Source organism: Chenopodium quinoa, unplaced genomic scaffold, assembly GCF_001683475.1.
Source record: "Chenopodium quinoa cultivar QQ74 unplaced genomic scaffold, ASM168347v1, whole genome shotgun sequence".
NCBI classification, from domain to species: domain Eukaryota; kingdom Viridiplantae; phylum Streptophyta; class Magnoliopsida; order Caryophyllales; family Amaranthaceae; genus Chenopodium; species Chenopodium quinoa.
The window spans coordinates 1,518,634-1,590,722 of record NW_018744988.1 but is presented as its reverse complement, the minus strand read 5'-3'; the positions used below and the strand labels follow the sequence as shown (position 1 = coordinate 1,590,722).

Sequence of the window (72,089 nt, the reverse complement as noted above, 5' to 3'; positions counted from 1 at the left end):
TGTGAGTGCACAGTGAGTGAAAGGAACCTGAGAAGTGTCTTGGGTCACCTAGGAAGTTTCCTGGGTAAAGGGAGAAAAAGGGTCCTGAGAAGTGTCTTAGGTCTGGTAGGAAGTGTCCTATCATAGAGTCAAGTGTCCGTGGCGGAACTTGCAAAGCAAAGGTCTGTGTAATAGGTTGTACTAGGAGAGTTGCCTATTATAGTGGAATTTGTTTATAAGTCCCAATAGGGCCGAGGTTTTACTTCCAGTTAGGCACTGGATGGTTTCCTCGTAAAACTTGCTTTGTGCTTTAAGTTCCTTTACGTTTTGTTTTTAATTTCCGCATAAGTTTCGCGATTGGAACCTACTACCATTCACCCCCCCTCTTGTAGTAGTTCATCTAAAATAACAATTGGTATCAGAGCAGGTGCTCTTGATAAACCGGGTAACCCCGAGGAGCAAGTTCCAGGCTAGGATGGATATCTACAAGGAATGCAGTGAATGGAACTCAACCCTAGAACGTTCCGAATACCACGTGAAGACCAAAGTCTGCTTGTGAAGCAGATGTGATTCAAAGATGAACATCTTTGAGGTAAGTGTCTCGTCTTTGAAGTCTTGATTATATGCATGACATTATGTGTACAAGTTCCTTGTAGTATTTCTAGTTAAATTTTGGATTTTGTTTTGAAAGTTTGCAAATCAATTTTGTGTAACCTCAAATTTGATTTATAGAGTGAAAAGTATTTGTCAGATTTACAAATTGATTTATTTTTAAAGAATCGGTTTACTGGAAATAGTTCAAGGAACGTATTATGTAGAATTATGCATATTTGGTCTCTTGGAACCTGGATTATCCCTGTATGGAAACTTAATTCTTTGGGCAAGGTAATGAACGTATATTTTGAATATTTTCCAAAGAATGACCTTATCATGTGTATGTGTTTTTCTGAATATTTATTATGTAGACACATGATGTTTATTGTTAGTAAAGATAGTTGGTTTAACCGTAGTTGTTTTAATTATGGATTATTAATGTCTATTACTAACATGAAAGTACCCAATATAAATTGGGTAACCAAAGCCAAAAGATGACTGATTTTGCAGGCTAAGTGAGTGGAGACAACTTATTAATAATGATGAACTTTGGTTGTTTGTATATAAGCAATTATGTGCAAATTCCTCTCACTAGAAAGCCTTTATAAGAGGTTTGTAGTAGGTGAATCGACAACATGAATAAGTGTGTAAGTTGCCTATACATCTCTCTGTAAATATTGGTCATGTTCTTTTGGTATGTATTAATCCTTCACAAATTCCAATTGAAATTCAATTCCCTAATCTTATGAAGGTTATTTGTGAATGGATGAAAAGAGAAGTTGTTTGGATGTTTATAATGTATATCATGACAAACTAACTTCTCTTCTAGCTTTGTGCAAGTTATTAATCATTGTTTTGTAGGTTTGTCCATTGAGACAAATTGGTGCGTAAAAGTTTGTTCCATTAGGAGCTCAGTGCTTAAATTGGTTGGAACTTGGTGAACTTGGAATGATAAAACGAATTAGGGATACAGGAATAACAAAGCTTCTATATCAAGGTGCTATAGGAGTTAGCGTATACGTTCCTGTAAAGATTCTTGTTCAAGTTCCAGTTAAGTTCTTATTTGGAACAAAGCATTAATTCCTGTAGCAGACTCTTATGAAGGATAATGAGTTAAGATGATTATCTTTGACTGCGTGTTGGAGATTCATCATTTTGTTGATGGAACGACATCTAAAAGGGAGTATTCTTACAGGAACTTTATGTTTTAACACTTTTATGCTTTAGGTTTTATCTACCTCTTTTGACTAACCTACTGACATTTTAAAGGCACAAAGGAATCTCTTGGGTTGTGAACTTTCAGGTTATATCTTTTGAATGATAATATGAGGGACTTTGACAAGGTGTTGAAGAATTTGAGATTAAATCAACACGTTCCTCTACCCAAGATACAACGGTCTAAAGGACCAGAAGGACATGTTCCAACTTTATGTCAAAAGGAACATGGAAGAGTTGAAGGTTTATAATAGGAGGGAACTTGCATTATCTCGACAGCGAGGATCCAAAAGAGATGATGATAGCCAAATCAAGGTATCTCTTGCTATAAACCTGCAATGGAAGAACTTTGACTTATAATACTAACACGAAAGGTAAAATTTCTACATAACAGGAAGTTAGTAAGTCAAGTTCCTATCCCATTGTGAATATTTTTCTTGTCAAGTTTTTAATGCACATTCTGGTTTTCAATTGCTTGTAACTCTAGTTGTTTTATGGCTTCAAAATGACATCATCAATAAAGAGTGGAAATGTCACATATGAAGGGAGTCAAAAAGGGAACACATCATTTGTGGATCTCAAGGTGATTCCTAACAACAACCTGACATTTCTAGGTTTTATTGAAGATGAGATACCTCTATGCTTCAAACTGTGAACATGTTAATCTTTTCATGCTTGATAAACCTAGTAGGAACTCGATAATAGGTATATGTACATGTAAGTTCCAAACAGGTTAAGATCGAGAAGCATGAGAATGAAACACATGTTACATTCTCTTTCAACATCAGGTAGATGGTAAGCAACACTAATCCATTGGATCTTAGTGATATGGATATGTTTACCATGTGATATGTAGAGACTAATTGAAAGAGATGTCTTGTTTATAAGTAATGAAAGCAAATGAATACTTGGTTTCTTTTCTTAATAGAAGAGATGATGAACTGTTTATTGAAAGTCTTTTCTATCACAGGGTATGTGGCTAAGTATTCATCACTTATGAGATTATAGATCTAACAATGGAACCTAGTTCCAGTCATGTTTAGTGTTTGTTGCAGGAACACAGGATTGTCAACAAGTTTCCAATTTTGAATCATGAAAGACAAGAAGAGAACAAAATTATATACTAATGGTCTTTTCAGGTTCTTTAGAATAGTTTTCAATGTCTCTGGCTACATCATCAACACTGAAGCAATAGATCTTTGATGAACAAGACACCCTATGTTCTACTTAGGGATGTTTGATGATAGAAGTACCAAGGCGATTTATCCATAAACGCCTAGACTAGTAAAACATATAGAGTTGACACTATCATGTTTAATGTGCCATAAGTGAACATATTTTGAGACTAACAGGTTTGTTCCCATCAAACAGGTTATAAAGATGAACTCACAAGTTACTGTAGAACTAACTGAGTTCCTAGTAAAGAAATATGTCACTAAGAATAACAGCAAGGGATAGCTACATATGTTGAGGAACTTTTAGATGTTAAGTTCCAACTCATGCAGCAAAGTTCAATGAACTCAATATAAGAAAGCAAGTTCCAACGAAGTTCCAGAGCTGAGATAATATTTGTTCTGACCAGCAATATCTCAACAAACTATGGAACTAAAGTGTCTTATATGCATATGTAACCAAGGCCGAGCCTCACGACATTGAAGGATTTGAGGATGTAGCTTGAAGATTAGATGTGCAACAGGAACTCGATGAGCTTAAAAGGAAGAAGGTGTGTATTACATTCTAAACCTATTCTAGAACACCTAAAAAGGGTCGGAGATCAAAAAGGGTGTTCTGGAAAAAGCTTGTTGAGTAAGGCACGTGAATGGAACAAAGCTAGGTTGGTTCTTAAAGGAAACAACCAATACAAAGGTATGTATTGTTTTTAAGGAACTTATTGCTCGTGTAGCTAGACTTGAAGGTAATTGAACATTATTTTATCTTGTTGTTTATATGGGATTAGAGTTGTACCACATGGATGTCTTGGATGTCTTTTGTATAACATTTTGTTATAGATGTCTATGTGGAACATACTCTAGGATAGATTGCTATCCAAGTTCCTTCTTGAAAATTGAGCTTTAAAATTATCAATTTTTGTTTTCAAGATGGATTGAGTTATTAGTTGTACTTACTTACATTAATTATATTTTTGGTACAACTAACGAGACATTGTGCATTGATTTTTGCTAATCTATGATAAGAAAATATATTTTTAAGCATTAACCACTGACAATGGAACTTGTGTTAGAAGTGGAAGTTCATATTAGATTCGAAATCATCAAGGAACAGAATAACCACTTCAAGAACTCCAAGGTAAGCCATCATATCAACCTATGTATTAATAGTTACATCTTTATTGATATGAGACTATATAAGATATAAGTTCCTTTCACATGTCGGCATTAGATGAATTGGATTGATATATCTTTGGTATGGATGCAATATGTGAATTTGTGAATTGATTCTCTTATGGTTGTGTCTTGACTTATCATATTCTTGTTTATTGCTTAATGGAACAAGACTCGATGAAATATAACATGAGTATAAAGTATTTTTCCCTTAAGTTATGTCAAGTTGGGGTTCCTATGCATGTTAAACATAAAGTAAAGAATGTGCGCTTATTGTTTATGTGTCACACTTAGTTCTTGTGTTGTAAAAGACATACTCACTTGCCTAATAGTATTAGAGGTCTCTTAATAGAACTATGGGTGCTGTCAAACACGAAGTTCCTAAGTTGCCAAAGGAACAATGGAAGAAACTTTGGTGGAACAAGACAGGTAAGTTCCCAGACCGTTTGTAACTCACTTGTTTAGATTTCAGAGGGAACTAACCTATCTTTTAGTCAACTTTCAAGCATCCACACCATATATCTTCGATCGCAACATTATTCTACAACTCTAAGTTGTGTGTCTGTGTTGCATATACTCTAATTGTCTTATATTTAGAAAATTGAAGATTCTTATTCACCCAATTCAATTTCCTCTTTCCGTTCACACACTTTTACTTCTTATTCTTAATTCCCATGTGCTCTAAGTTTGTTGATCATCTTTTTATGATTTTTAATGATTTGATGAAACATAAAAAATGGTGATTATATGTTGAGGAGGAAGTTGAAGATAAAGGAAGAAGAATGGTAAGGGACTCAGGGGGAATAAGGTAGGAACCAAGAAATCAAAATGGTTCAGATCTGGTTGTGGAACTCAAGTGTATGAGTGAGTAATATCTTCATTGATTTAAAATGTGTTATTCCAGGAAAGCATGCAAAATTTGTATAATGACACCCTTTAAAAAAAAAAAATAAAAAGAAAAGAGAAAGAAAAGGAAAAAGGGTGATCAAATATTTAATTTCCTGGGTATCTATATATGAAGAATGTTGACTATGTTGATGTCGTGTACTCGTATACTTGGTGAGCTAGTGAAGGAACAATAATAAACGACGAAGGAACTTGATTATGATGAAACTGAAATCTATTTAAGTTCCAGTATGGAGAATGTTCCTCAAAGAAGTTGGTGGTTAAGGTAAGGGAACTTGGTTATCAATTGGCAAGATGAATATGTGTTGTGTTCAATAGGAGATTCAAGAGTTTGAGATAAAGTACAATGTGGCGGTTCTCATCTCAAAAGGTTTAAACGAAGAGCACAAATTCCACTTCACGTTCCCTCTACTTATTTTGTTCCATATGCTTCTTTATATATCCTTTAAGCTTGCGCTTTAATTGGTCTATTCATGCAATCCATTTCTAACTTTTTAGCTCTGATCTTTACTTGAATTTTAACTTCTTATTTGTCAAGTTCAATTAAGGGTTTTGAAGTTGGGCCTTTGGATTGTGAGTTGGAAGTTAGTGTGGAAATGGTATCCGTGTTTGAAAAGTGAGTACCTTGAGGCTTTTAGGAACAACAAGTGTTTAACTAGTATATACTTACTTATTATATGGTGGTAGGTGTGACATATGACTTTAAGTGCATATAATTTACGAAAAACAAACGTGTGGAACAATACCCTTTTTGATAATGACAAAAGGGGGAAGAATATGTATGATGCTTATGGTATGCAGTAATTAAGTCTAAAGTTATTACATCATGATTGTTGAAAGTATTTATATATTGATAAATGATGTGTATTGCTAAGTTCCTAACTATTAAGTTCTTGTGTATGTTCTTAACTTGTTTAAATGTTATTTCCTTGAAAAACTAAGGGGGAATAAATGTACAACGATTATCCTTTAATATGTGATGAGCATCAATAGTTTGTCATCATCAAAAAGGGGGAAATTGTTGAGCAATTAGGTTTTGATGATTATAAACTAATGATGATTATCTATCTAACGTGTATGTTAAGTTGTGCATAGAAAAAGCAAATTATGCTTGGAACAGGATACAAGGAACCTGAGTAATGACAGGTATATATGTAAGGAACTTGAGCAATATAGGATAAGCAATAGAGGAACAAGAACAACGATAAGTGTTATGGTTGATAAGCATGATGATGGCTAAGGGACCATGAAGGTAACTATGTAAACATGTGTTTACATATGTTAGCTTCATAAGGTAAGTATCCTATACATATATAGGTTATGTATGTGTAGGAGTCTTTTAATTTAGTTTAGTTTTCTTTATTGTTTTTATAAATAAAAAACTAACCTTCTGTTTTACTTTGTTATTCTCAGAAGTTTGCTCAGTTCGTCATCATCAAAAAGGGACAACTTGTTGATCCTTATGAGGTTTTGATGATGATGTTAAGAATTGAGCAAACTTCCATTTAATAAGGATTTTCTAGTGTTGTGATGTTTGCAGGTTCAGTAAGCGTTGAGGGCTGAAGTAGGAATTGAAACAGAGGAACTTTAGAGGATCCATGAGGATACAAGTAAATTTAGAAGAAGAGTTCCAGAAATGGAACTTCCAGAAGTTTCTTAACAGGAACTTCAAAACGGGTTGTAACGACTTGGTTTCGGTGTAATGCTGGGGAAAACCCTAAGATCCAGAATATATCAAGACTACAGGATTCCAGAACAAGAGTTTCAGAGAAGCAACATGAAGACAGAGAAATAGAAGTATATTGCTCTAGGATTCATGTAAGTATGTTGGACATAAAAGTCGGTCTGGAACAAGTCTATATAGAACCAAGGTGAATTCCAAACAGTCAATGAAATTAGAGTAACTGACTTGTCAGGAACTCAGAGACTGTCAGAGTTCAGGAACCTAATAGGAACTTAAGTATGAACGTCGTTAAAAGTCGGTTTTAATGATATATATATTTACCTTATACGTGCATATCTTTTAGGGATTTGGTTTTACTGAATAAAGATATTTATCTTCTAATAAATCCCTTTTGGAAAAAGATAAGATTGTTTAAAAAGTATTTTAAACAAAAAGATAAGTTTTGAATAAAATCTGATTTTATGCTAAGTTTATCTTATTATTATTGACAGTTTTTATTCTTAACAAAAAGATATATTTTCGGAAAACTGATTTTTAGAAAATATCTTTTAAACTTATCTTTTCAGAAAATCTATCTTTTTCAAGATGAAATGAATAATTCGAGTGTACTATAAATATGCTCATATGCATTCATTCAAAGTTGAGGCTGACGAAGTGTAGTGGTCGTGCTTAATGGTTTTATCCTTCACCACGAAGCTAAGTCAGTCCTCCTGGTCAAAGTTCCTATCAGGTTTTTGGTTACAGTACGTCTAGTGAGTTCCAGACAGATCTTGAGTGTTCAACATATTAGTTTTATCTCTTTATTCATAGATATGTATTTAGGGATATTCGATGAGATCTTGTAATGGGAAAAAGGGTTTTGAGTGTTTTGTATTTTGGGGTGAGATTGTGAATTCTCTTAAATTCACGCTTGTGTATGAGTTTGAAATCTGGTAAAATTCGAGTGGTAGCTGTGAGTGCACAGTGAGTGAAAGGAACCTGAGAAGTGTCTTGGGTCACCTAGGAAGTTTCCTGGGTAAAGGGAGAAAAAGGGTCCTGAGAAGTGTCTTAGGTCTGGTAGGAAGTGTCCTATCATAGAGTCAAGTGTCCGTGGCGGAACTTGCAAAGCAAAGGTCTGTGTAATAGGTTGTACTAGGAGAGTTGCCTATTATAGTGGAATTTGTTTATAAGTCCCAATAGGGCCGAGGTTTTACTTCCAGTTAGGCACTGGATGGTTTCCTCGTAAAACTTGCTTTGTGCTTTAAGTTCCTTTACGTTTTGTTTTTAATTTCCGCATAAGTTTCGCGATTGGAACCTACTACCATTCACCCCCCCTCTTGTAGTAGTTCATCTAAAATAACATATATGGATTTAGGAAGGATATGAAATATATGGATTTACATGAGAATGAGGTATTGGATCGTAAGGAATGAAGAAGGAAGATTTTGATCGATGACTACACGGAATAATTAAATTTGGTTCATATAGCCGATCGTACCCTATATATGAGATTAAAGCTTTAATTGATCGAGTTGCTGCAGATACATTACTTATACCCATTTCTTATGCGTTCACGAATCCTCATGATGATTGTACCTTGTGTTGAAAATGAGGCCATGTGAAGAACGTGTCAGGCAAATAGTAAAAGGACAAACAAACTAGAAGTACACTCATGTCTCAACCAAATACCATTGGTAAAAGTCACTATAATGAAAATTTATGATGGGCATGTGAATTGTGGGGATTGAGAAATATACGTAGTATATAGGAGGTTATGGGTCATTATATAAACTTATTAGGGTAGGATCACTTATATTTAGAGTGTGTACAATCTCACATTTATAGTGAAATGTAGTTTTTTTTTTTTTTTTTTTTTAGTGAACACGTATGTATATGGGTTTTAATTTACTAGAATGAACTCTAGAAGGAATGAACTCAATGAAGGATGTATATAATGTTTCAACCTAAAGTAAAAACAATATTACACGCTCTCAAGCCTTTAATTCAAGACTTCTCTTGCATTAGTAGCCGATCATAAGGAAAGATTGTTATATACATCCGGGTGCACCGTATGTCCGTATACCTGTAATTATTTTGTTTTCATTTTGATAATTATTTTTCATTTAATCATCAAATGAAGAGAAAAAACTTATCTTGAAAAGTTAAGTTTATAGTACACCCGGGTGTATAAAATAAATTCCAGATCATAAGCCTATAAGTCTAGGAGCTTGCAAATGTATCATGGTCGACATGGTGAGTGACATGTTAAGTACTTAAGTTGTCAATAATAATGTCGATTTAATTGGTATCTGTTTCGTCAGAAGTGGGCATGCAGCATGCTAATAAAGTAACGAGGTTCATATACAAGGCCACAAGGGCAAAAGCCCTTGTTTGTGTAAAAGGGACATGGGCCTAGTTAACAGTACTCCGTAAGTCCGTAATACTTATATTGACACATTCCTACTTTTTTAAATTGTCTTTACTGGATTTATGGAAATCCAATCATAATGCACCCTTAACCAAAAAATAAAAAATAAAAAATAAATAAAAATCACTGAACATAATGATAATCAATACTAAAAATATCAAATAAACGAAAAAATATAAAGAACTATTCCCTCCATTTTTAAATACTTGTTTCACTTTTCTTTTTCAACTATTTTTAAATATTTGATCCATTTTCATATTTGGAAAGTTGTTATAATATTTAATCAATTTCTCTCAATTTGTGATGCCAACATAAATCATGTTTTATTAATTTCATATTCTCTCTCCTCCAATTCTCTCAATTCTCTCAACTATTTTAACTTTTTACAATTTTTTTTGTTCTTCCACCTACCCCACAACCTCATATTTTATTATTTTCTCCAATTTATCCTACAACTCCGCGCATAGAGAAATGGAGCAAATATTTAAAAATGAAGGGATAAATAGAAGAAACTTTATATAGACTAAGGGCTTATTCCGATTTAGTGAAGTGAGCTGAACTAAACTGAACTGAATTAATTGAAGTGGAACTAAACTGAACTGAAATGAATTGTTTATGAGAGAAGGAAATTAGGAACTGAACTGAAATTAAACTGAAGAAAGCATACCCTAATACTTTATAATTCAAGTGATCATCACTAATTGATCAATCAAAGTTTTTTTACAAAAGGTATTTATTGTGTATGAAGCTAAAAATAATTTTACATGAAATTAACTTAACCTTGGACAAACAAACACACACAAACTTCGAAGAGAGAGAGAACTTTCGACCCTTTCTCTCTCTAACCCATCCTTATCCACCGCTTCCATCGCTCATCTTTTTCACACCCCTGGCTCGCCGGCGACTGGGGCGGTCTTCCTAGCCGTCGCCGGCGAGCCCAGCCCTGCAATTAGTTTCTTTTTCAGCTTTTAGCTTTTGTATTTTGGATATTTGGTGTTGAATTCAGAGGTCCTTCTCAGTCGTGGTTTCGTTTGGGTTAATCGTCGAGTGTTTAGCGGCCTACTTCTACGAATCAAGAACCAAAGGCTAGTCTTAACGCCGCCATCGAAAGGAATTTCATTAATTAATTCCCGACGGTAAAGGTGAAGTTAGGGTTAGGGTTTCCTCACGTACCCAAAGGTAGGTTCAGTGAGGGGTTCTTCAATTTGAGTTGTCGTGGACGATTGTTCCGGGTGGGGGGTAGGGTTGCTGCCGTTGAGGGTTGCCGTAGTGGTTTCCTTTTAGTTCCTCTGTTTCTCGCCAGGTTGCTTCTTTATTTAAGTTGTTTTTTTTATTTAGTTGTTTTATTTTTTTAATTTTTGTTCTGCTTTAGTCTAATTATGTTGTGTTTGTTTAGGCTGTGTGTTTGGTTGTTTGCCTTGTTGTTTTTAAATAACTCTCTTCCTCTGCTTAGTCATGAGTTAGAGTATCTTAGAGTGCTTCTAGTTTCGGAAGATATTGAAGTGTTGTCGTGGTATTTGGAGCCTAGTTTGTGGGTTTTGTGGGTTGTAAGATTAAACAACCCCTTTTTCGTTAGGTGGGTGGTCCTACTTGGAGCCTTGTCGGGGTGTGAAGGTGTTCCCTTGGTAGTTAATATAGTTCTCCATAAGGAGAAGTTAATTGCGCAGCTAGTTGGTTCTCTCTGCATATGGAGTTTGCAGGAGAAGTGTGGTCTTGGGGGAAGGGTTTGGTGTGCTGTTCTTGTTGCTGGGTTGTGGGATGATATGGGCATTCATACAATTGTTATCATCCCGTTGTTAGTTTGGGTGATGACAAAGTCAGTCATCCCTGTTAAACAATATCTTGAAGGAGGCTACCCATCTTTAATGTTTGGGTTAAGCAATGTCCTCCATTTTCTTGCATTCTCTGTCAGTAGAGTTGCAAGAGGAGAACCTGCAATTGGATGCATGGTTTCTCTTAGAGTCATTAGAGTATATGACTCTATAGGTTTGGTTTTGAGACTCCTAGGATGCAGTTACGTTTTTCGGTCCCTAGGCGTGGAATGGTGTCATAGGTTAGTTCTTCAGCAACATGGTGCATATTTCAGGTCCTTTTGTCTCCCAACAATTTCCATTATGAGTTCCCGTCGCTTTCAATGCCAGTTCGGGTTCTCTTCAAGGTTTGTGCTCTGCGCTCTTGGTCCATCTCGATTGTCTCAATTAATTCGGCTTCTCTTGGTCCACAGTTTGGATGTGGTTTGGTATTTTGGGTTGTCCGGGCTCCGCAACTCATGGTTTGCTGCACGATCTTTTCAGTATTTTGTTATCTTCGATCTTCCTGTACTAGTTCTTAGTGTGTGTAGGTTTTTATATTCATGTATTAGTCTGTTTAGGTTGTAATCCTGTTTCTTTAATAGTATCTTTTGTAAAAAAAAAAAAAAACAAACAAACAAACTTAACCTTGGACAATTGTCTAGAACAAGCTTCGATCCCTCTTTGATTCAATCAATTAGCAATTAATAACACGAAATTATGAAATAAGTTTACTATAACCACTAACACAATATAATCACTATATAACTCATCACCATAATATGAATTAAACAATAATTTAGGCTTTGTTTGATTTAACATATTTTGCTTACTTACATTAATATTAGGAAAAATTGATTTTTGCTACCTATCAAACACATCGAATTGAATTTTGCTACCTATTAAAACTTTAATTTTATTTTACTACCTAACATATGCCTTCTGTTTAAAAATTTCTACCACTAGCTAACTTCTGTTACTGTTGACGTTAAGGGGCCCCACTCCAACGTCCCCTTCCCCTTCTATTTAGTTGAATTGTACCAACGTAATTGCTCCAAACTTCATTATTTCACAGCGATTTGTTGAGGGATTAATAATTAAAATCTGAAGCAATTTTTTTAAAAAAAAAATTAAATTGGTGAGGGTTGTTGATCAGTAGTGGTTGTTGTGCTCTGAAATTTAAGGTTAGTAGCTTAAATTTTTGCAATTAATTAGTTTATGCGACACTTAGGGGAAGTTTGAATTGCGATTTATTTTAAAATTTGTTTCTCTGAATTGTTTTTGTTAGTGTTTGGGAATGATATTAAAGCTTAATTTGATTTGGAAATGGTTTAATTGGTTGTTAATTGCATTTATGTTTCTGGGAATTAATTAAGGTTCATGTATTTTGAAATTAGGGGTTTTTAATTGTGAGTTGAATGGTAAATTGATGTTTTATTTTCATTCAAAACCTATGTATGACTGTAATTATTGATATACCTGGCGTAATTGCAGGCTATAATGGTAATAGTTAGGTTCTCTCCATCAAAACAGAGGAAATGTGACTGTGGAATCCCTATGGGCAAGCTGACATCATGGACAAGAGAGAATCCTGGTAGGAAGTTTAAAGCTTGCAAATTTTATGATCCTAAGACTGAAACAAGGGGATGCAAGTGCTTTGAGTGGGTTGATGAGGAAGATGGAACTGAGTGGCAACGCGACGTAATCAATCAACTCCTTTTGGATAAAAAACTAATGAAGGGAGAGATCAACACACTGCAATCAGAACTTGAAAATTTAAAATGCCAAAGGAGGTGTTTGCTAAATGAGAATGACAACCTGTCATTGAAGTGCAAAGCTCTAAGTTCTGAAAGAAGGAATTACAACAAGGAAGGGCAGCATATTTGTCTTGGTGGTTGTAGAAATGTAGTAGCAAGTTTGATGTGTCTTTTGTTACTGATTGTTGTTGTTTTAGTTGTATTGAAATGAGACTAGGGTAGTGAAGTGTTAGAGTGGGTATGCATTAGTATGTATGAAGGAATGTATGAACTTGTGAATGTAATGTCATGAATTTGAATGAAATAAAGCTGAAATGCTATTATATTTCATGGCTAGCAAAATATGAACTAATAAAATAGGCTTTCTTTGCCCATTGCATAATAAGCACAGAAAAGAGTTAGCCAAATACTATATTTCATAGCTAGCAAAATAAGCACACAGCAGTGCATCCAAAATACCAAGTTTCCACATTGCATAAAAGCCTAACAAAGTAATTGTTCCTTAGTTGCTAAATATTACAGTACAGTTGAAAGAGTTAAGAGTTAATAATTGTTTTGGCACTATTGATTTACCCCACCAAAAAAAAATAAAAATAAAATTGGAGCCTAAGTCTTCTGTTTCTTCCCCTTTCCTTTCTTCAGTGTCTGTTGTTGTGGTACTGTTGTTGTTGTTGATGCCTGTGATGCTTGGGTGCAGGCTGCATGATCTTGAGACCTTGTTTGCAGGTTCTTTGGAGGTTGTTTCATGGGATTCTTGGTTGCAATACTGTGAGGCCCAGGAGTTCCACCAAAATGTGTTACACCAACAAAAAACACAAATAAGAGAGAAAAACAGAACACCAAAAAACCAAGAATTATAAACTTCAATGCAACAGGCTATTTATATGAACACCAAACCCACCTTACTAGCAGCCCTTTGCTCCTTCTTCCTTCTTTGTTCAATGTTCCAATCATCTTGGAGAGTAGGCTTGCCAGGTGGTGCTTTAGGAGTATGCAATGGTGGATTGGCACAAGTCTTGGAATAATGACCAAGCTGTCCACAATTGCTGCATTGTTTCTGTTTTTTCTGACTCTTTACAGCTCTGTCAGGTTCTCCCTCACCTCTCTCCAGCTTTCTTTTGTTGGACTTTGGCCTTCCAGGCATGGCTCTCATTGCTGGAGGTAGTGGCTCTTTGAATCCATGCTTCTCCCAATGCTTAGGCCCTGGCATGGGCTTGACAGGTTCCTCATATGCATACATATATGTCTGCCTTGTGTAATACATATCAACATAGTCTTCAGGATCAACTCTCTTGTCCAATAAGCATGCAAACCCATGTACACATGGAATCTCAGTCAATTGCCAGTGGTAGCATGTGCAAGTCCTCTGACCTAAGTCAACAAGCACTGTATCACCATTTAGCTCAACCTCATATGAGTCTCCTCTTGAGACTTGCACTATACTCAATCCTTTCAAAAAATTTATTCACATAAGGCATCAATTTCCCATCCATTTTTTGTATAGCCTCCCATTTCTCATCATGTCTCTTCATCATATACCTTCTTAACCACTCCATTTGAGTGAGTATTGGCTTGTCCCTAGCATCTCTAATGAAAGCATTGAATGTCTCACATACATTATTTAGCAGCATATTTGATTTGCAGTCAGTTGGGAATGCATGTCTAGACCAATGCTTAGGTTCAATGTTATCTAAGTACACAAAGGCATCTTCAGACATGAACCTAATTGATTCCATTTCTATTTCAAAGTCAATCTAGCAAAACAAACACACAAAACCAGCAGGAATGAATGACTGACTGAACTAACTACTCTCACATCAAACTAACTGAAAACAGTCACATAACAAAGCAAACCACAAAGACAAACAATGCAAAGCTCAATCATAGTCATCTATTTAAAACAATAACATCAAAAAAGAAAGAAAACAAAAAGGAACCAAACTCACAGCTGTGGTAGCCCTTGCTGCACTCCAGAACAACTCTTTGAAGGTTGAGCCTGTGAATTGAAGCTTAAAGTTGGCCCAGATATGCCTCACACAGTACCTCTTCTCAGCTAAAGGTACTGCCAACTCAAATGCTTCAAGTAGGCCCTGTTTTCCAATAAACCACTTACACTTATTAGATTAAACATAGTTAGAATTCAAATAAAAAAAAGGAAATATTGTAGTTAGCAATCACCTTTTGTCTGTCAGACATGAATGTCCAACCACCACCTTCACATACATCACCAAGGTCCTTTTTCAGGCACTGTAAGAACCAACACCAAGTCTCTTTATTCTCCACTTCAATTGTAGCCCATGCCAATGGGTAGATGTTGTTATTTCCATCTTTGCCCACTGCCACTAGAATTTGACCTGGGTATGCTCCCTTCAGATGGTAGCCATCAACTCCTATCAGAGGTCTGCAACCTTTAATAAATCCACTTCTTAGTGGCTGAAGACAAATGTACATCCTCAAAAACAATGGTCTCTCAGGGCTGCTGTGATCACCATCAACAACTATGTTCACCCCAGAAGCAGGGTTGTACTTGATTACAGCCTTTCCATAATCATATACTCTGGCATATTGCTCTACAGCTGACCCATAAATCTTCAGCTTAGCTCTATCCCTAGCAAGCCACCCCTTTGAATAAGTGATGTTAATGCCTAAGTCACTAAGCACCCTAGCCTGTAAAGATTTGATTTTCCAGCTAGGATTGTGCCTCCATTCCTCAACATACCTTTCAACAATGTACTCAGCATTTACCTTGGAGTTCATCTTACTCCTCATACACCTATGCTTCAGAATCAATTCCTTGATTTGCCAAGCACTGCTGTTATGCAGTCTTCTAGCTATCACCTTAAAGGGGCACCTTTTCACCTCCTCACGACACTTGCAATTCCCTGGAAGATTGCTTCTCTTGGCATTCCACTCACAATTACACCTTTTTTTGCAATATGTTGTTACCCCGTCACCCCCATTATGCAGGTAGTAATACTCATATCTGTTCTCTATTGCATGTGTCCTCAAGGCTTTCCTAAGTACCCTACTGTTACTGAACTGCAGCTTGTTCACAAGCACAACTGGTTTTTTGAAACCAGTTTCTTCATGAAACCATGGACTTTGATCCTCATCTTCATCTGACCCATTCAAGCTTCTAAGCTCATCTGACTCAGACCCCTCATCCTTCAAATCTGGTTCCTTACAACAGAAATCCTTAACTAGTTGCTTCAGTTTCTCCTCCCTTTACACAGCTAAATCCTTTGTCCCTTCATCCCCATATTTCACAATCTGCAAACTCCTATTTACTTCACCTAAAATAGTATGAGAACCTTGTCTGTTAACCTCATCATCATCACTATATGCCTCTTCTTCTCCAGGAAACCAGCCTATATCTAGATCAGACTCATCTAAGCTGGATGAACCAGACCCTGAAGCATCCTCATCCTCATCATCCAAATTCAGAGCCCTCCTTGTTTTACTTACCCTCCCTTTACCTTTCCTTGTCCCTTTACCAAGACTCACACCAGAACTGCCATCTTCTTCTGTTACCTTCCCCTTCCCCTTATCAACAGATCTAGAAAATCTAGGGCTTCTCCTCACAACCTTCTCTTTCACTATCTCTTTTGTTTCAGGTATTACAGACAGTCTTGGACTCCTTCTCAGTCCAAGTTCAGCATGTGTATTTGAGTTTTTTTGGCTTTCAGGTGAGCTACTTTTCACTACAGTTGCCTTCTTTTGTATTTGCTTTGAGGTGGGCTTTGTTTGGGTTGGGTTACATGTATTTGCAGTGTGGCCTTGCACAAATGTAGATGACTGGGAAATGGGGTTTGAAGTGGAATGCAGCTGGCTAGAAGTGGGGTTTGAGGTTGGGTTATTGTCTTCAACAAAAGTGCTTTGGGGATCCTGACTAGGGGGAGGGTCATCAGACACTGTGCAATAGACCTCTAAATACCCATCCCTATGCTCAGATTCTTTTAACCCTTGTACATCCACATCAGTTTCTATCTTTCTTTTACCAGTCATCCAAGTCTTACCTTTCTCTTTGAACCACAATACATAGATGTTAGGTACAACATATCTCATGTCCCTAAACCCTTCAGCACATAAATACCTTAAGTACCTTACTGTTAACCATTTTCTAGGGACATCCCTTCTCCAATAAGTGAACCCTGCCTTATACACTTGGTACGAGACTCCACTGCGATTTTTAAACACAAAACCCCCATGTATTCTAAGCTTTATATCAACCACATCAAACACAATATCATCAACAGTAGTCATGTGTTTAATCTACAGTAAGTTAGAAATAAACAAATCAAAAACTATATAATTCATAAAGCAGCACATAAACAATTCCAATAATTAAAAAAGGAGAATTGCATCAATTTTAATTTAGTGTAATTTCATAAATTAATCAAATTCGCACTAACCTAGGGTTTAGTGTAATTGCATAAATTAATCAAAAATACCCCAAATTACATATAAAATTGCTAAATTACCACCATTTTTGGACCACTTTAAGTAATTAGGGTTTCGTACCTTGTAATCAAGCCTTGTCAGCAGATTCTTCCGACAATGGTGATGCTTCCTTCCACCTGGGCGTCCTCCCCTACTTCGCTGTATCACACAAAAGCTTCCACGCAAGCTAGTTCAACCCCCAAGTTGCAGATAAGATCTGATAAAGAAAGGTGGGAAAGGTGACAGATGAGAGAGAAAGATTCAAGGTAAAAAAAAAAAACTTCAATGGAGTTAATTTTGAGCGTTGAGGGAATTCAATGGAGAGAGAAATGAAGTAATTAGGGTGGCAGGGGGTAGATTCGTGGAGAGAGAAGATGGCAAGGAAGGTTAGTTAGTTGAGTGGGCCCCCTTAACGTCAACAGTAACAGAAAACGTTAACTGGTAGCAATTTTTAAACAGAGGGCATATGTTAGGTAGTAAAATAAAATTAAAGTTTTGATAGGTAGCAAAATTCAATTCGATGTGTTTAATAGGTAGTAAAAATCAAATTTTCCTTAATATTATATATACTTAAATTACTTGAAATTGTTTTCGTTGTTGCATACTTATATATATATGCATGTGTCAGAACTCAGAACTAATATAGTTGAAACAAATTGACTACCCTATAGTTTGAACAAATTGACCCTTACCTTATAGTCTTATACCAATGCTAGTCTACTACCACCTTCTTGTTATTTCTCTTTTACTTGGGGAAGGTAAGGGAATCCTACCTTTCAAATTGTCACTAGTGAGAATTGAACCTTTAATTTCATGGTTGGAAGGTGCTCTTTTTCCATTAGACCAAACTTAACTTGGTATATTGATAATTTATATGGTTTGATTTGGTTAATTGTTTTTTTACTCGTACAGAGTACAATTTAATTTGGTATGATATAAAATACCTCCTTAAACACTTTTCATAAATTATAATTTTATATCCACCTCTTTCTTATACTCACCAGTATTTTGACCCTTTCTCTCTTACTTTATTGACTTCTTTTTGCTAAACCTATTCACTTTTTTTCTATGCATTGTAGAATATTAGAATATACGGCTATTTCACCAAATGCAACTGAGTAATTTAAAAATTCACCAAATGCCATCGGACTTTTCAGAATTCACCAAATGCCACTAAGTTTTTTAAAAATTCACCGAGTGCCATTAATGACTAACGGCAGTTAACTCCGTTAGTCATTAAGGATAATTATGTCACGTGGTGTATTCTAATTGGTTCACTTTATTATTATTATTTTATTTATAAAAAAAATTAAAATCAGAAGTTTTCAAAAAAATAAATAAAATAAAAATAAAAAAAAATTAAAATCAGAAACAAAAAAAAAAAAAAAAAACCCCAGCCGCTCTTCCCACTGCACCACGGCACCACCGCCCCTACGCCAGCGACCAACATCCTCTTTGGTGTCGGCGGCCACCCTTCCCCCTACCCCTACCATTTCCATCCACTTCCCCCCCCTTAAACCACCATCCTCGACACCCTAAAACCCCAAAATTGAAATCTCCAAAATCGAAACCCTAAATTTCAATTTTAAGGTTTTTGATTTTGGGGTTTAAGTGAGGTGGTTCAGGGGGTGGAGATGGGAGGGGAAGGGCTGGTTTGGGTTCGCCGGAGCGGGGAAGAGGCTTCGAATTAAGGGAAATCGATATTGGGGGTTTAAGGTGTCGAAACCCTAGATTTCGATTTTTGGGGTTTTTAATTAAGGGATCCGGCGTGATGGTTGAAAGGGTGGAGCTCAGAGGGGATGAACTGATTTGGGTTCTCCGGCGTGGGGAGGGGGGAGTTTGGTCATCGGCAGTGGGGAGGGGAGGGATTGTCGAGGGAGAAAGAGAGTTTGTGAATCGCGGCTGGGTTGCGTTGTCGGCGTGGGTTGGCTAGGCTGGGTTGCGCCGTTGGCGCGGGTTAGCTAGGCTGGGTTGCATCGTTGCCGGTGCGGTTGTTCAGGGCTGGGTTGCGCCGCGGTGGGGACTGGCTGGAGGCGGAGATATGGTGGTGGCAGTGACAGACGGTGGTTGGGGCTGGGTCATGGTGGGTCATGGTGGGTGTTTTTTTTTTAAAGTTTTTTATTAAGTAATTAATTTAATAAGCAACCAATTAGAATACACCACGTGGCATAATTAGCCTTAATGACTAACGGAGTTAACTGCCGTTAGTCATTAATGGCACTCGGTGAATTTTTTAAAAACTCAGTGGCATTTGGTGAATTCTGAAAAGTCCAATGACATTTGGTGAATTTTTAAATTACTCAGTGGCATTTGGTGAAATATCCGTAGAATATACTACGGTGTAACACAAGCAAGTTGAACTACTCGTTTTATCCTAAAATAATTGTACATCTACCGATACACTAGTTCGACCTTAATTATACCTAATTAAATAATAGCAGAAAATATAAAAAATTTAATATTATGAAACTTTATATTAAAATCAATCTAATGACACATTTCACAATCAACCTTAAATTTAATACGTTATTAAAACTCAACTGTCAAGGTTAATGTATAAAATAGTGAAAAAAAAAACCTAAAAACAAATGTGTTGATTATTCTGAAATGGAGGAATTACTACTTATTAACAACAGAGGGAGTATATCTTAGAATGAATTGTTCAAGCTCCAAATAGGAAGTCCTTCTATAGTTCTATCTTTCAAGTTTCAGCCTACAAATTATTCAACCATTCCAATTTCCAAACAAACCAAAAACAACATTAAAGTCCAAACATTAAAAGAACACCTCAACCCAGCCCAAAACTCTACAAGCCCAAGCCCAAAATTTCTCTCTCCTCCTCTCTCTCCCCACAACGCCGTACTTCCCCTCTCACAAACCCACCAACACAAACCCTCCACCATTCTCTCCCCCCCACCATTTTTCACCCCACCATGGCATCCACCGTCGGACCACCACCACCGTCCGATCGCCTCTCCCTCGAATCAATCCCAACCATCGATCTCCGCCTCCTCTCTCAATCCGAACTTACCGCACTCTCTCTCTGCTCCGCCCACGCCTTCGACCTCCGCCGTTGCGACGACGTCGTCATCCCCAAAATCGACCGCTCCGTCTTCAACGAATCCGCCGGCAGTCGCAAACAAACCTACTCTCGTCTCCGCCTTGCGCCGCGCAACGTCGGTAACAATCTCGCTACACCACCCAAACCTCGCCCTTCTTTCACTCCTCTCGACGCCGACAACTCTCGTATAATCTCTCTCTTCAAGTCGCTCTTCAATGGCGGAATTCACGACGCCGGGAATAGCGTCGGTAATGGTGACGACTTCTCCGCGCTTGTTCCTGTTAATGTTGAGTATAGCGACGCCTTTCTCGCTGGCGAGGAAGGCGTCGGCGGCGGCGGAGGTGGAGGAGAGAGAAAGCGGAAGCGAGGAAGGAAGGCGAAGAGTGAGTTGATGAGTGTTGCTGCGGCTGCGACGCCAGTGACGACGGTTGCATTGGTAGAGGAAGAGGTGAAGGATGAGGAGGAGAAGGCGGCGTTAGAGGAGGAGAGAGAAAAGGAGTTGGTGAATAAAAATGGAGAAGTGGTGAATTTGGCGGAGTTGGCGAAGAAGGAGGATCCGTATGGGGAGGAGATAAGGCGGCGGACGGAAGGGAAGGAAAGTCCTGATGAATTGTTAGGGTTTATTAGGGATTTGAATGGAGTTTGGGGGAGTAGAAGGAAGAAGAGGAAGATTGTTGATGCTAATGAATTTGGAGATTATCTGCCTAATGGTTGGAAGGTTTTGATTGCTATGAAGAAGAAGCTCGGTCGCGCTTGGGTGTTCTGTCGCCGATATATAAGGTTTTCCTTTCTTTCTATCGATGTCTTTCGATTGATTATATACTCGTATGATCTTGTTGTATATTGTAATGTTGGTGGTTCAATTGCTGTTTTATTTGCTTCTATTGATCAAAAGAAATTAAGAAAGGAAAAGAAATTTGAAGTAGAATTGAATTTTGGATTATGTGGATGCATTGCAAATTATGGAATGATATGCACCAGTGTTCGTGAATAGAGAAAGCTCGAATTGATCAAGAGTTGTGATTAACTGTGCGTCTGTGCAATGTTAGGGCAGTGAGCTACAATAGATTCAATCAAGTGTAATGAGGTATTAGTGGATGGTAATTGTTCAATCAATATATTTTTTGTTAGTTTTTGATTGAATAAGTTATAATTGATGGGATTAGAGTTAATTGTACAATTATAGAGATGTGAATCTTATTTCAATTAAGAAAGGATTATTTAAACTTGGAAACCCAGCTTTATTGTTCTTACTAGTACTTTATAGAGTGGTAAAGATAGATAGCACTAAATTTCCTTAGAAGATTAGCATGGGTCTTTGATAGGATTGTGTTGAAACTATCGGGGAGTTTACTTGTAGAGCTCATCCAATACGGTTACAAAGTAGTGCTCATCCAATACTAGGTTACAAAGTCGCAATTCCTAGGTTATTTTGAGATTGGAGAAGCAATTGACTTTTGATAAGATTGGAGTTTCTATTTCAATTTTGGGTGGAATGCTTTGGTGACTTGGATGATGAGGATTTATGTCTTGTAAGACTTTCATCATGGAATTAACTCATAAAAAGGTAATTAAGTAGCTCTCTATAGATTAAGGCTTAATGCTATAAATTACGATATTTTTGTATTATAGATTGTGGATTAGAATTCATTAAGGAGTTTTATCAAGTAGGTTTATAATGGTATAGATTAAGATGCTACTAGGAAGAAGAATGCTGCTGGTTTTGCATTGTTGAAAAGACTTTGTAGTAGTTGGATACATGTAACGATTTCGATTTGTGGTATGATCTTTGAATGTATTGATTAGGTGGTTGGTTTATATCTTGTGATTTATACATTTGAAAAAAACAGCCGCTTTAGGAAAGTGTCACATAAATATCGGAGGGGGTATAATCTTTGCTGCTTCTTCATTTATCTGCCCAAAATTCATTAGTTATGCACAATGTATTGATCTCTATTACCTTTTTCTTTTTATTCAATGTGGTGCAGCAGGACCTTTATTACCTTAGTGCTCCTTTTATTTTATTTTTTACATTGGTTTATTCTGTGTCCCTGCATATATGTTAAGTTAGTTTTTTAACTTCTTGTCAGCTAAGTGAATTCTAGTGTATCTTTGTATGAGGTATTTATAGGACATATTGGTTTACTCTTGATATGCATACTCACTTTTGTAGTCTTTTGCTTATATGCCAAGGTTCCATAGGATTTTAACCCAAGGACAAGCCCATAAGACCAATCCTAGACTACAAATAATTTCATATTAAGCTCTCATTTTGTTTGCAATGGTTACTGTAATATTTAAAAGAAGGATACTAGAGAGTTTTAAGATAAAGAAGAATGTAGCAAGTATTCCTGGCTTCATTGCAGAAATAGATCTCTCACTCTAATTTGAAAATTAAGTAATACAGGGACTTATTGTATTGTTGTTCTTCTCCAATTCTCCTATCAGTAACTCCTCTCTTATTAATATAACCTACCTTTTAGAAATTTTGGGGATGTGGGAAGGATCGGAAAAGAATTTCATTATAAGTTTGACTTGGATTTGGAATTTCTTTGCATAGTCTTGTTGCTTAAATTTGTAACATGTTTAAAGCTTCTGATGATAAGAGTACTGGTTTGTATCTTTGATATAAGCTTTAAAATCGTGGAAAATAATTGTAAAACACTATTGTCATAAAATTGTATTTATTATGTTGTTCATGTTGTTTTGTTGTTACATCATCTTTACTCACACAGTTTGTCTGCTGGATGCTATGCAGTCCTAATGGACGGTATTTTGTGTCCTGCAAGGGAATCTCGTCTTATTTGCTCTCCCTGACTAGCCCTGAAGATTTAAAGCTGCTAACTGCTGTTCAGTACCCAGAAGCTTCAGTGGCTGACAACAAATTTGCTTCTGAAAATGTCAGTCATTATTGCTGTACTTTGACACATCCATTTCTTTTGTATTTTCCATTGTGCCTGAATTGATGTAATATTTACAGTCTACAGATCTGGGGACCAAAACTGAGTACCCGTCATTATGTGTGTCTCCTCAATCTAACGCTTACGAAAATCAGCAGAAGCTGCTCTCTTCTTCGCAAACTACTGATAATGAAAAGCAACTGTCCTTGTTGACAACAGTCCACCCAGGAGAGGTGCAAGCAGCATCTGCTTTGAAGTGCCACAAATGTTCCTCTGGTTTTGGTGAAAAGGATGAGCTTTTGAGCCACCTCTTATCATGTCACAAGAGGAAGCGACGAAAATCTGGTGAACCTGTTGAAGATGATGTTGTGATGAAAGATGGAAAGTATGAGTGTCAATTTTGTAACAAGGAGTTCCATGAGAGGAGCAGCTATTTTGGGCATGTTGGCATACACGTGAAAAACTATGTGAAGAGTATTGGTGGGTCACCAGGTATGCTAGTGACAACCAAGCCAAAAAAATCTTCTGTAGCTGTTGCTGAAGTCCCAGTAACTGCCTCTGAGACAGTACGAGATGTAGAAATGAATGTCGTTCCCGTTGCTTCAGTTTCTAATGTTCTAGCCAGTAGTGACCTTAATACAAATTCATCTGATAGCAAGCCTGAAGCTGGTAGCAAGGCTGAAACACATTTGGGAAATGATAAATCTGACCAAAACAATATGTCTCTTCATGCTGAGCTGAATAAGGAAGCTGCTCAAATTGATAAAATATCATCTGAAGATTCTTCTGGTAAACATGATGGAATCACCCATACTACTGATAATAATGGCAGGGAGGTAGAGGAGGCAGTTGAGTTTTCTGCTATGAAGCCTGATAATTGTTCTGTTTCAGAGGAGGTGTATAATAGTGAGAATAATGATTTATGCGAGACCCTTGGCGGAATAACTGCAGCTGAATGTGTAGATTCTGAAATAAAATCTTCACTTGCACTGGTTGGAAATGTTGAATCTTGTACCCTTTCAGATAGCAAACGGGTAGATCTTGGAAATGATGTCACTGACAACCTCTTGCAAAAGGATAGTGTGACTTCTGAAAATAATCTGCATACTGAAAATAAAGAAAACTTATTAGGTGATCAGAACTCAGAAGATAGGTCATTGGAAGTTAAAACTGTCGAGCATAGTTGTTTTAGTGAGAGTTTGGAAGTTGGGAATGATGACAGGTTGTTGGAGAATTCCAACAACAGTGGCCATCTTGATCTTGACATTGTGGCTGCTGATGAAGTCCAGCATACCGGAAGCTTGGACGAATATACAGAAGTCCTTTGCAAGGAAGAGGAAACATGTGGTTTTACCACCAACAAGATTGAGCTTATGGAATCTCCATTGGCAGCTTCCAATGAGAACAGTTCTTGTCCTCCATCAGGGGATCAACCTACAACTATGATGCAGAATTATGTTGGGAAAGATTTTTTTGGCATGGTAAGTGAGACGGAGGTCGACATGTGTAGCTTGGAAGACAATGAAGCAACAGTTGATGTTGAGAGGTGTATTTCTCAGGAAAGACCTGAAAGCTGTGCAACTCTTCTATTAAAAGATAATGGTTGTGGTTATATTGCAAATGAGGCTCACACAGTTCCCCTTATAAATATGATAGAACCTAAAGAAACAGGAGTTTTTCAGATTGAGCAAACTTGTAGCCTTGAGAATAGCCCAAGGGAGCTGTCAAATAAAAAAAGTGAGGAGCCTAAAAATGACCCAGTTATGAATTCAAGCAACCTAATTTTAACTCCTGGAAGTAATGATAGACATTTAGGTGCTAATGTTATAGCTAGCAGTGATCAAGGACATAGTGATGTCTCTAATCTACTAGGGGCCTTCAGTAACTTTGTAGAGGATAAGCATAATCAAGTTCCAAAAGGTCTTCTGTCGGACCTTTCCATTAACGAGCACATGCGTGAAGTTGCCATGAATAGTGTGACAGATGTTCCTTCCACTACAACTACAACACAGCTTCCTGAACTTGATAAGGTGGACGTCTCAAGGACTAATAAGATGATTTTTGATTTTGACAATATCCCTGAAATGAATGCAAGATTCCTTAGTTCTGTGCAGAATGAGACTGTTCCTGAAGGGACTTCCCCTTTTTCACTGTGGGGGCAGCAAACATGTACAATTGAAGACAATCAAACGAGGGTTTATGGAGGTGCTAGGGGTGTTTCTCAGCAAGAGAGGGCTTCTGACAATAATTCACTTAATCTAGTAGGTCTTCAGCAACCTACAGATGTAGGATATAACTTGAACAAGGTCTGTATGAATGAGCAAAGGTATAGTGTTCAGCATAATGAAACTGGTGTATACAGAAATAACAATGAAATTGAGAGGGAGGGGATATACAGTGGTGCCAGGGGTATTGTTCAGCAGGAGAGGGCTTCTGATAATAATTTGCTTAATTTGGTCGGTCTTCAGCAACCTTCAGATGCAGGGTTTAATTTGAACAAGGTCCATATGAATGAGCAAAGATATGGTATGCAGCATAATGAATCTGGAGTATACAGAAAAAGTAACGAAGCCAGGAGAGAGGGGATATCTCATGGAAACACTCTGAATCTAGCTGGTCTTCAGCAGCAATGTGATGCTGGATATAACTTGAACAAGCCCTGTATAAATCAGCAAAGTTATGGCATGCAATGCAATGAAACTGGAGCTTACAGTACAAGCGATGAGTCCAAACAAGAGAGGGTGGCTTATGGAAACTCTCTTAGCCTAGCTAGTGTTCCTCAAACATGTGATACCAGGTATAGCTTGGACAAAGCTTGCATTCAGCAAGCATGTGACACAGGTTTTAGTTTGAACAAGGGATATATGGGGAACATGCAGGAATTTTCTAAATTAGATGAACTTGGACACTCTCGGGATCGAGACTTAATGGTTGGTTTTGGAAATGGTGGTGGAAGACCTAGTCAGGGTGTTGCAAATGATTTTTTATGGAGAGCAACAGATGGAAATATTTTACCCGGTGGTTTAATGGATTCTTCACCATCCCAGGGACAGTCATCAGGCTCCTATCAAGCATTTGATTTCCTTTCAGACAAGGTATAAATCATATCATAATATTCAATTTTCGTCTTTTTGGAGTTGGAAGTATGAAGTAGAACTGTTAAATTTAATGTACTTATATATTTGTGTTCCTATGGCTAAAAAGTCTTGGTAGAATTAGTAGAGAGTTTTTTGAGCAGATTGGGTGGAGGGTAAAAACGTAAGAGTAGTGAAGAAATCACCTTTTCTTTCCCATAAACCTGTATACATGTAAAGAATCTGACCTTACTTGGACTTGCTACTAGGTGTTAATGTGCACATTATGATCTTTTCAGATCATGTTGCTTTGTAGGTTGCTTTAAGCTTGAATTGGTGGATAGCAGTAGTGTTTTTTTCAATTATGAAATGAAATAAAATAAAAGTTTAAGGATATTGCTCTCAAATTGTGTTTATTGTATGTATGCTCACTTTTGACCTTAACAATTACTTGTTGGTTTGTCAAAGGAGATTAAGAGTTTGCTGAGAAATTTATTATGTTCTAGTTTTGGAGTTGAGGAAATGACTCTTTTGGTGAGTTTTGACCATATTTGACAATTAACAGAAATGGGTTTAGGACATTTGTTCAGTTAGTCTGTGCAAACTTGGCTTTGGAATTTTGGGCAATAAAGTCAAGCCTTTTGGTGCTTTGGGGAAGGAGGGGGTAGGGGGCTGGGCACTTCCAGCAGATTCTCAGTTGCTCCATCACCTCCATTCTTGTTGTTGGAGTTTGGTAGATTTGTTACTCAAATTTCTTCTTTGCCCATCTTTTATCAAATGTATGATTAATATTTTTTGAAGATGTTTGGTTGGGATAGCTTTATGAGCTTCTTTGGTTTAATTTATCACCTCTGCAGTTTTCATAGTCCGCTTTTTCGGCATTTTACACTAGCAAAGGAATTTTATGGGATCCTTATCTGTGTAAACCTCCTCATGAATGGAACTTGGAATTTTTTTAATTTTTATTTTAATATATATTTTTTATTACGTCATTTTAGTCTTGGAATCTTTCAACCTAACCGATGTGTTAAGTTCAAGTGTGATGATGGTACGGTATCATTGTCTCCTATGTTTTATCTTCAACCTGACTTTTGACACTGTTCATTAAATCAACTTTGACTAACTTTTGTGATTTAAAACATAGTCATGTGGGATCTTGTTACACTTTTTATTTATTGATAATTAGAGATATATGTGATTTGAACGTATGTGTTAGCAAATGTGATAAAGAAATGTGCCAACTAATCTGGAACAAAGGAAGTATGAATTTCAAACTTTCCTGTTGCTAATCTCATTGGGTAGGTTTCCGCTGAAAATTTGAACTTTTGACCTTAGTTTTTCTAAATTGACTCAAATTATACATTCTAGTGTGGCCTTTTAAGAACCTCGCTTCTGACATATGCATTGAAACGAAAAAGAGGATTATCAAAGTATCTTTTGGGTGAGGGAGAAGCACTGGATTTGTCCAGCAGAGGTCATGGAGTACACATATGAGGGTTTTGTATGCCTAGGAGTAATAAAGAAAGGATACTTTTCAGTTTGCTTTTTATGGCCATATTCTGGTCTCTGTGGCAGAAAAGATACTCCTATATATTTTCTGGGAATTTCCCATCTTCAATTGAATTTAAGGGATTAGTTATGCTAGGCTTCTAGGGACAAGACTAGGGAAGTTTACTGGGATGTCCTTCTCCACTTGGATCATAGCCACATTTGACTTGGGATCATTTTCAGATATTGATTTTAAATGTGTGGAATATCCTAAATGTGATTTACCCTTCATTATATAAATTTTGATGTGGAGTTATTATTATGAAATTGAATTCTTTGATAAGGGTATCACATATCGATTTTTTTTAAGTGTTATATGTGAAAGTTCAAATTTTTCTTTAAGTGTTATAAGTGAAAGTTCAAAGTTTAACTTGTTATATTTTAGAAAATACTATTGTAGTACCCGTGCAATTGCATGGATTTAAAAGTTTAAATATTAAATATCACAAAATCGAAACTAAAGTTTAGCTTAATGCATAATAGTGATATTTTTTACTTATTTGATTATACATTCATAATACTCCCTCCGTTTTATTATTTGCATCACTTCCCTTTTATGAGTTATTTATTTATTTATTTATTTATTTTATTTTTTTTAACGCTTCACTTCTATTTTTTGTAACTTTATACTATATTTTATCATTTCTCTCTCTTACTTTAAACCCCACTCAAATTATTTTATCATTTGTCTCTCTTCCATGGTCCCTACTTAAAACAATAAAAATATCTATCTTCTTTCATATACTTTCTCTTTCATTGTCCCCATCTTAGTTTTACTATAATAATATATTTATCTACTCACAATATTATATTACTCTCCGAAAACTCCGTGCAATTCCAAGTGATGCAATTAAAAAAAACGGAGGTAGTAATATGTACTTCCTTATCATGGTACTACATGTCATAATTTTGATTCAATGTTGAATTAAAAAAAGATTTAGAGATATATAAAAAGGTTTATAGCCTCTATACATTTAACCTTTTAGATTGAATAATTCTTGCCCATTCATATATCTCATATATTACCCTATGTGTACTTTTGGTTTAATCAACATAATAAAGTACTCTCTTCCTTTCTTTATGTGATCAAAATTTAAAATCAGGTACTCTAGTTACCTCCAAGATAAATAGAAGTTACCATGTTATTATAAATGAAAGTTACCTAATCCATTTAACGAAAACCTTTACATTATAAAATTATACATTTAGCATTTGTTTTTATAAAAAAAATAGGGAGTATAATAAATGTATTCTTTGCCTTTATGCATAGTAAGTTACTAAGTTTATATCCTAGATAGAGTAAAAAATAAATAAAAATCCTAGATCGAATTATCTTTAAAACAAAGATAAACATTGATCAACGACATGCATAATTTTGTCATGTGTATTATTTTCATAATCCTTATTATATAACAAAATCAATTCTAAATAGACACTATTATATTATTAGACAAATCAAATAATGAATACTTTGTAAAAATTTACTAAAATCAAAAGTAGGCAAAGTTATATTCGTCTAAAACTAAAAAGTATCAATTTCATTCCAAAAAAAAAACACAGTATCACTTTAATTATTTTTTGAAACAAAACAAAATATTAAGTACTAAAAGCTTTGACCCCCCCCCCCTCTAAACTATCTTTCATACAAACTTCATTCCTTGTGCAGAACTTGATTTGCCTTTAATCTCAACAAATGAAACATTCTTAAGATATATTACCGAAAGAACAACTTCTAGCAAGATACTTGTTTAACTACTATATTTTGTCTATAAAATAACTAAATTAATTCTATATATTTTGTTAATATTTATATACACACATAATTATCAAATTAATAACTTACTATATTAGTTTCACATATTAAGATTTTACTAAAAAAAATTACTAAAAAGATTTGTCAATTATATGATAGTGGAATATTAAGATTTTACTAAAAAGATCATCGCCGGTAAGGATGTACTTTTTTTTTTTACTAAATAAGTACTTTTAATTAACAATTCGTCAATTATATGATAGTGCAATATCAAGATTTTACTAAAAATTTGCTAAAAAGATCTATATTAACTCACTTCAAGTTTAATATTAGACGAATCAAATTGATTAATATTTTGTAAAGATTAAATTGATCAATATTTTGTAAAGATTTACTACTTAAAGAAAAATATTCCCAAATAGACAAAAACGGTATAACATAAGATCGAAAGAAATTATATTATTTTGGCAAAAATATTACGGAGTATATAAGATAAATTAAAAATATTCTAGAATATTCAAAGTATGATATTTTTATTATAATTATGTGTTATAGGAAATAAAAAGTCTTAAAAAATTTAATGAACTAGTTGCTTTAATTAGAATAGCAGATAAGGGCGGGAATATTTTTAATGACAAAGTGACACGTGGAGCTTTTGTTTTGAGTGCCCTCTGCTTTATTATAGTTATAGGTTCTACGAAGTATTAAATTGGGCAAAGGGAGTTTCTTTTTTTTTTTCTTTTTTTTTTTTGGGGGGGGGGGTGGGGGGTGGGTGGTGGGGAGTTTTAGTTGTTAATGAAATAACTTGTACTTGATCCTAGTTTAATAAAAAAAAAACCAGTGCGTCTCGACCGACGCCCAGATTGTAATTCTGAATAAAGTTTATGTTTATATGATTTGCTTGTTATTACTATAAAGGTGTTTGACATAAAATCTTCTTGTCCAAGTCGTTTAAAGAAATACCGTTGTATGATTTTTTTTTATCTTTCATTTTAAATCATTAAACATTGATGTCATATTAAGTGGTAATTAAGTTCTTACTTATTATTCGATTGATCCCGCGTACTCCTTGCAACACAATGTTTATTTTTTATAGTGAAGGGTAGACATGCATTTGAAGCCTTTGACTAAGAGGAGGAGGATGCCACGTGGCACCTAAGCTTTCTTAGAAACGTTTTTTAATAAATTATTTTGATATAGATATTTGGGTTGAGATAAAATCTTCTTGTCCAAGTCGTTTAAAGAAATAGCTTTGTAAGATTTTTTTTATCTTTCATTTTAAATCATTAAACATTGATGTCATATTAAGTGGTAATTAAGTTCTTATTATTCGATTGATCCCGCGTACTCCTTGCAACACAATCTTTATTTTTATAGTGAAGGGTAGACATGCATTTGAAGCCTTTGCCTAAGAGGAGGAGGATGCCACGTGGCACCTAAGCTTTCTTAGAAACGTTTTTTAATAAATTATTTTGATGTAGATATTTGGGCAAAGATTGCTTAATTTTGCTCAAGACATTTCTTTTGTTGGTCAGTTTTTGGTGCTCAGGTACCATGTTTTGGAACAATGTAGATACCTCTATAATATGCTCTTTTGACTTGTATATTTTTTAGTTATGATATCTGATTCAGACTCTTGGTCATCATATATGCTGATGGAGTGACAATTGATGTGTTGTCTAATTTTAGGGTGGGAATGATCTGTATGCTGCTAATGAGAAATTTGATAATATTTCAAGCTTCGAAGGGCTGAGACCTACCAATGTGGAACCAATGGAATTCAGTTTCATGACTACGCAAGAGTCAAATGCTCAATTGGATCACCAAAAGGTCATGTCATACAATGCACAGATGAATCAAGGATTTGGTTGGCATCAAAAACCAAATGCCATGCCAAATATGATGACTGGACATGTTGTTAGCACATTATGTGTTTGGTGTGGAAATGAATTTCATCAAGATTCACTGGGTTGTGAAATGCAAGCTGGTTCAATTGGTTATCTATGTCCAACCTGCAAGGCTAGAATGTCAGGGCAATTCCTGTAGATGAGTTGTTCCTACATTCGTGGTCAGGCTCAATAAATGGTAAAGTTCACATCTGATGCTGATGCTGTTTGTATTTTGTAATTTTGTTGTAAATTGATTTAGTTCCATCATGCATTCATTCATGTTCTCGGCTCTACTCGGATTAGAAATGGTAGGTGTGATTTCTTTTGGGAAAAAAAATGAATGCAACAATGTGTATAGTGCTGCGTTTAGTTTCTTAGGCTAATCATACTTAGCTATGCTACATTAGTTGAGTTTCTAAGAATGCAACAATCTATAGAGATTTGTGCATCTGCTGATATGGAAACTCCCATATGTTTTGAAGGGCTTTAGGCTTATCTTGTTTAACACTTAGTACTTAGTAGTAGCAATATAAATTCCTTAATGGTTGACTTTTACTGTTGTTTCTCAGAAAATGAATGAAGCTAATAGGTGAGTTTTACAGATCTTATGCTCTATTTTGATCTTTATTCATAACTATGACACCTTTTGTTCAGCATAATACTATTTGATTTGCTATATGATGGCTTGCCGTACTTCTCTGAATAATGTGTGTAGTACAATGCCTTCTGAGGTGGAAATGTGGAATGGTGGTTCTACTCTTGACATTTGACTATATTCTCTGCTTTTTGATGGCATACTTGTCCCTCTCCAAATACTGCGTAGTTAGAATGTCTACTGAGTTGGAGTGATAGCTTTCTTAAAACTGCTAAATTTATGTGGATAGTCGTCTCATTAACATTGCTCAGATCAAAGCATCCATTGTCTTCTGCTCTGATTTTTTTTTTTTTTTTGGAGAAACTGCTCTGTACTTTATACTTCAACAGTTAATGATTTCTAGATACAATGTCTCTCTGCTCCTCTTCCCTGCATTGAATCAAGCTTTACATAGTTTTCGAGTAGTGATGGCAAAAAAGCAGATTAGATTGGTTTTTTGGTTCAGGTTATGCTGTTTGCGAGTCGTTGCAGGTTCTGGTTGTATTGAGTCATAGACTGAGTTTAGTTGGATGGACTTTATTGGAGTTGAGTTTACTAAGACAGTCTGGATAACATCTTTTGACAAATCAAGTTTCAAGTCATATTTTATGCATATAAGTTGGGTATCAAGTCTATTTGGATAAGGCATTATGATTCGTCATTATATAGGATTTTCAACTTCTAGAGAGATGATAATATATTCATATTCATATTCATCCTCGTTTTTGTTTGTTTCATTTTTTTATTATTATTATTGTATTTTTTGGGGGTGGGGTTGCTATAGGAGTATAGGTGAAGACGAATAATTAAAAGTACAAAGCAGAGAACAAATAATAAGTACTTGTTCACAACTTACTGCTTATGCTCAATTATTTTTTAATAAAATTGATGGGCCACCTAATTATATCTTGGTGCCACCAACCCTTGTTTTGAAGAACTATAATTTGAATAATCATTAATCCTTGATTATTTGGGTAATCTTTTTTTTTTTTTTTTTTTTTTTTTTGACAAGAAAAGAACATAAAGTAATAGTGAATTTACTCAACAACCCAATATTTATTTTAATTGCCATTTTACATACATACTTTCTCGTATCATGAAATTCTTCCCACTTTTTATTTTAAAATTGACCATTTCACAGTCATACTTCCCTGTATTATGAAATTCTTCTTACTTTTTATTTTGAAATTTGAATTGTTTGTTATAATTTTAATGTATTGCTTTATTTAATAGTTGTCAAAAAATACTAAGGGCCTGTTTAGCTCAGTTTTGTTCAGCTCCTAATTTCTTTTTTTTTTATAAACAGTTCAGTAAATAAGAGCAAACCTAAGCCTAAGAGTCTAAGAGTGTATTGCATGACAATTTTCAAAATTGGTTTGTTCTTTTCCATTTCTGGTTTCACGAAGTTGAAATGGGAGGCCTTTTTCTTTCAATCTAAAAAATGTAACTATGACGTGTGTGATACTGTGATTGTATACAACTTTTTTCTATGAACTTGTGCCTAGTTTTTATCGTGCACAATTGCACATAAACATTACTCCTAGTAGAAATCATAAATATTTGATTTTCGTTAGTTCTGTTCAGCTCAGTTCATAAATAAACAATTGCATAGTTCAGTTCAGTTTAGTTAGTTCAGCTGAGTTCAATCAATGAGAACAGACCTAACTGTATTGAAAAACTAAATAATCTTGAAATTTTGTTTTTACTATATTTTAATGTGGAAGAACAATATAGAAGTTGAATAAAGAATTTATTAATTTGTCCATTGATATGGCATATAGGGTTTTGGTATCACAGAAGAGAGATTGAAATATAAATAATTTAGAAACGGTAGTTGCTTATAATGAATGTAATATGAAGACTTTCAACCCCATATACTTCGTAATTTCGTATGATATAATTACATTAACAAAGATCATTCCATTCTCTATTGTCTGGTTTGAATGTTGAAAGTCTACATACCTCGAAAGCAGTTTTAACAACAAAGCTTGTGTTTCGTTTAGTTCGATCATTGATACATTTTCATTGTACATTTGATTTTTTTTTCCATACAAAATAATTATTTCTTCCGTCTCTAAATATTTTTTTCTTGTGTTTGATGGTGAATCTCCCACCTAAAAAGTCAAATTGGAAGAGAACTTGGAGACTGGAGGGGAGTAAAATAAATTGCTAATAAAGGGCCTGTTATGATTCACTGAAAATAACTGAATTGAACTAATTGGGGCTGAATTGAACTGGACTAAACTGAGGGCTTATTCTCATACGTTTATTTTCAATTCAGCTTAGCTCAGTTCAGTTCAGCTCAGCTCCTAAGGGCCTGTTCTCATAGGCTGAACTCAGCTGAACTGAATTGAATATTTTATAAGAGAAGGAAATTAGGAGATGAACTGAACTGAACTGAAAATAAACGTATGAGAATATGCCCTAATTTCCTTCTCTTATAAAATATTCATTTCAGTTCAGTTCAATTTAGCTCAGTTCAGTAAATGAGAACAGGCCCTGAATAGAGCTGAAATGAACTGATTATAAGAGAAGGAAATTAGAAACTGGATTGAATTAAATTAAATTGAACTAAAATTACGTTGAACTGAACAGCTAAAAATAGTTCACTTGTGTGGTACACCTTCAAAAATATACTAAGGGTTACACCTTTTAGCTCTTAGCTTAGACTACTCTGTATTTCTTAGAATAATCATGTGATTTGTCTTAATTGAAACATAGATGAATATGAATTGAGTATTATCACCATTTTAGTTTAACCAACACACTTTTATTTTTATGGTCCTCACAATTAATTGCATCACTATATTTATTTATTATGTAAATGATTCACTAATATTATGTACAGTAAGTATTAATATTTAAATTTTTTTATTCTACTATTCATGACTGCAATTAACCCACAAAACAGTTTTACTTTGATTTTTTTGCACTATGAAAATCAATTTTTCATTTTTTAAGAATTAAAAAACAATTGTTATTATGAAAAAGTTATTGGATTAGTTCTAATGTATGTTTAAAAAATATAAAATCTTATAAACTTTTTTTTTTTAGTTTTAATTAACTAAAATTATTGATGGGAAAACATCGTATTGGCAAATGTGCACCTGAAAAACAAGATTTATTATTATTATTATTATTATTATTTATTATTATTATTATTATTATTATTATTATTATTATTATTATTATTATTATTATAGGATGAGTGATTAGAATTCGTCCATCTTTAAGACACACTGCTCCATAATTTATTAGGAGACGCGTATTTGATTAGAATATTAAGGGCCTGTTCGGATTTAGTGAACCGAGTTGAATTGAACAGATTGGAGCTAAACTCAACCGAATATTTTATGAGAGTAGAGAATTAGAAACTAAACTGAATTGAAAATAAGCTGAATAGAATAAACCCTAAGCTTGACATTTTTTTTCTTATAATAAATGACAAATATGTCAAATCAAATGTATAATTATTAGGAGACGCGTATTTGATTAGAATATTAAGGGCTTGTTCGGATTTAGTGAACCGAGTTGAATTGAACAAATTGGAGCTAAACTGAATTGAATATTTTATGAGTAGAAAATTAGAAACTGAACTGAACTGAAAATAAGCGGAAGAGTATAGACCCTAAGTTTGACAATTTTTTTTTTGGCTTACATATACTCCCTCCGTTTTTAAATACTTGCTCCAAATCTCGGAGTTTTAGGAGATTTTGGAGAAAGTAATAATATATGGAGGTAGTGGGGTAGTTGAGAAAATAAAAAATTGTAAAAAACAAAAGTGGTGGAAGAATAGGAGGATAGAGAGTATTATGTTGGTACACTAAGTGTGAGAAATGAATTAAATATTGTAAAAGCTTTCCAAAAAAGGAAATAGAGCAAGCATTTAAAAATGGCCGAAAAAAAAGTGGAGCAAATATTTAAAAACGAAGAAAATAAATAACAAATATGTCAAATCAAATGTATAAATAGTGTCAAAAGTCAAAACATATAAGCTACGAGTAAAATTAAAGATTCGTTCTTCGTATCAATGTTACACTTGTTTAACAACAGATTAATCAACATGAAAATTAGAATCCTCACTTTAAATTTTTTTTAAGCATTTATAAATTTTACGGAGTATTTATGAAATTGCACTTGTAAATTGTATAATTAATAGTGTCACTATAAACAGCCGTAAAAGTCAGCTAGGTAGACTTTAGATAATTACTAAAAAGCATTATCGCATTCGTCAGTATATCAGTAGGTCATACAACTCCAACATCTTGAAGAGAGAGAAAATTAAAAAGATGACAGAGTTTTGAACCATTGTGAACCAAACAACCCAAATTTTCCCAAAAATCCCCGAAAATTTTATTCTCAGAACCCCAAATCTTTCGTTTCCTAAAAGGATTTTTTGGAATCATTTTCCCTTATTCTTCTTTTTCCCAAACATTTCATTTCCTCCATTAATTTTTCCTTTCAATCTCCCCCTCTTTTTTTTTTATTCTTTTTTGTTTTCTTTTAATAAATCCCCCCCCCTTTTTTTTCTGGGTTTTCGAACCCTAATTCTCTCATCTTTCATTCTTCCCTTATTTTTTTTGGGTTTTAATTTCTGGGTTTCATGTATTGATTAATTTTGTGACATATAGGTTCCTAAATTAGGGTTCTTTTTTTGGGGAAATTAAAATTAGGGATTAAATAAGGGCTGAATGATCAATTAAAGGATGAAGAGGTTTTGGGGTGTTTTTTTAGTTGTTTTGGTTTTCGGCGGGGTGATTTATGGCGACTCGGCTAGGGTTTCTGAGCTGGGTTATTGTCCTGCCGCCTCGATTACTGATGCGATCTTAGGGTTTCCTGATTCCATTTGCGATCTTCATCATTCCTACAATATTGCTGTTATTGAGGTATTTTATTTATTTATAACTATTATTATTATTATTATTATTTTAATTTTCGTCTTTTATCAATTTTAACCTTAATCTTGTTTATTTGTATTGGTATAATAAAAGTATTGTTCTTTTTAATTTGGGGATTTTTTTTCTTGCAAATTTTGAAATTGATGATTGTGTATGATTATTTTCTTGCCGTTTGGTTTTGGACACTGTTTTTAGCAAAATTTAAGGTTGACTAATGATATGGGTTTTGTCGGTAAGTGATGAAGGTCATATGTTTGTTCCTGTTTCATGTTAACTACTTGAATGATCCGGATCCAAAGTAAATTAATGAGTTATAGTTCTTAAACTTTGAAGCAGAGCTAATCGAAATTTTGTAACGCTAGCTTGTTGGATAACAAAAAATGTGCTGCTAATTGATAGATGTATGCATAAATTATATACGAAGCACGAGTGTATGAGTATATTTGAAGTTTTAGCAGTTTGCCGGTTTGTTGTTGTTAAGTATTTTGTCCCAATAGGTAGATAAGTTTTCAATTTGAAGGTTGTTCACAATGCTCCAAACTTCTTGTCAGATGACTAGAGAAGATTTGTTAGTGTAGTTAGACTTGTATAGTTGTATGTCCTTTGCTTGAAAAGTTGGGAGATAAGGCCTATTTCCTGTCTAAAGCATGATAAGGTTATGTATGCTGATGTTTTTAATCCCTAAATAGTGGAATAAGTGAGGACAGTGAGACTAACATATCAAGGATTTGGAGGAGCTAGAGTTTTTACATTTTGAGGTGTTCAATGGCTGTATACACTTGGAGAAGGTTTAAGAAAAGAGAGGGGGGGGTGGGGGGACAAGGGTTTTTTTGCCCTTTTTTCCCTACTCTGTCTTTTTAGTTTAGGGTGTAAGGGTGATTATGGAACAAGGAAGATGCTGAAAAAGAAGTTGTATACATAGAGTATAAAGGACTGAAGTCACTGAACACATATGTCATCTTATCTTGATCTGATAGATGCTTATGCAATTTTTAAGAAACAGTGTGTTTTCTTTTGATAAGAATATATAGAAAAAAATTATTGACCAATTGATTTAGGGAAGTTTCCACAGAGGTGCGTTGGCTGTTTCTTTTAGCAGACTAGTGGTGTAGCATTGTTGTTTGCTACACCACTATGATGGTGTAATTACTCTTCTTCCATTTGTGGTCTTTTTTACAGTTTAATTACCCTACTTTGATTTGAGTGGGAAATTTGGATTTCTGTCATAGCTCTAAATTAAAGAAGGCTCCATTAATTTCTGCTCTGCACTTCTGCTATCAATTTTGTTTAGTGCATGTCTGGGAGAACTTAAAATTCATGTTTCTAAATAAAGTATCCAGGATACTGGGTGTGACTTTAATTTCCTTAATACAGAATGGAATACCACCTAACCTCTACCCTGGTTTCTTTCTTGCCTGATTGTCTGGTGATGGAGGTCTATTTATGTAGGTCATGAGTGAGATCCTGTTGTTTACAGCTGTACTTTGGTCTTGTGATTGCTTGCACAAAAATATCTCCTTTGCTATAATATTTTTGGTATCTTTTGCTATGTTTACTACGTGTTTCCTTAAAAGGTTGTTGAAATGTCTTCAGTGCGTATTTCAACATACTTGTAGCATTCTCTCTTGTGTTTGAGTTAATTTGTTTCTTTATCATTGTACATCATGTCTTTTTTTCCTTGCTTATCATTCTGTAAATTCTCTGTTGCGCCTGGCTTGGGAGGCCTTAATGTGTAGTATTTTCAAGGGTGGGCTGGGTGATTGTGACATTACAGATGTTTATCTCATTTAAATTACTAATAGGGTTAATTTTAATTTGGAAATTAAGTTGCTAAATCAGTTGCTGATATAATCTGCTGAAGGCTCTTCAACTGCCATTAATACCTCTCCATACCATTTTTTAAGCAGGCTGTTGCTTGTGATTGGATATGAGAAGGGTCATGTGCTGTAGCATGACCCTTGCATGCATTATGCTTAAGGGCATAAACTAGTTTTGCTCTTAACTGATGATATTTTTTTGATAACCGGATATAGAGTTTATATATCTACATTACATGTATGAAGTTTTATTTTATTTATCTTTTGCTTATTGGCCACCTTCACCATATCTAATAGTTCTCTCTTTCATTTGTTTTTTCAGGGAGATGAAGTTTCATTGCAGAAGGCACTGCATTTGGTGTACAGTCTCAATCAAGACTATGTAGCTGTTTTGTTTTATGCTTCTTGGTGCCCATTCTCTAGGAACTTCAGACCAAGCTTTTCAACTCTCTCTTCCTTGTATCCATCTATTCCTCATTTTGCGATTGAAGAATCATCCATCAGACCTAGGTTTGGACTCAAATCAAGGCTTCATGTTTATAACATTAAAAGATTATTTGCAACTTGTGTAACAAATCTAACAATGACTTTTGTGCAGCATACTGTCAAAATATGGAGTTCATGGCTTTCCTACCCTTTTTCTTCTGAACTCCACCATGCGTGTTCGTTATCGTGGTTCTCGTAGTCTCGGTTCACTTGTCGCTTTCTATAGTGATGTCACTGGTAAGGTTCTTTGTCCAATGCTGCTAAAATTACTTCATCTAAATATCTAATATCTATCATGACTCAGGCCCTCATGTTGCATTGTACTTTTTATTTTTTAAAATAACAAGCTTTGGATCTGTTTGTGGCGGAATCTCTTTCTCAAATTTTCTGTAATTCCCTTGTTTTATGTTTTGCGCCCGATTTGATGTCAGGGTGATGACAATTATCTGTCTTAAGTCCAAGATACACTATCATAATAATTTTTGACATTGTGAAAGAATTAAAAGAAAAAGGATTAATGTGGACATTTTCAAACAAAAAAAAAGTAGCACTAACTACATCCTCAAGTCAGATCACTTCCTTTGTCTGAAAAGGGGCAATAAGGAAACATTGAAGGTTAAACGGGAGAAAACCCCATAACGGCTCATCATTGTTCTCTGTATATTGGTTGGCATCATTTCTTGATCAATTTCTTACAACTGAGAAATGGACTTATTTATGGAGATAATGGACATCTGAGGACTACTTAAAATGAATGGATGCTTTATAATTATGGTACTCTCCGTACATCTTTTTGCAGGAATTAAAAGTGATCCTAGGGACCGGTTACCGCTGGAGAAAATTGAAGATTTATCTAATCGTGCAAGTAATGAAAACAGTGAGCCAGAAAATTGCCCTTTCTCATGGGCGAGATCTCCTGAGAACCTTCTTCGGCAAGAAACATATTTGGCTTTAGCCACCACATTTGTGCTTCTGAGGTTGATGTATCTCCTATTCCCATGTTTACTTGAAATTGCTCGTTCTACTTGGAGAAGATATGTGCAACATGTGAGGATAAGGCCATTATGGGAGCACCCTATGCGTTTCCTAAATAGAACAAAGCAATTGTTCAATTTCGTAAGGGATCCTTGCAAGGGAACCAATTTTCAAGAAGGTGCTATAAATGCAAGGGCAAGGGCATGGGCATCAAAGTCACTCGCTTCTGCAGTTGCCATTGGTGATGCGAGCACCAGCAGAGGTGGGACAATCAGTGCTAGCCATTAAGATGTTGAGTCCACCCCAGTTTTCTTTTTCGTTTTTAAATTTTTTATTTTGATTCCCTAGTGGTTCACAAAGCAGAGTAACCTTGAGGGTGATGGGAGTTCTTGTTTTGGGGCCTTCTCAATGAAATATATAGGAAGTCTTCTTTATCCGTGTTCCATTGTATTGACATAATTGGAGATTGAGGATAAGAAGTGGCATATCCCATATGTGAATAGTTCAACACAGATACAGTGTCAATTCCTGTATTGTACGAGTATTATGTTGTATCTCCAATTTTCTCTATATGACCTGACGATTTTGAGTTGCTACTATCATAAGTAGTTGCTGCTAATTTTGATGATAATCTTCTAACATGCACTCTCTGTTAGGCCTTTCGCACATGCTATGTTCATCCTCCAACTTTGATCCCGATGATTTTGAGTTGCTACTATCACAAGTAGTTGCTGCTAATTAGCAACTAATTTTGATGATAATCTTTTAACATGCACTCTCTGTAAGGCCTTTCGCACATGCTATGTTCATCCTTCAACTTTGATGCTATTAAGACTTTAAACCTTGCAGCTGCATTCCATTAAATGCAAGTTATCTATGTGGGATCTTATAAGTGCAAAGAATTGCTGTTCCATCTTCAGCCTTGCACTTTTTTTGAAACACCGCCTACTTACTTGCAAGTTTGCAACCACCCCAATCATGCTGACCTACTTCAACTGTTAGGAGTGGAGCTGGCACAAAGCAAACTACTTATTTCAAACTACTTCAGACAGCTTGCAAAGAGTAGATTTTATTACAGGTAAAGAATAATTGCAGCTTGCTTATCTCAAATTTCCCAACTACTTGGTATGAATGATCCACCATTCTGGAAGTATGCAAAATATGCACACGTAAAAGGTAAGATTGGAGTGAGAAAATGAGCTTAACAACCCTCATTCATTAAATCTACGGGCTGAAACATGCATAGACAAACGTGGACATGAATGATCCACCATTCTGGAAGTATGCAAAATATGCACACGTAAAAGGTAAGATTGGAGTGAGAAAATGAGCTTAACAACCCTCATTCATTAAATCTACGGGCTGAAACATGCATAGACAAACGTGGACATGAAAAGGTTACATGGTTAAGGAGAAGATTGCTTAGTATATCGTCTAAAATGCAATACTTGAATCAATTCACAAGACAAAAGTCCCAGTAATTCTATAAATACAGGAGTCTTCATCACAAAAATATCTGATTTTCCTCCTCCTGACCATTGAAATAACATTATCCAGATATTCTAGCAACATTTCTGCCTGAGCCTGTCCAATTCTGTGTGCACAAAAGTGCAGATCAGTCTCCAATAAACTAATTCTGAGAAAATGTAATGGGAAATGACTGCGTAAAGAAAAAGATAGTGTAAACAGGAGCTGCAAAGGTAAACATATAAAATCGAAAATAGAAGGTAATATCAGACATACCTCTAAACACAATTTGTATGTTCACTAATCATCAACTTCAACGGTCCCAAGATCCCTATTTACAATCTAATATCAAACAGAACAATATTTGTCAGGCAGTTTGGAGAGCACAACATGCCAAGAGACATCTAACATGAATTCAGGTACAAGATGTTGGATGTTGAACAATGAACAATCAAAAGGTATTAATAATGGCAATAAGACAACTGTTAAAAAAATGCACATTTACGTCTTATACTACAGTCAAGATGTAAGAATTACGGTATTAGACAACATCAGACAGCTAAGAAGAGGATCACATAAATTTTCATTGGGGAATGGCCAGTAAGGATCCGAAAAAAGGTAAAGCAAGACATTTATAGTACATTAAGGAAAACTTAATGCCACCAGTCGACTAGGGTGTACCTGTGATATGTACTCTTTAATTTTCTGGCTAACTTCACCATCTAATGCTCTCTCAGCAAGCTCATACATAACAGTGGTTCCTTCAGGACCGCTAACTTTATCCTTTTGAAGATACCTGGAAATAAGAATAAGAACTTAAGAAGATTTATAATAAACCAATAAATAAGGACTATAAGGCATTCCACCCAGCTGAAACAAAGTTACACATTTTTCTTCTTCCAGAATCGAGCAAATACCAACCTCTGTTGTACAAGTGCCTCCAGTGAGACCTTGACATTTCCAAGGGCTGGATGATTTTCATCAGCTTCTTGCAGTCCCATTCGTCTCATGTGATGCCACAGATTCTCTGAAAATTTAAAGTTTATGAAATCAAAAGCCAGTATAGGAAAAAATGAATAACTTGGGGAGGGATAAATCTCTAAGGACTCTAAACAGTGGCAAGTTCTGAAGTTTGTGTAAAGGTAAGTAATGCCCCACTATTGCATCATAAACAGAACATAATAGTACATAAGCTTGCAAGCAGTAAAAACACGGCGAACCTTCTGAAATTTTCCCTCCAGCAAGGTGTACGACACTGATAATTACAAACGTAAATCCTGTCAGGTGTGCTGTAGAAATATCCTCAACATGCTTCTGATATACATTAGATGGCAGTTGACTTATGACAATATATGATCTCATATCAGCAGCACCTTCAACAAATGAGGTAGATACTCAGTAAAAGCACCCAGAAAAGGGGGAACAAAAGCACACAAAATATGGAAAAAAAAACTGTAAAAAGAATGATTGAGGACGACACTGCTAATGTAAACCTTAAGGCAAGTGTTGCACAAGATTGTTTCACAGTGAGACCTCAAAGGTTAAGGTAAATGATCTTAATAACGGATGTAATTTATGCCGCCTTAGGGACCAACTTTGAAACTTCTCTAACACAAACATTACTACAACCCTTACAAAAGAGATATTCACAACATAGAAACAAAAAAATTTCCACTTTTCAAAACATGGATGATTCTGTTGTTAAATATGAAGGTGTCACTCTCACCTTCATCACAAAATGATACACAAGGGGAATTTACTATTTACAACAGATCAATAGAGCATTCTCTGAAACCAAACACATAATTCGAAAACTATAACCCACCAAGTTACTCTTATATTTAACTATACACTACTACAATTGATCAAATCTCTAGCTAACATGTCAAATATAATCCATTCTGATATGCAATAGAAAAAACCACTAAACATACTAACACTAAACAAATAAAACATCAAACAAACGTAATTCGACACTCACTAAGTTGCGAAGAGCGAGTTTGATTTTTGGCAGGAGGACGAGTACGTTGAAGCTCCTTCAAATCATAACCAAATATGCTAGCAAGCTTCTCTTTGGCCTTATCAATAACAGCAGCAGGAAGGGCTCGCTGCCGATAATTCTTAGTAACAATTTGGGTAAGTTCCTCCCTTTTAACCGGGCAACCCGAGCTTTGGTGAGTTTTAAACAAAATGTAACGAATTACCTCAGCAACAAGCCTATCCTTTTCCTACAAAACCCCCAAAAAATACAGGACATACATAATTACAATCGAATTTACAGTGAAATTGAATTTTTGATTCATCAATTTAGGGCAAATGGTATTAAAGGGGTAGCTTTAATAAATTATAAAAGAAGAAAATAAAAAAACCTCATCTGACAAATCAAATTGTGAAAGATCTTCAACCGTAGTACTCATTCCTGAAACAAACTAGCTGAAACAAAAAAGGGATAACCTTAAATTACGAGAATCATACCCTAAAAAATTTGATTTATAATCTATGAATGTGATTGCATTTTGAAGAAATTTTACTTGAAATTAAATACATTATAACTGTCCAATTTCAACACACTAAGAGATTAATAGAGTAATTAAACATAATTATTGAATAAATTTAGCCAGATGTAATGCAGCAAAGGAGAGAAATCAATACCAGATCAATCGATGGCTCACCCGATAGTTTAATTGGAAAATCTTAGGCTAGGGTTTGGGGGGAATTGCCAAATTGGGGATTAGGGGAAAGGAAGATGAGAGCGAATTGGAAAAAATTTAAAAAAATAATCCCAACTTTCATCAATTTTTATAAAATAATCCCAACTTGAATAATCCAAACTTTCCGAACTTTAAGGGTAGTTCTTTTTCTTCAATCCTAAACCGGTCAACCAAAGTCAATGACCTGATATTACAGGTTATATGCCACGTGTCAAAATGCAATTGGTCCAAAAAAAGAAAAAAAAAATTAAAAAACCAGCAAACCCTTATCCCCCCTTCCTGACCCTCGTAACCACCACCACCACCTGCCACCGTCGACCGCATCAACCTCTCCCTTCCCCTGCCCCAACCGTGCGCCTCTTTCACCCCAAACCCCAGGTGCCGGTGTCGTGACCCACCTCCACCCCCAATCCCCTCCTTTCCCGATTTGGTTTTCGGCCCTCCATAACCGGAAATCTCTTTAAACCCCCTCCATCCATTCGAAACACCCTCAAAACCCCTCCCCCACTCCCGAAAGCCCCCAACAACCACCTCCTCACCGTCGAAAACCCCCTCCAACCATTCGAAACACCCTCAAAGCGAATTGGATGGAAGTTTTCAAGGGTTTTTATAGGTGGTTGCGTGGGGATTCGAGGAGGGGACTGTGGCTAAGGGGAAGCGCCGGAGCAGCGAGTCTAGTGGTGGGGGAGGGACGAAGGTTCGGCAACTGGGTGGCTGGGCTATGGTGGTGGCGGGTTGCCAGAGTTGTTCTCAGGGTGGTTGGGGTTTTCGCAGGCTGGGTAATTTTTTTTTGTTTTTTTTTTTATTTTTTTTATCCAATTGCTGTACGACACGTGTCATTTTATTAAAAAAAAAAAAGAAAAAACCCATTGAACCGGTAACCAGTATTTGGGATTGAAGAAAAAGAACTACCCCCAAAATTCGGATTATTTCAGTATAATCCAAAGTTGGGATTATTCTATGATAATTGTTGAAAGTTGGGATTATTTTTTCTAAATTTTCCGAGCAAATTTTAGTGTACATTTTCTCAGTTTCGCGCCTTTTCTATGCACTAGTAAATGAAGGTGGACACATTTACATTTATTTTTTTTTTTTTCAAATGACCAAATAATCACTATAATATTGATCGAGTAACCCTTGACGATTAAAAGAAATGTGTTGACTTTTGATTAAAAGATAATTTCAAGTTAGAAAATTTATGATAATTTCTAATTTTGATTAAAAGACTTATTAAGAGTTTTTTTTTTTTTTTTTTTTTTTTTACTTCAAGAAGAAAATATACCTATATTAGATAATTTTAATTAAAAGAATTCCAAATAAAATAAGTTCATATTAAATTTCAGACAAAATTAGTTGAACCAAACAAGTCTTTAAGCACCCAGGTTTAATATACAACCAATAACTTTTAGAAAATTTGAATATGGTCTATGCTTGCAATATCATTGGAAGCTACTTGCTTTGCCTTTGACACAAAAAAAATTCTTAGCAATAGCAACTTAAGTTAGATACTTTTATATATGTAGGCATAATTATAGAAGTATGTACAAAGTTATTACAAGAGATAGATGATGCATAGCTTGCCCCAGAACATCCTAGATTCCAGTTCTATGGCCTATAACAACAATGAATTGGTGATGCTAATTAGCTAGGCAGTGGCCTAGTGCTTGTGTTAAATGCATCACAATTAAGAATGTAAATTATCAGTCAAATACTCGTGAACAACTGATCAATAAAAGCTCCGGTAGGCGAAAGCCGATCTACCACTTGAATTTTGTGTTCATTTATTTGCCATTGCTATTGGAGTGATTATGTTGAGATGTTTGGGAACCGATCAAGAAAGCCTTCAAGTGCTTGTAGAACTCCTTAGGCCTCTCGACGTTGAAACCGTGCCCGGCTTTCTTTAGAACCACTAGCTGAGCATTGTCTCCCAGATGGCTGCATATTGAGAAACCATACTTAACCAAGATTCTAAGAAGATCATATACTATTCCTCTGTTAAAAAACAGAGCAAAATAGCAAATGATTAAGCTAAACAATTTGGTTTTGATTTATACATACCTTTTCAACCTGTAAGCAAATTCCACTGGAAATACTTGATCCTGATCTCCCCAGATTATCAATGTAGGCTGCACCCCAAGAATATTCAACCGTTTAACATATTTTCATATTCATGTCAAATTATCCACACGAACTAATCCAATAACAAGAAAAGAAAAAATAACTCTATTGAAAATCAGCTGTCACACAGGTAGTGTAACGTGAAATAATAATGTGACAACTAAATCTGGACATAAAGAATACAAAAGTAGTTTAATAAACCTGAGTGATTTTAGGAATTTCGGAGATCTTTGGTCTTTTGGAATAGCCCGGATTAATTCCCTTTTCTCTTGACAATGTTCTGTACACATGGCCTGCCACGAAAATGCCCTTGTCACTTTAGGTAAAGTTCAAAATAACCAGAAATTTCCAGAATATATCTCCAAGGTAATTAGTCAAACTCAAGCTAACAACATTAGAAACTAACTACGACCTCTGTATATTTACTATTTAGCAAACGTTTATCTATTGTCTTCTCCAATGTGGAACACTAACCATTAGTTTTCGTATATAGGATTACATAATTGCCAAATATTAAAAATTTCTACAAGATTAGTTTCAATGTAAACCTAACAGGTTCTAATTATAGAAGAGTGGATCAGCTAAATTTGTAAATCATGTGAATGTAATTTCAACAACATTTTTAGTCCAAATTGAAATCTTGACCTCAAAATTTACATTTCACTATTGTTAGATCTACTATGTCATATCATGTGTCTACCATTTACCAAACCTTCAACCTAGTTTCATGTATGTGCTTACAGTGTGAATCAACCACAATCAGTCAATCACGAAGTCTAAATCACTAAAACATTGTTGAACCCAAAAAAAAACATGTAATTATTAATTTAAATTTAGTACTATACACCCGGTAAAATTACCCATAATTGCGCTTCTACTGATCAAAACTTTAGGTACACCCCAGTGCACAAATGTAGAAAGATCAACCACATTAAGTGTTTTGGCATATTCATTAAGGAATATAACCAAGAACTTAATCTACTCTTAAATCTTATTCCAAACCAAATCATCAAACACTAGATCATACAAGAAAAAACAAAGCAATATTGATCATATAAAAAATAAAATAAAAAAAGGGTTGGTCCAGATAAAACTTACATGAATAAAATCATTGAGAAAGCAATTAGGAACAATCTTAGGAGGCTTAATCATAGTAAAACTCATAAGCTCCTTCAACTTCTCAGGAGTCTGAGGCAACAAAATATCAGCAGCATCTTCCAAATCCTTAACCTTAAACTTCCCTTCAACCAAATCTTTTTCTTCCATACAAACAGCAGCACAACATATGACAACTCTTTCAACAACCTCTTTAAACTGAGCAGCCATGCTATATGCCACGAACCCGCCGTAGCTTAAACCAACCAAGCTCAACCTCCCCTTCACAGAATGAGCCTCCATGAGCCTCATCAAGCATTGAGCTTGAAACGAGTCGGCTCGTTCGGGCCGGCTCGTGTATGACTCTCCGAAGAAGAGGAGGTCAGGTACGTAGACGTTGAAGTGGGGGGTCATGTGGCCTACTAAGTCACCCCACTGCCACATTGCATTGGCTCCGAATCCATGGATGAGGAGTAAGTTGGGCTTGGACTCTTGGTGGGCTTTGGGGGCCCAACCACGGATTACGGTGCCGTCGCCGAGGTCCGTGGTGGTGGGCCGTAGGCCCGAGTTGTTGAAGGTGTAGCGGTAGCACCGGTCTCTTAGATAGGTGAAGCTAAAACAACGGGTCATTTTGTTAGGTGTTTAGTTTGGGAGATGATCATAATAAGGTGGGAAATAACTTAACAAAGTAAGGGGAATGGTCAGGAAAAATAAAGGACGTTTTTGTAGCTTTTGTTTAGGAAAAGATTAGATTTTTATTTTGTTGTTATTGAAATGACATAAAGGTTTGAGAATTGAAATTTGAGAACGTTTAAAGGTTTACTTTTAACGTGTTATGGGTAATAATCTATGGAATAACCCCTTTTTTTTTCTTTTTTTTTTTTCTTTTTTTTTTAAGAAAAGATGAGCCAGCAATATATTAAAAATTAAGGTCTAACAAAGTTGTAATACTTGGGATGTTGGGAGAAAGAGTTCATACAAATTAATTTGGAGCTATTGTTTGTCTTTCATTTAGATACTAAGGGTTTGTTTAGTTCAGCTTAATTTCAGTTTAGTTCAGATAAGCTCCTAATTTCCTTCTCTCAAAAAATATTTATTTTGGCTTTATTCAGTTCAGTTCATCTCCAATCAGTTCAGCTCAATTTAGTAAATGTGAACAGACCCTTAGTGGGAGCTCTCTTAACATACATGAGAAACATAAATAAAATTAAAGAGATTAGATAGTATTCTAATATCAAATTTTTAGTCAAAATACTGCAATTGAACAATATTTTCTTTGTTTTATGAAAATTAAAATATTTTGCCAAAAAATCTCTCATATATTTAGTCATACTATTGCAATATTTTTTGAAACTAATATAGTAATTCCTAACTACATAAAAAGCAAGTAACCTACATATAATTGCAAAATTTTGAATGAGAAAGCGAATACAATATATAATATTTTAGATAGATATCAGATTAAGGCCATGTTCACTTCACATTAAAAAATAGTAATTTCGGTTCATTATAAATCATTAGTAATTTTAAAGAAAAAATATAACAGAGAATCTGTAAAAATAATTTCATTTCAGTAAAAATAATTTTAGTTCAGTAGAATTAATTTCAGTTCATTAAAAATAATTTAAGTTTAGCAAAATAAATTCAGTTCAATAAAAATAAGGTGAAGTAAACGGGACATAACATTGAGACTTGATTCATAATACGCCGTAATAATGAATTGATAGAACATACCGTAAGTGTCATCTATATGACATGGTTGTAACATTAGAGATCAGATTCAACCTATTTTCAACTTTCTAAAAATATTATCTATGGTAGAGTCTATTACCTAGGTCTCTTTCGATTATTCATTCTAGTTCTAGGCTTTCCTAGCCACTAAGAAGTTTGAAACATGCTAACAAAATTGTGCATCATGATTAATATTACTTAATTCTTTCTTATAATAATGGTTTGTATTATCCACTTTATATTAGTTAACTTCAAATTACAATTAAAATAAATTCTAAGAAGATCTAATTAATAAAAATGTATATAAATAAGATAAATAAACTTCTGATAGGTGAAAAATCTATTAAGGGTATGTTCTCTTATGTTGAAATTCAGTTCAGTTTAGCTCAATTTAGCTCCTAATTTCCTTCTCTTATAAAATATACATTTCATTTCATTTCAGCTCATTTCAACTGAGTTCAATTAATAAGAACAGATCCCAAGTGATGGTTTAAAAAAAAAGTCTGATAGGTGAAAATCAGATGCAAAGAACACATTAATGCAAATTCTTGAAAGAGCATATGTAGTCATTTTCAAAGTATGATAAAGATTTTCTTAGCACCTAATATCTTTTTTTTCAATTTCCATATAAAAAAGCCAAGTCTAGAAGATTTGTGAAGAAGTAAAGGTTCTTGGAAACCATTTGGACCTTGCCACCTTGTTATATACGACTACTCTGCTTATGTTTGCTCATACGAAAGCGGCGATTGGGATTTGGGGACCGGATAACGGAATGAGACTCAAGAAAATTGACGAAGTAAATAATGAACTAGGAATGCACTCTTGTGCCTTAAAAAGAATAGTTTTAGTCTTTTAGAGTACCTTACTTATTTGATCTAATTAGATTTTTTTTTTTTTTTTAATTTGATATGATATGAACTTAGGGTCTGTTCTCATTGACTGAACTCAACTGAACTGAACTAAACTGAATATTTTATAAGAGAAGGAAATTAGGAGCTGAGCTGAATTGAATTTCAACGTAAGAGAACATGCCCTTAATTTTATTTATCTAATTTGACTATCCAACGGACCAAACTTTAAGGATGGTCATGATCTAATTGATTAATATTAAGGGTTTGTTCCGATTTATTTCAAAATAACTGAAGTGATTGGAGCTAAACAGAACTAAATTGATTAGAATTGAATTGAACTGAAATTAAGTTAAACAAAACAACCCTGAGTCATATGAAGTAATTAGTAAGTTTTCTTGTAAGTATCTCATACTGTCTTTGGTAAAATTCCAAGTTTGTGTTTTTTCTGAACTCATTATCATCCAATACCACATTACCGCCCTTCTAATGGTAAATAGTTGAGAAAATTTGTATTCTCATTGAGTCATTGCCTTCCATTTGCAAAAACCTAATAGGCCTATAGTTATAAAAAGAATTCAACCATTTTGAAAACATCTGTTGTTGGGTTAGATATGATTGTCATTTTGGGCTTAATGAATGAACCTAAGAGGTTACTTCACAAGTCACGACTAACGAGTCATGACTCATGACCCGTTAGTTAACGTTGATTTCATTCAAATGATTTTAGGTTAGGTATTCATGGTCCACTAAAAACATTAGAAAACCCTAAAGTCCTCAACGGTGATTTTTATCAATGATTTAAGGTTAAATATTCATCATCCACTAAAAACATTAGAAGACCCTCTTCACATGAGGACATTACAATTACTTAATTTTTTAAAGCAACCAGCCAACTAAGCAAGCGAGGTCTTATCGGCTTATCTTAAAAGAGTGGCCATAATTTCTCATTTGGTCTTTTCTCCGAGTTCCACAACTACATTCCAAGGAATTTGGTGCTATCTAAAGTTCACAGGTACTCGATTTATAATTCAAAATTAGAAATTAAATTTTTTCACTAAATACCAAAGTTCTAAATTAAAACAGAACTCCCAAAATAACCAGAGCTCAATCCCAAAATACTGGGAAAAAAAAAAAAAAAAGGGTAAGATCGCTCAGTAGAGTATAATCGACACACACAGGATAAACCTGTTTTCCGGTCTGTTGAGCTTGATTTTTCAATAGTCATCAATGCGATCAAACCATCCTTAATCTAACTATTCATAATCAAATTAATAAAATCAAGAATTTGATACAATATACCAAAAAGAGGGGTCCAAATTTGAAGTAAATGAATTCAAATTAGGACTAATAAAACCCTCAAAAATTGGAGAAATTAAATATATGCCTCCAGAACAAAGCATTACAAGAAATCGATCCGAAGATCTCACAACTTGCAGCCGAAAGGGAAGGCATTTCTTAGAAATTGATAATTAATTAAAGTTGAAAATGAGAGAAAAATTGACTTACCAAATTGTGTTGAGCTGTGAATGCAGTGAAGATTCATAGGTTTGAGGATTGTATTATATACTACTTTCATATATTTGCCAGCTTAAACCCTAAATAGTTTAGGGTTTTATGAAGGATAAAGCCCACCTTTTAAACTCAATTAGGCCCTTTTTGTGTAGCATTCACAGGCTTCGGCTCATTTCTTCAGAGGCCCATCTCATTAATTATGTTTTTAAGGGGTCAAGTAGAAGAAGGTGGTCCAAAATATAGTTTCATTATTTTCTTAATATTTGTACTCTATATATAACAATTTGATTTTTATGTTGTTAATAAATTAACTTTGGATAGCGATGTAGCTATTTATGTATTAGTAATAAAATTTTACGTGTAAAAGTTAATTTTTTATGAATATATACTGATTAATTCAATAATTTCTTGCTATAGACACCCATTTGTGTCTCCCTAAAACCAAACCCGGTGATGAGTGCCTTTCACGTCGAATCATAATCGAATGAAGTGAAAGTGTGGAAAGTTTAGTGTTGCGGATAGTTTTAATTTCTTTTATCTTCTCTCTGTTTTTGAAAACTTATTTTAAGAAAACAGTCAATCCAGTTTAGTTGGTCCATGATATGGGTCCAATACTAGTGTAGTTGGATGGGGCTTGACAAGAGCTTTCCAACGATATATTATAAGCCTAATTCTGATGAATATTGAGGAAGTTATGTCCAATTTACTGAACTGGGCCCGTTTTGAGCCTTATATGCGGTCCAATGATCTATGGGAGGGCCTAATATAGATTTATCATTCCTAATGCAATTAGGAAGGGTTTTAATCTTCTAGATTCTTCTAGAAGGTTCTTTTCATTCGTAATTTAATTAGCATTGATAAATTGACTTTTGTTGACTTTTTAGAGTTTTAATTAGAATCAAAGAACTTTTTTTGAGGAAAATACGATTTTATACTCCTATACGACAATTTTTATCTGATTTTAAGAAAACGCGTGAATTTCTGAATCAGCGCCAAACGCCAGCTGTTGCGCCTGGCGCTAATGTTGGCGTCTGGCGCCAATAGTCAGCGTTAGCGCTAATCAGATTTTATCTGCGCCAGAACTCTGTTTTGATATTTTATCTTTTTGGCTGATTTTCTTTATAAATAATCTCGTAAAAACTCCGTTTTCATTCATCAACAATCATTAGTTTTCACCTACAATCATCAATTCTCATCAAGTCTTATTCTTTCTAATTCTCACCAACTCTCATCAAGAAATTCTTAATTACTCTTTCTTTCTCTCTCTTTTTTCTAAACTAACTTTTCTCAAATACAAAATTCCGCATTCGCAAGACTTAGATACACCTAGCCATATTCGAAGTTGTCTTCGCCCTATACGTGAAAGGTTTTAATTTCTGAGGGTTTGGTCCCAAATCTCTCTTTCAATTATTTAATTTAATTGTTGTTTATTATTTTCTTTGAAGTTACTAACGCGTGTATTTTGTTATTAGAAAGAGGTACGAGGCATCCAAATAAGTACTTTAATGGTTTTTATTGATGTTATTATATAGAAGTCATGCTTAGATTGTTATTTTGATTCCTAGTCATGTTAGTATGTTTTCCTTAATTTGATGTTTAGGGTGACAACAATAAATTCCTAGTATCATGTCTAGGGTAATTTTAATATCAACTATGATTAAAAGTATGATGCCTTTTATTTTTTTCCTAATATTTATGATCGTTAGTATCATGTTAGGGTTAAAGCTTTGATCTTTATTGTTTAGTGACATGCTAGGGTTTGTTATTAATCTTGTTAGTATCATACTATCATGCCTAGGATCTTGCTATTATTATGCTTTAACATTATTATGATTATTTTTATGATTATAATTGTTATAGTTATTGCTATGATGATTATTTTTATAATTGTTATTATGATTATTATGTTGCTTGATTTTTATTGTTATTGCTTGATCACACCTTTTATGCATGTTTAAAGGGAATTTGTACTTGTAATCACGCTTAATAAGATAATTAATAATCTTGTTTAGGGTTAATTTGATTATAATTCAAGTGATCGTCAATAATAGTTTTATTTGTGCATTAAATTCAACCAACATAGATAAATAGGTTTAGGGTTAAAATCCTATTGCTTGCATGTTAGTCAAAAAGCGCACATGAATACGATCTGAATAAAGTAGAGGCCTATTATTAGGGCAAGTTCAATCTCTTTTAGGTTGGATTTGTACCTTCATCCCCGAACCCTATTTGGTTTAAGACCTTATGGAGTTGACGATCTCTTGGATCGTTAAGGGGTGTAACCTTCACCTCGTGAACGGTTTACAAGTTCCTAAAACTTGTTGGCGACTCTTTTACTCTATCTTCTTTCCCTTTGGACGCCACCGCCCACCGTACTTTAGTGAATAATCACAGTGGGGTTCAAACTAGGGGATTAACGCTTGAAATATTCCCCACACTTGCATAATGATGTTTGTTGATATACTTGTATTAGTTAAAATTTACAATAATAAGTTCAGTTTAATAAAATATATATTTTAATATAGGTTGCCCAAATTCAAATTACAACTAAAATAATAAGATCTAATAAGTTTGGGTAAGTTCAGATAAGGTGAATAGAACACACCCTATTATGTTAATCAAAGTTGAATCGTTATTAAAAAATTGTGGAGTATAGCTATCAATTCGGGTAAACGGGTCGGGTTTGGGTCGGGTAAGAGTGGGTCGGGTCAACTAGGGTCGGGTTAATTCGGATTAATTCCATAACCTATGCGGGTCGGGTTTGGGTCGGGTAATGCTTGAGTCGGGTCACGTCGGGTCATACTTCTTATCGGGTTTGGGTCAGGTTTAGGTCGGGTTAATAACAGGTTGGGTTACATTCGGGTCGGGTGAACAATAGGTCGGGTTTAATTCGGGTTTTCACGAGTTAAAACGGGTTAGGGTAATTCTCGGGTTCGGTTCAAGTCAATAACTAGCGGGTTAGAATCAAGTTGGGTCATTCTTGGGTTTGAGTCGTGTTCGGTTCAAGTCAATAATTTGCGGATTATAATCAGGTCGGGTCATTTTCAAGTCGGGTCATTCTCGAGTTCAAGTCGGGTTCGGTTCAAGTCAATAATTTGCGGGTTATAATCAGGTTGGTAATTTCCAAGTCGGGTCATTCTCGGATTCAAGTCGGGTTATGTTCATGTCAATAATTTGCAGGTCACAATCAGGTCGGGTCATTTCCAATAAGTTAGGTCATATTCGGGTTCAACTAACTATAAATAGATAATAATAATTTTTATCAAGCTAATTATTTCCTTTGACTATAATATATATGACAAATATATACTCCCTCCGTTTTTAAATACTTGCTCCATTTCTCCATGCGCGGAGTTTTAGGAGAAATTGGAGAAAGTAATAAAATATGGAGGTAGTGAGGTTGGTGGAAGAATAAAAAAATGTAAAAAGAAAAAGTAGTGGAGAGAATTGGAAGAGAGAGAATATGAAATTAATAAAATATGGTTTATAGTAGGTCCACTAGGTAAGAGAAACTAATTAAATATTGTTAAAGCTATCCAAATAAGGAAATGGAGCAAGTATTTAAAAACGGCCAGAAAAGGATAGTGGAGCAAGTATTTAAAAACGGAGGGAGTACTAGGGAACTATAGTCTATAATTTAGGAAGATAATTATCTCCTTTAACCATACAACAAATATATACTATATTTAACTCTTAAATTTGAGGATGATGCTCCTTTCTTATGCTAGCCTGGACCGACTTGGTCTCCCTAGACTAAATGCTTTGATCAACAATAATAAGAAGGTCTAAATTGCATTTAAGGTGGTTTGAAATCGAGTCAGGAACAATTAAGGTTGAATTTAGTTCAGGTCAATAACAAGTCGTGTTAATTTCGAGTAGGGTTAGTAACAGATCGGGTTGAATTTTTGGGTCGGGTAAATACTAGGTCTGATAAAATTTGGGTAGGGTCAATAACAAGTCGGATGAATTTGGGTCAGGTCAATAATAAGTCGGGTTGATTTGATATCAAGTTTGAAAGAGGTTGAGTTAAATTCGGGTCGGGTTAGGAACGGGTCGGGTCGGGTTGAATTCAGGTCAAGTTAGTAACAAGTCAGGTTAAATTCGGGTTTTGACGGGTTAAAATGAGTTAGGGTCAATTTCGGTTCTAGTCGGGTTCAGTGCAAGTTAATTAAATTAGCCGTTGTAAACCGGTAAATCGGTGAAAGTTGTAAACCGATAAATTGACCGTTTAACAACAAATTGGATGGTTCCACACACCCAATTGGACTCCCGTAGGATATTAAGGACCATGGTAAACATTTCGGTAATTTTTATTTCCAGGCAAAAAAAAAGTCAAAAAAATTCCAAAATGGAAGCCTAATATCCACGCTTTTTGAGAAATTTTGGAGGTTTCTGGGCCCGGTGTCGAAAAGTCTTGAAATTTTATAGGATACATATCAGGGTCATATTATGCCGTTTGGAACCATATATGATCATTATTTATTGTAATATATGTTCGTGGTAGGCTTGAATAAATAAAATCGATGCAAGTTGTAAACTGATAAATTGGTCGTTTAAAGGCAAATTGGATGGTTCCACCCACCCAATTGTATTCCCAGAGGGTATTAGGGACCATGGTAAAATTTTCGGCAATTTTTATTTCCAGGTGAAAAAAAAGTCAAAAAATTCCAAAATTGAAGGCTAATATCCACGTTTTTTTGAAAACTTTAAAGGTTTCAGGGCCCTGTATAGAAAAATTGATATTTTAGGTGATACATCTCGGGGTCATATAATGCCGCTTGGAACCATATATGATCATTAGATGTTGTCATAAATGTTCGTAGTATGCTTAAATTAATGAAATTCGTGCAAGTTGTAAACCGGTAAATTGGTCTTTTAAAGGCGAATTGGATGGTTACACCTACCCAATTGGACTCCCGGAGGGTATTAGGGAGCATTGTAAACATTTCGGCAAATTTTATTTCCGGACGTAAAAAGCCAAAAAATTCCAAAATCGAAGACTAATATCCACGTTTTTTGAGAATTTTTTTAGGTTTCTGGGCCAGGTGTCGAAAAAGTCTTGAAATTGTAGGGGATACATCTCTGGGTCATATAATGCCGTTTGGAACCATATATGATCATTATTTGTTGTCATAAATGTTCGTGATAGGCTTGAGTTAATGAAATCGGTGCAAGTTGTAAACCGGTAAATTGGTCGTTTAAAGGCAAATTGGATGGTTCCACCCACCGAATGAGACTCCCGGACGGTATTAGAGATCATGGTAAACATTTCGACAATTTTTATTTCTGGGCGAAAAAAGTCAAAAATTACAAAATTAAAGGCTAATATCCACGTTTTTTGAGAAATTTTGGAGGATTCGGGACTCGATGTCGAAAAGTCTTGAAATTCTAGGAGATACATATATGCGTCATATAATTCCATTTGGAACCATTTATGATCATTATATATTGTTATAAATGTTCGTGGTAGGCTTGAATTAATGAGATCGGTGCAAGTTGTAAACCGGTAAATTGGCCTTTTAAAGGCAAATTGGATGGTTCCACCCACCCAATTGGACTCCCGGAGGGTATTAGGGACCATGGTAAAAATTTAGGCAATTTTATTTTCGGGCGAAAAAAGTTAGAAAATTTCAAAATTAAAGCCTTAAAATTTTGGAGGTTTCGGGGCCCTGGTGCGAAAAGCCTTAAAATTTTAGGGGTACATCTCGGGGTAAGATAATGTCATTTGGAACTATTTATGATCATTGTATGTTGTCATAAATATTCGTAGTAGGCTTGATTTAATGAAATAAGTGCAAGTTCTAAACTGGTAAATTAGCCGTTTAAACGCAAATTGGATAGTTCAACTCACCCCATTGGACTCCCGGAGGGTAATAGGGACCATGGTAAAAATTTCGGCAATTTTTATTTGCGGGCGAAAATAAGTAAAAAAATTCAAAAATTGAAGGCTTTTTATCCACGCTTTTTGAGAAATTTTAGAGGTTTCTGGGCACTGTGTCGAAAAGCCCTTGAGATTTTAGGGAATACATCTCGGGGTCATATAATGACAATTGGAACCATATTTGATCATTATATGTTGTCATAAATGTTCGTGGTAGGGTTGAGTTAATGAAATCGACGCAAGTTGTAAATTGGTAAATTGTCGTTTAAAGGCAAATTGGATGGTTCCAACCACCCAATTGGACTCCTGTAGGGTATTAGTGACCATGGTAAACATTTCGGAATTTTTATTTCCGGGAGAAAAAAAGTCAAAAAAATTATAAAATTGAGGGCTTATATCCACGCTTTTTGAGAAATTTTGGAGATTTGAGGTCCGGTGTCAAAAGGCCTCGAAAATTTAAGGCATTCATCTCGCGGTCATATAATGCCGTTTGGAATCATATATAACAATTATATGTTGCCGTAAATATTCGTGGTAGGTTTGAGTTAATGAAATCGTTGCAAGTTGTAAACCGGTAAATTGGCCGTTTAAAGACAAATTGGACTGTTATGTCCTCCCAATTGGACTCTCAGATGGTATTAGAGACCAGGATAAACATTTCGGCAATTTTTATTTTCAGGCGAAAAAAAGTAAAAAAAAAAAAATAAAAAATTGAAGGCTAATATCCATCTTTTTGAGAAATTTTGAAGTCTTTTGAGCCTAGTGTCTAAAAGTCAATCTTGAAATTCCAGGGAATACATCTCGGGGTCATATAATGTCGTTTAGAACCATATGTAATCATTATTTGTTGTCATAAATGTTTGTGGTAGGCTTGAGTTTATGAAATCGGTGTAAGTTGTAAATCTGTAAATTGGTCGTTTAAAGGCAAATTGGATGGTTCCACCCACCTAATTGGACTCCCGGAAGGTATTAGAGTCCATGGTAAACATTTCGGCAATTTTTATTTCTTGGCGAATGACAAGGTAAAGTCGTATCCCCTAATCAAAAATAAATACCTAAGTCCTCTAAGTAAGGTAGATAGGGAATTAGGGTCGAACTCCACAGGGAAACAAGTCTTTTTACTCCTAATTAATTATTATAATCTAAATTATCTAAGTAAACAATATTTTTGGGAATAAAGTCTATACTACGAAGAATAAGTTTAGGGTACAGGTTCACCAATAATTAATATTCCGGGATAAAACATAATAACTAATCTGATGACTTTGAGATCTTGGAGGAGGCTTCATCAATGCCTAAGAAAAACAAAAAGCAGCTTGGGAGGAGGCTTCATCAACTGTGAAGTGTGAATTTGTGAAAACATCAGCTTTTTTGAGAATAAAATATCAGAATTTTGTTTTAATGAAATCAGCGGGTTCTTTTTTTTTTTTGAAACAAAAATCAGCAGGTTCTTTTTTTTTTTTTGAAACAAAAATCAGCAGGTTCTTTTTTTTTGAAACAAAAATCAGCAGGTTCTTTTTTTTTTGAAACAAAAATCAGCAGGTTCTTTTAATAGATAAAAACATCACTTTTTTTTTAATGAAAAAAGTTAACTTTTTTAATAAAAGCAGCAGGTTTAACTCGTTGAAGTCCATATTATTAAAGGTTTATTTTTTTTTTAAAAGAAAACAAACATATATATATATATTAAAATTTAGGGTACCCGAGGAGGGTACCCAGTATAAACGGGTACCCGATAAGCGGGTACCCGCTTTTAGCGGGTCGGGTAATGGGCCGATAGAATAACTACCCGCACTTCCGGGTACCCGCACTTCCGGGTACCAGGTTATGAGCACCCCTACTCGCAATTTACTAGATCTAAGTTCCTATTAAAAATAACCTTTAATATTAAATTAACATCTGCTCGATTCATCAATTCAATATTGCTAAACATTCACAATCAAATTACATCTGCTCGATTCATAATCTAATTGCGAAAAATTAAAACAATTCAATAAGAAATTATCATGCAATACCAATAATAAATAATAACAAATTATCCCTTCATATTAATTATGGATCCCCATAAACCCTAGAATGAAACTACTCAGACATAATCATAACTAAACTAATCAAATAAATAAAACAAAACATAATCAAATAAGTAAATGAACTAGCTGAAATTAAAGGAGAAGAAATTGTTACCAAAGGAAATCTGAATTAATGGAAGTAATTAAGAACAAGAGTTGAGAGAGAATTTAAAAGAGAGAAATATCCTAAGTAGAGAGAGAAAATCTAAAAAAGAAGGTAAACCAAAATTATGTACACAATTCATACTTAAACATTTCTCAAAACAAAAATTAAAACTAAACTAATCAGGTCTGAGAAAAACACGCGCCCGATCGGGCTAGAGGCCGCCCGATCGGGCGCGCCTTTTTCCCTGCGCTTTTTCTCAGCAGCGTCGCCCGATCGTGCTAGATGCTCGCACGATCGGGCGCGCCTTAGGCCACGCACTAGCACCAAATGCATGACGCGCTCGATCGTGCTAGCTTGCCCGATCGGGCCCTTGCTTCTCTACGAGGCTTGGACTTCGATTGGGCTTGATTCCTCGGCCCAATCCAGATTTCCTCTTCGGGTCTTGAATACTCGGTCCAAATACCTCGGTATCCCGATTACCGAGCCCTTAATCACCGGCTCGATGAATCTAACCGGCCTTGGGCTTCAGAGATGGTCGTGCTCTTCTAATTTCCGTAGTCGCTCTATTAAAAACCAGAGAAAATGCTAAAAAGGTGCAATTTCCTACAAAACTCAACAAAGACTATGAAAACACCAATTAGCAATAAAAGTGGCTCGAAAGAGCCAAAAATACTACTAATTAAGACCAAGGGACGGGGGTAAATTACTATATAAAATAGACATATCAGCGAAAAAAGTAAAAAAAAATCCAAAATTGAAGTCTAATATCCACGCTTTTTGAGAAATTTCGAAAGTTTCGGGCCGGGGTACGGTGTAGAAAAGTCTTGATATTTTAGGAGATACATCTCGAGTTCATATCATGCCGTTCGGAATCATATATGATCATTATATGTTGTCATATATGTTCATAGTACGCTTGAGTTAATGAAATCCGTGCAAGTTGTAAACAAGTAAAATTGTCGTTTAAAGGCAAATTGGAAGGTTCTACCAACCCAATTAGACTTATGGAGGGTATTAGGGACCATAGTAAACATTTCGGCAATTTTTATTTCCGGAAGAAAAAAAATCAAAAAATTCCAAAATTGAAGACTAACATTCACGCTTTTTGTGAAATTTTGGAGGTTTCGTGGCACGATGTCGAAAAGTTATGAAATTCTAGGGGATACATCTCAGTGTCATATAATACCGTTTGGAACGATATACGATCATTATTTGTTGTCATAAATGTTCGTGGTAGGCTTGAGTTAATGAAATCGGAACAAGTTGTAAACCGGTAAATTGGCCGTTTTAAGGAAAATTAGATGGTTCCTCCCACCCAATCGGACTTCCGGAGGGCATTAGGGTTCATGGTAAACATTTCAGGAATTTTTATTTTCGGGTGAAAAAAAGAATTTTTTTTTTTTTGAGGTTTTACGGCCTAGTGTTGAAAAATTTGAGATTTTAGGGGATACATCTCGGGGTGTCATATAATAGTGTTTTAAACCATAAATGATCATTATATGTTGTCATAAATGTTCTTGGTAGGCTTGAGTTAATGAAATCGGTGCAAATTGTAAACCGGTAAATTTGTCATTTAAAGGCAAATTGGATGGTTCCACCTACCTAATTGGACTTTCGGAGGGTATAAGGGACCATGTTAAATATTTTGAAAATTTTTATTTAGGCGAAAAAAGTAAAAAAATTCCAAAATTTAAGACTAATATCCACGCTTTTTGAAAATTTTGGAGGTTACGAGGCCCGGTGTCGAAAATCTTTTCTCGGGGTCATATAATGCTGTTTGGAAACATATATGATCATTATATGTTGTCATAAATGTTCGTGGTAGGCTTAAATTAATGAAATCGGTGCAAGTTGTAAACAGGTAAATTGGTCGTTAAAAGCAAATTAGATGGTTCCACCAGCCAATTGGACTCCCAGAGGATGTTAGGGACCATGGTAAGAATTTCGGCAATTTTTATTTACGGGAGAAAAAAGTCAAAATATTTCAAAATTAAAGGCTAATATCCACACTTTTTGAGAAATTTTGTAGGTTTCGGAGCAAAGTGTCGAAAAGGCTTGAGGTTTTAGGGGATAAATTTCGGGGTCATATAATGCTGTTTGGAATCATATATGATCATTATATATTGTCATAAATGTTCGTGGTAAGCTTGAGTTAATGAAATCGATGCAAGATGTAAATTGGTCGTTTAAAGGCAAATTGGATGTTTCCACCCACCTAATTGGACTTCCGGAGGGTATTAGGGACCGTGGTAAACATTTCGGAAATTTTTATTTAGGGGCGAAAAAGTAAAAAAAATTCCAAAATTGAAGGCTAATATCTACGTTTTTTGAGAAATTAAGAAGGTTTCGGGGCCTGGTGTCGAAAAGCCTTTATATTTTAGGGAATACATCTCACGGTTATAAAATGATGTTTAATTAGAACCATATATGATTATTATATGTTGTCATAAATGTTCGTGGTAGGTTTGAGTTAATAAAATCGATGAAGTTGTAAACCGGTAAATTGACCGTTTAAAGGCAAATAGGAGATTTTCACTACCTAATTGGACTCTTGAAGGGTATTAGGGACCATGATAAACATTTCAGCAATTTTTATTTCCAGGTGAAAAAAAGTACGTAGTAAAAAAATTCCAAAATTGAAGACTAATAATAATCCAAGCATTTTGCGAAATATATAAAGTTTCGGGGCTTGGTATAGACACCCATTTGTGTCTCCCCAAAACCAAACCCAGTGATGAGTACCTTTCACGTCGAATCATAATCGAATGAAACGAAAGTATGGAAAGGTCTAGTGTTGCGGAAAGTTTTTTATTTCTTTTCTCTTCTCTCTGTTTTTGAAAACTTATTTTGAGAAAACGGTCAATCCAGTTTGTTTGGTCCATGATATGGGTCCAATAGCAGTGTAGTTGGATGGGGCTTGCAAAGACCTTTCCAACGATTTATTATAAGCCCAATTCCGATGAATATTGAGGAAGTTATGGTCAATTTACTAAACTGGGCCCGGTTTGAGCTTTATGTACGGCCAAATGATCTTGGGGAGGGCCTAATATGATTTATCATTCCTAATGCAATTAGGAATGGTTTTCGTCTTCTAGAATCTTCTAGAAGGTTCTTTTCATTCCTAATTTAATTAGCATTGATAAATTGACTTTTGTTGACTTTTCAGAGTTTTAATCAAAATCAAATAGCATTTTCGAGGAAATTATATTATTTTATCCTCCAGTACGGTAAACTTATCGGATTTTCGAAAACGCGTTGGTATCAGGGCTTGGCGCCTAACCCCAGGCCTTGGTGCCTGACGCTAAGGCTGGTGCCTGGCGCTAGCTAGCCAGGGTTGGCGCCAGCTCTGTTTCCTGAGCGTCAGACTCTGTTTTGTTTAATTATCTTTTTTGGCTGATTTTCTCTATAAATATCGTATTTAAAACTCCGTTTTCATTCACCAATTAATCATAAAAAACAATTAATCATCTACATTCAAAAAACCATTAAATCATTCACCTCTCTTCAATATTCAATTCTTTCTTCAAAACTTGGTCTTTTCATACAAAATTCCGTATTCACAAGATCTAGAAACACCTAGCCATATTCAAGGTTGCCTTCGCCCTAGACGTGAAAAGTTTAATTTCTGAGGGTTTGGTCCCAAATCTCTCTTTCAATTATTTAATTTAATTGTTGATTATTATTTTCTTTGAAGTTACTAACGTGTGTATTTTGTTATTAGAAAGAGGTACGAGGCATCAAAGTAAGTACTTTATTGATTAATTGATATTATGATGTAGAAATCATGTTTATATTGTTATTATGATATTCCTAGTATCATGTCTAGGATAATTTTAATATTAAATATGATTGCTATGATGCTTCCTATGTTCTTCTTAATATTTATGATTGTTAGTATCATGTTAGGGTTAAAGATTTGATTTTTATTGCTTAGTGACATGCTAGGGTTTGTTATTAATCTTGTTAGTATCATGCCTAGGATCTTGCTATGTTTATTATGCTTTAATATTAACATGAATATGATTATGATTATAATTGTTATAATTTATGATTATTATTATTATTATTTTGTTCATGATTATTTATTATGTTGCTTGATGCTTATATTGTTATTGCTTGATCACACCTTTTATTGCATGTTAAAGGGAATTTGGTACTTGTAATCACGCTTAATCAGATAATTAATAATCTTGTTAGGGTTAATTGTGATTTTAATTCAAGTGATCGCCAATAATAGTTTATTTGTGCATTAATATTCAACCAACATAGATAAACAGGTTTAGGGTTAATCCTATTGATTGTATGTTAATCAGAAAGCGCACATGAATACGATTAGAATAAAGTAGAGGCCTATTATTAGGGCAGGTTCAATCTCTTTTAGGTTGGATTTGTACCTTCATCCCCGAACCCTTATTTGGTTCATGACCTTATGGAGTTGACGATCTCTTGGATCGTTAAGGGGTGTAACCTTCACCTCGTGAACGGTTTACAAATTCCTAAAAAACTTGTTGGCGACTCTTTTGCTCTATCTTCTTCCCTTTCTGACGCCACCGTACTTTAGTGTATGATCATAGTGAAGTTCAAGCTAGTGGGATTAAAGGCTTGAAATTATTCCCTACACTTGGTGTAAAAAAGTCTTGATTATTATAATACATTATTATATTAATGTATGGTTGGTGCATCCGGGTGCAGCATGCACCCGGAAATAAGGGTGAAAGTAATCTGGATAAAAACCGAAAATCGAACTTAATTAGGAATTTGGTTTGTTTTTTTCGATTTTCGGTTTGGATCGGTTCCAAAATATCAAAACCGAATTTTTTTGGTTTGGATTCGGTTTGGGGCTTTCAAAAACCGAAAACCGAAGTTTAGTAAGCCCACTAATCCCACCCCATTTCCCTTACATATATATAGCAAAACCCTATATTTCTTCCCCTCTTTTCCCATTTTCCCTTTCACTTTCTACGGCACCTTCCTCACCAAAACCCTAAGGTTCCAAATTTTCCCCCTTTTCTCCCTCAGACCCTCACCACCTCACTTCGTCTGACCACCACATTCCTCAAGTCGGTCACCGCCAGTTCGGTCAACGTTTCTCACCACCACTCCACCAATTTGTGTTCGTGGTCCCTCGAGTCATGGTTTCTCAAAGTTGCTCGTGTGTCCGCTGTTCATACTATTCTTCTCCAACGCTCTTACTCTTAGTCTTCTCCAACGGTCCACCGCTCTCGACTTCGATTTAGTTTTTGTTTGATTTAAAATTTGGGGTTGTGGGGTTAGATTATATAGAAAATCTGTTGGGGGATGGATTTGTTTATTATATTTTGAATTTGCTTGAATTTTGATTGAATTTTTTCCTAAATTTTGTTCATTTTCTGTATACTCCCTCTGTCCCAGTTTACTTGCAACATTTTGACTGGACACGCTTGATGATGCACATGTTTGACCGTTAATATCTTTTATTATATATTTATATAAGTTATAAAAAGTTTATATTAAGTAACTATACATTAAAATAGACCCAACAACATCTTACATGAATACATTGAATTTCATATAATAGTTAAAAAAGATGGTCAAAGGGAGATGTGTGAATAGTGCAAAAAGTCAAACCGTTGCAAGTAATTTGGGACGGAGGGAATAATTTTGTAATTACTCTTTGTTTTTCTTGAATCATTCTGATTATATTTAAGGGATTGCTACTTTGCTTGAATTTCTCCAACGAAGTTTGGTTCGGTTTGGATTCAGTTTTCCAAAACCGAAATAATATGGATTGGATTGGATTGGACTGAATCCAAATTCGGTTTGGTGTAAAATCCAAACCGCAAACCGAACTTTCACCCATACCCGGAAAGAACATTAGATATATTTAAAAGAACATGAGCGATAAAAGAACAATATAGATATTTATAAAGAACATGAGCATAATATGTTCTTTAAGTTTGATTATTATGTTCTTTGAGTTTTAATTGTATGTTATTTACATTATACAATATGTTCTTTAATGTATGTACATTAAAAAAATAAATAATAAAAAATCAATCACCCGAGTAACCAAGAAAAAGAACATGCTTTTTAATGTATTATAATGTTCTTTTTGTAAAGACTTTATGCTCTTTGGCTAGAGGTGATCAAAGTTAAACCGATCCGGCCCGATTTTGGACGGGCTTTGGGCATAATTTTTTCGCTCCCAAAATTGGATTGGACCCCGCTAGTAAATTTATTTATTTTGGTCGGGTTTGGGAATGCGTTTTTATGCATTTTGGTTGATTTTTTTTACTCGACCCGAAAAGCCCGCACGGTCGGACTATTTTGGGCGGGTTTGGGCACAAAATTCGTCCCAAAACTTTGCCCAACCCGAGAAGTGAGATGATTAATTAACCTTGGCCCAGCCCGCCCAATGAACACCTCTATCTTTGTCAAACATAAACATGTTCTTTTTTGTCAAATATTATGTTTATTTTTCAAACACGTTTAATCACCCAAGTAATAATGAAAAATAATACTACCTTCGGTCCAAATTACTCGCAACTTTAGAATATTTTATATCTCACAAATAATACCCCAAAGTTGCGAGTAATTTGGACCGGAGGTAGTATGTTCTTTTTTGTAAAGAGTTTATGTTCTTTGTAATGTCATGTTCTTGTCAAAAACAAACATATTCTTTTGCCAATGTTCTTTTTCAAACGCTAGCATGTTCTTTGAAATATGTCTAATATTCTTTCCGGGTGCACCATGCGGTGCACCCGGGTGCACTATACTATTTTCAGTCATATAATGTCGTGTAGAACAATATATTATCATTATATGTTGTCATAAATGTTCGTTGTAGGATTAATTTAACGAAATCGGTGCAGGTTGTAAACAGCTAAATTGGCCATTTAAAGGCAAATTGGTTGGTTCCACCTACCCAATTGGACTGCCAAAGGGTATTAGGGATCATAGTAAACATTTCGGCAATTTTTATTTCTGGGAGAAAAAAAGTCAAATAATTCCAAAATAAAAGGCTAATATCCACGCTTTTTGAGAAATTTTGGAGTTTTTGGGGCCTGGTGTCTAAAAGTCTTGAAATTTGAGGGAATACATCTCGTGGTCATATAATGTCGTTTGGACCCATATACAATCATTATTTGTTGTCATAAATGTTCGTGGTAGGCTTGAGTTAATGAAATCAGTGCAAGTTGCAACCCGGTAAATTGGTCGTTTAAAGGCAAATTGGATGGTTCTGCCTTGCCAATTGGACTCCCGGAGGGTTTTAGGGACCATGGTAAATATTTCGGCAATTCTTATTTACAGGCGAAAAAGTCAAAAAATTCCAAAATTAAAGGCTAATATCCACGCTTTTTGAGAAATTTGTAGGTTTCAGGGCCGGTGTCGAAAAGGCTTGAGATTTTAGGGGATAAATCTCGGGGTCATATAATGCCGTTTGGAACCATATATGTTCATTATATGTTTTCATAAATGTTCGTGGTAAACTTGAGTTAATGAAATCGGTCAAAGATGTAAATCGGTAAATTAGGCGATTAAAGGAAAATAGGATGGTTCCACCCACCCAATTGGACTCCCGGAGGCTATTAGGAACCATGGTAAACATTTCGGCAATTTTTATTTCTGGGCGAAAAAAGTAAAAAAAATTCAAAATTGAAGGCCCGATGTTGAAAATCCTTTAGATTATAGGGGATATATCTTGGGGTCATATAATTCCATTTGGAACCATATATAATCATTATATGTTATCATAAATGTTTGTGGTAGACTGGAGTTAATGAAATCGGTGCAAGTTGTAAATTAGTAAATTGTTTGTTTAAAGGCAAATTGGATGGTTCCACCCACCCAATTGGACTCCCAGAGGGTATTAGGGACCATGGTAAACATTTCAGCAATTTTTATTTTCGACGAAAAAAGTCAAAAAAATTCCAAAATTGAAGGCAATATCAACGCTTTTTGAGAAATTTTGGAGGTTTTGAGGCCCGATGTCGAAAAACTTTGAAATTTTAGGGGATACATCTTGGGTCATATAATGCCATTTGGAACCATTCATGATCATTATATGATGTTATAAATGTTCGTGGTAGGCTTGATTTAATGAAATCGGTGCAAGTTGTAAACAAGTAAATTGGTCTTTTAAAGGCAAATTAGATAGTTCAACTCACCCAATTGGACTCCCGAAGGTTATCAGGGACCATGGTAAAAATTTTGGCAAATTTTTTTTGCAGGCGAAATAAAGTCAAAAAATTCCAAAATTGAAGGTTAATATCCACGATTTTTGAGAAATTTCGATTGTTTCGGGGCCTAGTGTCAAGTGTCGAAAAGCATTGAGATTTTGAGGGATACATCTCGGGGTCATATAATGTCGTTTGGAACCATATATGATCATTATATGTTGTCATAAATATTCGTGGTAGGCTTGTGTTGATGAAATCGGTGAAAGCTGTAAACCGGTAAATTGGTTGTTTAAAGGCAAATTGAATGGTTCCACCCACCCAATTGTACTCCCAGAGGGTATTAGGGACTCTGGTAAACATTTCGGAAATTTTTATTTTCGGGTGAAAAAAAAGTCAAAAAATTCCAAAATTGAAGGCTAATATCCTTGCTTCTTGAGGAATTTTGGAGGTTTCGGGTAGAGCTGTCTATTCGGGTAAATGGGTCACTAAGAGTGGGCCGGCCCAACTCGGGTCGAGTTAATTTGGATTAATTCCATAACTTATGCAAGTCGAGTCATGCTTTAGTCGGGTCACGCCGGGTTATACTTCTTATCGGGTTTGGGTCGGGTTAATAACAGGTCGGGTTACATTCGGGTCGGGTGCACAATAGATCGGGTTTAATTCGGGTTTTCACGGGTGAAAACGGGTTAGGGAATTCTCGGGTTCGGTTCAAGTTAATAATTTGTGGGTTATAATCAGGTCGGGTCATTCTCGGATTCAAGTCGGGTTATGTTCAAGTCAATAATTTGCAGGTTATAATCAGGTCGGGTCATTTTCAAGTCAGGTCATATTCGGGTTCAACTAACTATAAATAGATAATTATCATTTTTATCAAGCTAATTATTTCCTTTGACTATAATATATATGGCATTATATACTAGGGAACTATAGTTTATAATTTAGGAAGATAATTATCTCCTTTGACCATACAACAAATATATGCTATATTTAACGCTTAAATTTGAGGATGATGGTCCTTTCTTTTGCTGGCCTGGACCGACTTGGTCTCCCTAGACAAAGTGCTTTGATCAACAATAATAATAAGGCCTAAATTGCATTTAAGGTGATTTTATTTGAAATCGAGTCAGGAAACAATTTGGGTTGAATTTAGGTCGGGTCAATAACAAGTCTTGTTGATTTCGAGTCGGGTTAGTAAAAAATCGGGTTGAATTTTTGGGTCGGGTTAGTAATAGGTCTGGTAAAATTCGGGTTGGGTCAATAACAACTCGGGTTGATTTCGAGTTGGGTTTGTAACAGGTTGGGTTAAATTCAGGTCGGGTTAGGAACGGGTCGGGATGAATTCAGGTCAGGTTAGTAACAAGTCGGGTTAAATTCGGGTTTTGGCAAGTTAAAACGGGTTTGAGCCAATTTCTGTTCAAGTCGGGTTCGGTTCAGGTCAATAATTTACGGGTTACATTCAAGTCTAGTCATCTCCAGGTCAGTTCATGTTCGGGTCTCACATACTCGGGTCAACTCGGGTCTAGGGTTGGTTTCAGGTTGGGTTTAGGTCATCATTTTTTCGGATTCAGATGGGTCGGTTGATAATCGGGTTTGAGTCGGTATTTCGGATCGGGTCAACTTTTGACAACTTTATTGTGGAGGTATACTGCTTTTGTGATGCAAATTTCACTTGTATCTTTATTAAAAGTGTAGTTTATGTAGAGATGGATGAATAATTCATCTCAATACATAATGTACTTCTATGGTACATCAAATGAGTTTTGGGTATAAAATTACTTTAATTTGTTCATTGCAATAATAGGATGCAAATATCTTTGTTATACAAGCCACCTAAAGAAGTACATAGACAAAAAGAATATTCTGTTTAATAAAGAAAGGGAAATAAAATTTCTCCAAAAAGATAACAAGGACCCACCACTAGGTGAAAAAAGGCATTTGGCAGCGGTTCAAACCCGGTCTAAGGCACCGGTTTGAACCACTGCCTATGTGAGGGGTGCCAAAAGTGGTTTAATAAGGCACCGGTTCAAAAATTGGAAATGGCACCGGTTAACCGGTGCCAAAAATGGCCAACAAAAATTATTTTGTTGTTTTTGGCACCGGTTAATCGGTGCCAAAAATATATATATATATATATATTTTTGTTTTTTCCAGCCAATTTGCGACATATCAACAAGAATCGAAAATTTGGAATATATCAACAAGAATCGAAAAGTGCAACATATCAACAAGAATCGAAAATTTGCAATATATGATAAAAAAAAAAATTACAACAAAAAAAAAACTTTGATTACAGCATATAAAAATAAATTACAATATAAATTCAAAAAAAAAAAAAAAAAAACTCATTCATTCTTGCTTGTATCTTGCTTCTTCGATTTCAGATCTAAATAACATACCTGCACCAATTAAAACAAAAAAAATCGATTAATATAATTAAAATTCGAAAGAAAAAGCCCAGAAATTTAATCCCAAAAAATGAAAAAAAATTCAAACCCAGAACCCAGAAAACGAAAAAAAAAATTGAAATTGGTGTTACCCAGAAAAAAAAATTAAAATAAAAAAACCAATGCAAAAATTAAAATTAGAATAAACCTAGAAATTGGAAAAAATTAAAATAAAAAAAAACCAATGCAAAAAAATTAAAATCGAATAAACCCAGAAATTGGAAAAAATTAAAATAAAAAAAACCAATGCAAAAAAATTAGAATTCGAAAAAAATTAAAATCGGTGTTCGAAAAACCCAGAAACAAAAAATAATTGAAATCGAAAATAAATCCGATTTAAATCTGAAAAAAAAAATCAAAATCGAAATTAATTAAAAAAAAGATGAAAACTTCGATTCAAATTAAAATCGATTAAAATTTTTAAAAAAAACCCAAAAATTCGATTAAAATCAAAACAATAACCCAGAAATTTGATTGAAATCGATCTAACCAATAACCCAGAAAAAAAAAAGAATTTTAATCGATTAAAATTTTAAAAAAATCGATTAAAAAATAAATTAAAACAAAAACCCAGAAAATTAAAACAAAACCCATAAATTCCCTCACAAATCGGTGTTGCATGTGGTCTTCAAAAACCCAGAAAATCGAGATTTTGAATGTGGTCTTCAAAAACCCAGAAAATCGAGATGTTGCATGTGTTCTTCGTGATTGTGAGGGAGAAGAAGATCGAAAAATTAAAGAGAATTAGAAGGAGAAGAAGGAGATCGAGAAAGATAAATAGAAATAAAACTGGTTAAAACTGGTTCAGTTTGAGGAGAAGGAGATCGAGAATAAACCCAGAAAGAGGATGAGAGGAGAGGAGAGGAGAGAGAGAAAGAGAAAGAGGTGAGAGGAGTAGTTTTAGGGTTGGGGTGGGTTTAAAAGGACCGTGTTTTTTTTTTTTTTTTTTTAATGGTTCCGGTTCAAACCGGTGGCCTATTTGTTTTTGGCACTGGTTTGAAGTGAACCGGTGCCTTTTACTCTGGTTCAGTTTCCACCAATTTTGTAGGCCATTTTTGGCACCGGTTTGGACTGAACCGGTGCCAATTAGGGGGTGCCTTTTTGATATTTTCTACTAGTGCACGCCCGCGCATCGCATTCCCCAAAACCTGAGCCCGACTTGGCTCGACGCGTGCGTGTGTGTAGTAACACTTACCTCCCACTCACTCAACTAAGTAGTGTTAAGACACTACAATATAAAAACAAGGAAAAACCTTTCCCCCCAATCAATGTGTGATTTTCCCCTTTCATTTGTTTTTCTCTCTCTCTTGTTTTTTTCCCCAACTCTATTATTTTATATCAAGAACTTCCAACATGCACCTCATACACTCTTTCATCCAAACATTTTCAAATTATACACAAACTTAGACAAGATTGCTTGCACACTGCATAACCCAATACTTGTCCTAACATTTGTAGAACTCCATGAAAACAAATTGTCAAAAGCTATTACTCAAAAAAATTGTCAAAAGCTACTGCTGCCAACTTCCCCATACTTGTTTTTCTACCTTTCAACTTATGACATTTAAGGCCACCACAATGTCCAAATTTGTGGGCGATACTTCACCGGCCATTCTAATACATTGATACCCCACCCTATTTTTATGTTGGTTAGTCCATGAACGAGGCAATCTACCACCTTTTACCCTGTCTGTACCGAAAGGAAAAAAAAAAAAAAAAAAAAAGAAATCTATCTCCTGATGTATACTTAGTTTTTGGATTGACTGCAAAAAAAAATAATTTTTATAGAAATAAAA

The 72,089-nt window shown here is 35.0% G+C and overlaps 3 protein-coding genes and 1 pseudogene across 5 annotated transcripts; 2 read left to right on the top strand and 2 right to left on the bottom strand.

Moving 5' to 3' along the window:
* Window positions 1-19,625: 19,625 nt before the first annotated feature.
* Window positions 19,626-31,954, top strand: LOC110706595. The gene is made up of 4 exons (XM_021884534.1): window positions 19,626-20,955; window positions 22,934-23,075; window positions 23,156-26,170; window positions 31,140-31,954. The coding sequence occupies exons 1-4, from the start codon at window positions 20,048-20,050 to the stop codon at window positions 31,494-31,496; spliced, it is 4,422 nt and encodes a 1,473-aa protein (XP_021740226.1). The 5' UTR covers window positions 19,626-20,047; the 3' UTR covers window positions 31,497-31,954.
* A 4,236-nt stretch (window positions 31,955-36,190) lies between these two features.
* On the top strand, window positions 36,191-40,790 carry LOC110706594 (5'-adenylylsulfate reductase-like 4). Its single transcript, XM_021884533.1, has 4 exons — window positions 36,191-36,859; window positions 39,011-39,198; window positions 39,287-39,411; window positions 39,974-40,790. The coding sequence occupies exons 1-4, from the start codon at window positions 36,680-36,682 to the stop codon at window positions 40,435-40,437; spliced, it is 957 nt and encodes a 318-aa protein (XP_021740225.1). The 5' UTR covers window positions 36,191-36,679; the 3' UTR covers window positions 40,438-40,790.
* A 541-nt stretch (window positions 40,791-41,331) lies between these two features.
* Window positions 41,332-44,908, bottom strand: LOC110706593 (melanoma-associated antigen 1-like). Of its 3 annotated transcripts, none has more exons than XM_021884530.1 (8): window positions 44,269-44,908; window positions 43,986-44,049; window positions 43,598-43,844; window positions 42,837-42,989; window positions 42,538-42,643; window positions 42,298-42,412; window positions 41,893-41,958; window positions 41,332-41,809 (listed from the first exon to the last, which is right to left on the bottom strand). In XM_021884530.1, the coding sequence occupies exons 2-7, from the start codon at window positions 44,031-44,033 to the stop codon at window positions 41,917-41,919; spliced, it is 711 nt and encodes a 236-aa protein (XP_021740222.1). In that variant the 5' UTR covers window positions 44,034-44,049; window positions 44,269-44,908; the 3' UTR covers window positions 41,332-41,809; window positions 41,893-41,916. The 3 variants fall into 3 exon arrangements, with proteins under 3 accessions (XP_021740222.1, XP_021740223.1, XP_021740224.1); XM_021884531.1 differs by having other exon boundaries at window positions 41,332-41,743; XM_021884532.1 differs by having other exon boundaries at window positions 44,289-44,908.
* A 663-nt stretch (window positions 44,909-45,571) lies between these two features.
* On the bottom strand, window positions 45,572-48,621 carry LOC110706592 (annotated as a pseudogene).
* Between the last annotated feature and the right edge of the window lie 23,468 nt (window positions 48,622-72,089).

What these genes read in the sequence shown, in the direction of transcription:
- LOC110706595 (XM_021884534.1), top strand. Translation starts at nt 20,048, where the DNA reads ATGGCATCCACCGTCGGACCACCACCACCGTCCGATCGCCTCTCCCTC. An exon ending in TTCTGTCGCCGATATATAAG is followed by an intron (nt 20,956 to 22,933) that starts GTTTTCCTTTCT and finishes GATGCTATGCAG; the next exon opens with TCCTAATGGACGGTATTTTG. An exon ending in ACAAATTTGCTTCTGAAAAT is followed by an intron (nt 23,076 to 23,155) that starts GTCAGTCATTAT and finishes TAATATTTACAG; the next exon opens with TCTACAGATCTGGGGACCAA.
- LOC110706594 (XM_021884533.1), top strand. Translation starts at nt 36,680, where the DNA reads ATGAAGAGGTTTTGGGGTGTTTTTTTAGTTGTTTTGGTTTTCGGCGGG. An exon ending in ACAATATTGCTGTTATTGAG is followed by an intron (nt 36,860 to 39,010) that starts GTATTTTATTTA and finishes TTGTTTTTTCAG; the next exon opens with GGAGATGAAGTTTCATTGCA. An exon ending in TTTCTATAGTGATGTCACTG is followed by an intron (nt 39,412 to 39,973) that starts GTAAGGTTCTTT and finishes ATCTTTTTGCAG; the next exon opens with GAATTAAAAGTGATCCTAGG.
- LOC110706593 (XM_021884530.1), bottom strand. Translation starts at nt 44,033, where the DNA reads ATGAGTACTACGGTTGAAGATCTTTCACAATTTGATTTGTCAGATGAG. An exon ending in AATTTGATTTGTCAGATGAG is followed by an intron (nt 43,845 to 43,985) that starts GTTTTTTTATTT and finishes GGGGTTTTGTAG; the next exon opens with GAAAAGGATAGGCTTGTTGC. An exon ending in GAGGCACTTGTACAACAGAG is followed by an intron (nt 42,413 to 42,537) that starts GTTGGTATTTGC and finishes TCTTATTTCCAG; the next exon opens with GTATCTTCAAAAGGATAAAG.